Below are 72,089 nucleotides of genomic sequence, written 5' to 3' on the forward strand. Positions count from 1 at the left end.
TCACATAAGCTGGGGTAATCCACAATCAAAAACAATTATCTAGAATTTCTTTTCCTCTACTCTGATGAATATGGATTACTTGACATAGCCAAACCCCCAAGCTAAGTGGCTTGGCTGTAGTAGCTATTTGGAGAACTATTGTCCAGAAAAATTAAGGACCTATGAGAGAATTTGTATAAACAATATAAAAAAATTGTTTTGTAGGGCCAGAGATGATTTGGGATTGTTTATTACTATAGCTTAGCATAGCCTAACTTGGATATTATGATGGTGTCAGACTGCAGAGGCCATTATAGAATTTGGATCATTCTTCTGAGATCATTGAGACAGAATTGAACTATATTTTTAAAAAGCAGATTTTCCAGATGGTTTTTATTTGGGGGAAAAAATCATCCTTTGCTAAATCCTTCCATGAACAATGAAGAAATGATGAAGTCAAGAGACTTTTGATAACTATCAATTAATAATCATGCAGGAATATTAAAAAGAGATCAAATGGAAAAAAATTAAATCTAGCATTTTCCATAATGCAAACCATCACAGAAAATCTTGGTTTTTGGTTCTTTTTTTTTCTTTTTTTACATAACTCTGTGGTTTTGGTTGTTATTTTCCCTTTGTCCTAGACACTAGTACATTTGATAAATTTGCTATTCTCTGTGTAGTTGTAATCCATATACCAAAAAGTAATTCTGTGAAATTGGCTAGGCCATTCTGCTCTGCAGTCAATAGCAATTTGGTATATATGGATTTGAGAGGGTGGAAAATTGCTTAATGGGAAAGTCCTCAAATGTTTTAGAATCAACTTTTCAATCTGCTCCCTCTTTGAGATGCCAATATGTGTTACCTTAACTCAAATCAAGAGTAAGATGTTCTCCTTTCTTTGTCTTTTGCTAATCACCCAAAGTTTGGATTGGAAAACAAAATTGGTACCAGACTGAGAAATGCAACCAAATATTAGAAAAGAACTTTTTATGTTATATTGTTTTCAAGAAGAGTTTATGAAGCAAAGTATCTTTATTCTATGCTCAGGAAGTTAATAAAATGAATGGAACTTTTACTCAATAATGTACAAACCACTGCGATTCAGGTGCTCTATCAGAGGGAATATGTGGAACAAAACCAGGTACAACCTCTGTACCCACACCTAGGTTCAGAGTCTAGACAGGGGATTATGTAATAATTCTAATTACCATGTTTGGTCATACTTGTTTCTACCACAGAGAAAAGCAACTCCTTACAGTTTACAAGTCCCTGTTAGTATGGTTTTGAATTACTAAGGTATTTTCAAAGTAATTTATCTTGTAATTCTTTCAGTTTAATTTTTAAAATAACAAGATACATTGTCCCAAATGAGTTGGGCACCATATTGAGTATTCTATATACATTATTGCAATACCTCCTCCTAACCTTAGGAAAAGGAGATTATCAACCACATTATATAGAAGAAATTAAGACTCAAAGAGGTTTCTTGAGGTTTGCAAGGTTATCTTATATGCTTTGCAGATTTATAAGAATAGCAGCCTTTTCTTTAAAGTGTTTGACAATAGCAACATTTATTCATGGAATTTCTTGAGGAAATTACTTTCTTCAGAACACATATTAGGAAAGGCTCTCCTGCATCCCATTGGCCTCCTGACTTCTCTTTGACCCTCTGGAGCCTTGCCATGAAAGGGAGTAATAGTGTGGCACTTTCTAGAGGAATAGGAATCTTTTTAAAATATCTACACCTTTACATCAATTGGGGGTTGGATTGCAGCAAGAGAAACTATCTGTAGCCGAATTATATCAACAAATGCGCTGAAATAATCTGGAGAGTGTACAGTATGAGTGAAGAGATTGGAGAATAAGATTTGGGACCTGTCCCCTGGGCCAGTGCAGATCTGGTCAGGGAGAATACAATGCCACTGTGATGATGAACTCCTGGTCCTCAAAGCTCCCTGCACTGATCCACAGCTGTCCCAGGTTATCAGGAATTGAGTTTGCCTATGTTTACCACTAGAAAGACAAAACACCCCCTTGAGTCTGTGACTGTAGGACTGGTTCATCAACTGATAGGTTAGCTGTACTTAATTCACAGTTACAAAAGAGACTTCAGAAAATAACTGTGTGGCCTCTTTACCTTTCATAAGGTAGAAGGGAAGTTTTTGTCTCATAGGTACACTGTTCATATTTTATGGTCAGATAAAATGATGTTGACAAACACATCAATTTTCTCATATTGCTTTATATAGTTTTCCAACCTAAGTCACACACTTGTGATGCCTTGATGTTTATGATTCAGATGTAAGGTGTCCCCGAAAAGCTCACATGTGAGACAATGCAAGAAAGTTTGGAGAAAAAAAAATGATTGGGTGATAGCCTTGAACTAATCAGTGAATTAATTCCTGATGGGATTAATTGAGTGGTCACTGGAGGCAGGTGGGGTGTGGCTGGAGGAAGTAGTCCATTGGGGGCAGAGCTATGGTGTATATATGTTTTGTATTTGGAGTGTGGAGACTCTCTGCTCTCTGATCACCACGAGAGCTGCTGCTTTTTACCACACTCTCCCACCATAATGTTCTGCTTCACCTTGAGCCCTGAGAAATGGAGCTGGCCTTCTACGGACTAAGACCTCTGAAAAAGTGAGCACAAAAATATGCTTTACCTCCTAAAATTGTTCTGGTCAGATATTTTAGTCACAGCAGGAAAATACTGATTAAAATACTCGATGAACCGCCCTTGACCTCATCATTTTTATGCCAGAATGTAGCTTAAAGGAGGGCAGTATTTAGTTCAGAATCTAGAACATGATATATACCCAGTAAACATTTGATAAATAAGTGAGTCTCCATAGACTTCAAATACACAGTGAGGGCTATAAGAGTTTGGATATAAAGACAAATATTCTTATTTATAGTCTTCAGACTTTTTTTTATGACTGGTAGTCAGCTTTTCATCACTATAACAAATCCCTGGGAAAATTAACTTATTGGGAGAATAGTTTTATTTTAACCTAAAGTTTCATGCCATGGTTGCTTTGGGCCTGTGGCCAGGCACTGCCTCCTGATGGGAACATGTGGTAGAGGAGGTTGCTCACCTCATGGCAGAAGAGACAGGAAGGGACAGGAAGGGACCAGGGTTCCAGTATTCCTTTTACCAGCACACCCCTAGACACCCAACTACCTTCCATTAGGCTCCACTTTAGAGGTTTCACCACCTCACAATAGCGCCACCAACTGGCGCCCAGACCTTTAACATGGACCTTTAAGGCATATTCAAAATCCAAACTGTAGCAATGTTCTCATATAAACACTAATTACAAAAGAGTTAAAAATTGCAGTACATTTTAAACACATAGAAATACACTAGCATTCTCAGATGAGCTTGTAGGAGTAGCAGGATTTCTTAGTATTTGTGGCTAATTGAATCCAATACAAAAGAATGAATCAATTGTTGAATCACCAGATTAAAGTGGTTTCGTTCATCAGATAGGAGAGAAAGCAAAGGAAGGCCTGGGCTTCCATGATAATTAACAGAGAATATAAGTTATTGAAAGCTGTGTGCAAAACATTGAATTTTATATTTAATGGGTGGCTACATTTTAGGAAAGGTAGACTTCTTCCTAGAAGGCTCAGATGGACATTCTTATCTCCATATACCTACAAAATAAACATATATTGGTTTCTCAAAAAAAAATCTCTCAATTTTAGAGCTTTAAAATACCCTTAAGTTATTTCTGTAAGCCTCAAAAAAGGTTATCTATAAATAACAAATTTAAAATAAAAAGTGTTGTATTCTGAATTAGTTACCTAAGAGATAAAATTAAGACTCTGATTTTAGATGACACAACAGAAAGAATGACCATGTGAGGGATAAAAAAATGAATCAGTGGTCTAGACAGAGGTTCAGAAAACCCAAATCCTAGATTATCAGCTCTCATTTAGTAAATAAAAAAACCCAGAAGTGAAACAGCTGGCTGTTTGTGACCTTAACTCCAAAGCTCAGGAACATTTCCACCTAAGCTCTTGACTTCCAAGGGAGAAAGAAATAACTATTACCAAATTTGGCCTGGAGTAATGGTGTGGATGAATTAGTATCACTTCATTTACTTTCCATTTTCATTCTTGTTTTGTCCAATATATACTGAGTTTTATTTTTCCTTATAATTAAAAAAATGACTTTTATGTGCTCTTTATAGTGTGGGAGCTGGGGTTTATAGGCATGACTTCATTTAATACATGTGGGTCATTGTTATTATTTTTGCTACAGTCAAGGAAACATGCTTAGTCAATTTATGTGACACACCATCAAACTCAAAAAGTAGGTATTAAAATATCTGGCTCTTGCTGACCAATCTGTGCTCTTCCACTATAATGCTCATAACAATAATAATAATACGTATTATTTATTGAATGAGTACTAGCTAACTAGCTAGCTAGTGAGTCAGATATTGTAACAAATGAAGGTTGAGAATCAAGAATGGCAGTGAATTGTTAGGAAGACTGATTGCTAGCGTGGCCAGTGAGCTGTTTCCTCACTTTCACTACTCAACAATTTCTATCCATACTTACTGGCTCAGAGGAGACAAAATGACTCTATTTTGAAGAATTTGTCTTCTTCTTCATGTTTATCTTTACTATGTATCATAATTAAGTTTCATTTATTATGTATTAAATTTTAAACTCCTTAAACTATCAGCTTCCTAGAAGCTAAAGGACTGTTATCTTATTGTCTCAGGAAGAGGCAAACCATATGACTTCTTGGGTACAGAGTACCTGATAGATGATCAGGAACTCAGTTTTGTTCTATGAACAGAGATTCTACTATTTGGGTTCCTGGTACTGGAGTGCAGTTGCATATTCCAGTCATTTCACCAATCACAACTGACCAACTTCTGGACTGAAAATAACCATCAGTACCAACTCTCTCCAACATTTTTTATCCAACTTTGAAAGTTCAAATAGCTCCTAATACTCTTTACCATTCTATAGTCAATCTATCAGTTACTCTCTCAGACTATAAGAAATAAGTCCACTGCCTTTATTAAGAAATTTATCCATTAATCCTTCAAATCTACACAGGCGTTAGCTTATTTGTTTCAATGAGAATTCATATTCAACCTTAGAATCAGTCATCCTCCATGCCCTTGATTGTATTCCTAAACTGTCAGCATTATCAATGCATGAACTTCCTCAACACAATTTTACCTCAGACTGAGCCACAGTGTTAATTGAAAAAAAAAAAAAAAAACAGAATTGAACTGATGGCACTTGGCAGATTGAGAGTGAGTGATCTCCCCTTTTTAAAATTGACATATGTATATAAACACAATATTAGATATTAGCTCAGTTCTGAGTAAAATAGTCAAGATTAGGTTACAATCATATTATTTCTAATGATTAATAGTCCTTAAAAATGGACACACTGCTTATAATTCAGTGATCTCTCATCACCTTGGGAGATAGTTTATCAAACCCTTCTGTGGTGGAGATGTTTTATATACCCCTGGGAAGACTCTTTGCATTTCCTCAGATGAACTGCTTGTGCATGAACACAGGAATGGTGAGATTACCCTTGGCTGACTCATTAAAGTTGAACAGCAATGGAGTGGAAATGGTCTTGGACCTGCATGATCATCATGATTATCGGGATGATTTGTGAGCCTGCCTTATTTCCTGAAACTCAGGATCTTATCAACAGTTGGGTTCATCTTAAACTTAATTTAAACTTGTTCTGTACTTGGAATACAAGTAGCTTTTTTGAAAAGTGCAGCATTGTAACCCAGAAGTCCATATCCCACGCCAGTGGATAGATAGGTAACTTACACCCACCTTGCTTTAAAGCTGAGAAATATACTAAGGTTTAAACAAAATTTGTGTGCTTTTTAATTTTTTTTTAGTTGTAGGTGAATACAATACCTTTATTTTATTTTATGTGATGCTGAGGATGGAACCCAGGGCCTCACACATACCAGGCGAGTGCTCTACTTGAGCCACAATCCCAGCCCCCATGGTCTGCTTTTTTGAAAATGGATATTTCCTTTGATATCTCAAGAACAAACAAACAACAACAAAAAAAAAACAGTGGATGTGGTGTCATCTATATTTATGTGTGTGCATATAGGTATAGGTAAATGCATAGGAATACAGGTATATTTGTATTAGAGCTCTATGTTGATGTTCTTTACACACTGGTTGGGATTCTTCATTTTTTAGTTAACTCTCTCCAAGGTATGCCTCCTGTATGTAATGCTTTGAATTTTGAAGCACTGACCAAAATAATCATTATGATTCATGTCATATAACTACTAAGGGAATGATTCTTTTTCCCTCCATCTCCTAGAGAGAGAGCAGGCAGATAAAAATGTACTACTTCTCTGAAAGACTCATGTATAATGTAATGGAATAATACTGATTTCGATTCTTCACTTACAAGCTAAACGTGGAATAATAAAAGATCCTGTGAAACTTAACATGGAAGGAAATTCTCCTTGGGTAATATCTTTTGGGGAATATAGAGACTGTAGAATGAAAAGAATTACCAAATGTTTCTTACTTGTACTTAGTCATTTCGATTCATTGGTGGTTTACAGTTGTATTGGAAGCAGGTCACGATATTAAACAGTTATTATTGTATTAAGGCTTAAATACCAGCTAGGAAAATTAAAATAACTTGAGTGAAATGTGAGTTTGTAACTGACTTTTACAACAGGTTACCATTTTGGAGGCATTGCTAATGAGGTCCATGAAGATAGAAACACATCTTAAAATTAACTTTGGAGATTGATGGAATGATTTCAGGATTGTGATGATTGACATCACATATTTATTATTTGCCCACAAAATATAAACTTCATTAGTAACTGCTATGGACATGACCTACAATATAATTGGCACTAATGTAAAAAATGTTCTTTCTAACTTCAAGTAGTACATAATAGTTTATGTGGTTATATGTTTCACATATATTGTATACATTTCATTAAAACAATTGTTTTTTAAATTTTAAGTTATGAAGTAACACATTAGCTTTGAACACAAATTATGGGTGATGGTAGTAGAGTGCTTACTTTTTTCTAAGTACTTGACATATTTTCTGTGATCCCATATTGCTTGAAATTTATGTCACCATTAACCTTTTTTTATTGTTAGAATAGCAATGGTGGGATGGGTATCCATTAAGAGTATAAGTTTTATATTGAAAGGCATGCATATTAGTTAAGATTTTGAGACATTGGCTAAAGCATATTACAACATGATTTCTACTAAATTTTAGTTTAATCTATCTGGAATTCATTTTGGTAATTGTTATAACACAAGAATCTTACTGTTTTGTTTTATTTTGCTAATAACCAGAAAATTAATCAAAAACCACTAGAAAATTCATCTTTTCTTTGGTGATCTAAAATGTCACCTTTCTATTAATTTAAACTGGCACTTATTTGAATCTAAATTTCCTATTTTGTTTCATTAATCAACCTGTCTATTCTTGTTCTAGTGCCACATTATTTTAATTCTTGCAGTTTCAAGCCCAGTTAATACTGAATAAATTACTTCATATGTTAAAATAAGATTTTAAATTTCTTCCTTAGTCCAGATCCTTATACAGATGATGGGAGGTCAGACAGGAATATGATGAAGGACACGCTCTTTTCACAGCTGCTCCAACACCTACCAGATATAGCAATCTCACCTCTCAGAAGACTTTCCCCTGCGGCAGTCTAAATGTGTGCAGACATCTTTTCATGGTGCACAGACATTTTAAGCCTCGGCAAGAACTTTCCTTTAGTTTATTATTTGTTGAGAACAAAAGGGGAAAGAGTAGTCAAATCCTCTGCAAGATTTCAACTGTCACCTTTTAATTGTGTTTGAAACATAAAAGAGATGTGACAGTGGGTGAGTGGGTGGCAACTGTGTTTCATCTGACTCACTCCTCCATGTGTGCCCTTGGTTCAAGCCCTTCACCTCTAGGAGCCTGCTTTCTCTATAACGTTAGGACAAGAGTAGTCCTTTGAACATATTCAAAAACCATGTTCACCATTTTACCTGTGTGACCTCAGGAAAGTTATTTAACCTCTCTCGGGCTTAATTTCTACATCTTTAAAACATTTCATGTATTTATTCAACAAGTAGTTATTGAGTAACTCCCATGGATCGTCATCAAGTTTTGAGCTCTGTATGGTTCTGTGCTTTTCCAAAAAAAAAAAAAAAAAAACAGGCTCTTAGAAAAGGTAGTTATCAGCAGAATTATTATAACGTTATTACTACTCTCATGCACCTTTGAAATCTTAAGATGTCACAGATAAGAAAAGTACAAATGATAGGCAGGCTCCCAGTGTTAGAGACCTGAAAGGCGAGAGATTGGTGGTGATGAGCTTTTTGATGGAGAAGGAAGTCAGAAAGCCAATACTGAAACATTTAGTTTTTCAGGTATTACATGCATTTTCTGCTTTAAGCAAACCCATTGTAGAATTCACTTCACAAGGATACAATTTTAACCTATTTCAGTATGTGTCTCTTTGTATATGTTATTAAAAACTGTAGTGATTTGATGTGGGAGGAAGAGAGAATATGAAGCTTAAGGACAGAAAGTCACTGTACCTGAATTTAGAGAACAAAGAGCAGATATTCACGACATGTTTAAGAGGTGTCATATTTTGACCTAAACCTTTATATTTAAATCCTTTATAAAACTTTTCCAAAAATGCAAGTATTGTGTTTAAAAGAAAAAAAAATGAAGAAAGAAGGAAAGAAAAAGAGTTGATAGAGGATTGGGACTTGGCATCTCTGCACCACTTTGTCAAGGAGTCTTCAAATCACAGTCGTCTGAGCCTTGGGACACTAGAAAATGCAGTCAAGCTGCATGATGTGCTTGTGGAATGAAAGATAAACCCTTGGCCAAAGGCACAGGTTTGACTCCCAACTAGCCCCACCTGAGCTCTGCTGCAGGCTGTCAGCTTTGATTAGCTTTTCTGACTCTGAGATTCGTCAGATCAGTGGACTGTTCAGCTTCTGCTCCCTCCTTGCTGCTGCTCTAGTTGGTTCCCTGTACTGTCTGATGAGCTGTCACAGCTGGCTGATCAGACTGCAGCCCAATCCGCTTTCCTCCCACCCAGACCCCCGAATGACCTTGTTCTGTCTTTGCCTTCCCCATCCCTCACATCCTCCTGCAGCTGAATCTCCTACCCCTGCTGACTGATCTCACTGTTGTCTAATCTGCCCGAAAGGACAGTTTGATTAGCTGCTCCTTCCTCCCAACCTGTCAGCCCTGCCTGCTGCTACCAGCTGTACTCAGCCTGCTAGCAGCTCATCATCAATTCCTTCTGACCCTGCCATTAGCACTGCTGGCTGATCGAATGAAAACTTTTTCTCTGCAACTCTCTGATCTACCTCCATTATGGTTCTCTGATCAGATCAGCCTCCTGACTTATTATTATTATTTTTTTTGTCACCTACTGTATTCTCTTGCTTTTAATTAAACCATTCTGGTGGCAGTCACTTTTGCATAGTCTTTGAGGTTGGGGTCACCTAAATGGCTACCTTTGGCAAGTGATATCATTTCAATGCAGTCTAAGTTCAAATGCTCACTTCATATCTTCCCCCAAATGCCAACAGTTGGTGTTGCTATCTGACATTTTATGTGTGATGCGATGTATCGATGTTATCAGTGCTTCTCACACTTCATGGGACAGCCTGACTTATAACACGTTGCAGCTGGGATTTGGAGTATTTCCTGAGAATCATCTTTCCCCTGACTTGTCCTCTCAGTAATACTTCTTTATGTAGTGACAAGACCAGAGTGAGAGACCATTTGGATTCAAAAACCGTACGTTCGGGGCTGGGGATGTGGCTCAAGCGGTAGCGCGCTTGCCTGGCATGCGTGCGGCCCGGGTTCGATCCTCAGCACCACATACCAACAAAGATGTTGTGTCCGCCGAGAACTAAAAAATAAATATTAAAAAAATTCTCTCTCTCTCTCTCTCTCTCTCTCTCTCTTCACTCTCTCTTTAAAAAAAAAAAAAAAAAAAAAAAAAAAAAAAAAAAAAAAAAAAAACCGTACGTTCACCATTTACCTGTGTGACCTTAGGAAAGTTATTTAACCTCTCTCAGGCTTAATTTTTATATCTCTGAAATATTTCATTTATTTATTCAAGTAGTTATTGAGTAACTACTCCCATGGATAGTCACCAAGTTTAGCGTTCCATTCTGGTTCTATAAACCAGACATTTGAGCTTCCTGAATAACTAGAGTTTGCATTCAAGGATGAAAACATTAAACATGTAAGCAAACAAATAAGAAAAACTCCCAAAGTGGGAAGTGTAAGATATAAAAAAGAGAAATGGAATAGCAAAGGCCAGGGAGTCGAAGAGAGAAGTGAGATGGTATAGCTGGAAAAAGACTCTTAGAAGACAATACCTGAACTGGCACCGAGGATAGGATAAAGGCAATCATGTGGAGATCTAGGGCCTGAAAGTACAAGACAGATGTAACAACAAATACGAAGAGTGCTGCAAAGCTGGGCATGTCAGTGGGTCACGAGGAAGGCTGGTATATCTGGAACAGCAGAGATGACTCTGAACTATAAACACAAAGGCAGAGGCCTGATTATGTGAGGTCAGACATAGTAGGAGAAGAGGGGCTGGGTTGTATTCTAATTGGGATGGATAGTTATTAGGGATTCAATCCAAATCATCACTGTTTAATAGAAATTCCCATAGTGATTAGATGTATAATAACCTGTGCTGTTCCAATGGCCACGAGCTGCATGTGCCCACTGCGCATTCAAAATGGAGCTAGTGTGATTGGGAAACTGGATATTTTATCATTTCTAACTTTAATAAAATTAAATTTTACTTAAATTTGAAGAGTTTAATCTAATAAAACTTTTAAATTTCAAAATTTTAATTTAATCAATGAAAATTTCAATTTGATACACTTTAATTAATTTATATTGTTTATTCAAGGTTAGTTTAATAATTTAATTTAAATGCAAATTGCCTTCCGTGACTTCAGATAAGGAGGGTTCTGCAGAGTGGAGAATTGCTTTAGAGAGAGTGTTATTCAAAATGCACCTCATATCTCTCTTGGTCCATGGTGAGTCCACCTCAATTGAGCAATGAAACCAAGAGAGGATCTGAGCCCCCCACCTTCCATTTTTAATGAAATAATAGAAACCCTCCTATTGCTACTTTACATATTGGGACTTTCAAAAAATTGCATTTGAAAATCACTTGAGACTAGATTAAAAACAGCACTGAAGTCAGAGCAATATAGATTTAAATAATTCTTTGATCACTTCTTAATTTATAGAGTGTATTCAAGACACTGCACTCTAGTTTCCTCATCTGTAAAAGGGGATAGAAATAATACTACTACTATTTTTAGAAGTCACTTGTGTTGACCAGAAGGGATAATTCAGGCAGTGTTTAGCAGAGTGTTTGGCCTATAGCATGTACTCCAAAAATATTAACCAATACATTCACTGTTATTTGAAGACTGACTAATCCAAGGGGTTGTGAGCCTACTCAGAGAATGTGGCATTCAGCCAGCTTGATAATCTGAGTATTTCTAAAACCTTGCTCATACTCTGTTCAAGGTCACACAACTACAAAAGGTGTGAACTGAGACTTGATTCTAGATGAACATGATTCTAGAGTTATTGACCACTTGGCCTTCGTCTGAGTTCTGTTAAATTATACTATAAACATATTATTCAAATTATAAATATTTAATAAGTGTACAAGGCAAAAGAAGCACTGTCAGTGATAATTTTTTTTAAGAGAGAGTGAGAGAGGAGAGAGAGAGAGAGAGAGAGAGAGAGAGAGAGAATTTTTAATATTTATTTTTTAGTTCTTGGCGGACACAACATCTTTGTTGGTATGTGGTGCTGAGGATCGAACCCGGGCCGCACGCATGCCAGGCAAGCGCGCTACCGCTTGAGCCACATCCCCAGCCCATGTCAGTGATAATTATGAGATGATATCATAATGGAAGTCTATTGGCACTTTAATGATTTATACTTCTAAACTGTTAAAACAACAACTACTACCACTACCACTACTACTAGTACTACTACTACTACTACTACTACTACTACTACTCTGATGGGCACTGTGGCACATACCTGCAATCCCAGCTGCTCAGAAGGCTAAGGCAGGAGGATCATGAGTTCAAAGCCAGCCTCAGCAATTTAGTAAGGCCCTAAAGCAATGTAGCAAGACGCTGTCCGTAAAATATTTTTTAAAAAGGCTAGGGATGTGGTTCAGTGGTTAAATGTCCCTGGATTCAATCCTTGGTACAAAACAATAAAAAGAAAAACAATAATAAAGAAAGAAAAAAACTAATCTATCTGTACTTTATAATGAAATTTAGTTCAAAAATTCTCAGCAGGGGCTATGACATGTGAGATATGGGGCTCTTTAGACAATCTTACATTTATCTCTTACTAAGAATCCCTGCTGCTCTTGTTGATTAGATAGACAGCTTCCAGGAGCACTGATTCATTAAATTAAAACTATCATATAGATACTATAATTATTTCTATTTTATGCTAAATGAAACTAATATTTTAAAGGATTAAGTAACCCATTTAAGGTCATATAACTAGGAGATGGTTGAGCTAGGATTTAGACCCAATGACAGTCTGGTAGAAGGTTATGGTTGGGATAAGAAATATCCCCCGAAAAGCTCATGTATTGGAAATATCTCCAATGTAGCAAAGTCAGAGATGAAAAGACTGGTTATAAGAGCTATAATCTCATTAGTAGACTAAAGCATTTGATGGCTTTAATAATTTGAATGGACTATGAGGTGATAAATATAGGCAGGTTGGGCATTGACTGGAGGAAGTATGTCACTGAGGTCATTCCTCGAGGGAATATATATTGTCCCTGGATCCTCTGTTTCTCTCTGTTTCCTCATTGCCAGGAGTTGAGCAGCCTTGCTCCACCATACCCTTTCACCATAATGTTCTGCCTCATCTTGGGCCCAGACAATGGAGTTGTCTGACCATTGACTGAACCATCAAAATTGTGAGCAAAATAAATTTGTCCTCCTCAAGTTGTTCTGGTCATGTTTATGGTCAGAGTGACGAAAAGCTGACTAGTAAACAGAACAGCCCTGCCACGAGAAGACCATATCTTACTAAAAAATGGGAACATGTATTGTTATAACCTGATAGTCTGAATGATTAAATCAAATTATACAGTAAAACTTTTTCAATTTGTATAAATTAAAATTTCAATTTGCATAGAAATTATCCTGTCAAAAAATAAATGGTTAATTGAGAGATAAAGCAGATTGCAGATCACAGAATTGATGTTTTATCTAAGGCTGATGAAATTGGCAAGTTATCCTGGGGGTTCATTCATCTTGCAACCTGAGATTGCCCCAAAAAAGTGTCCATCATATTTCTTGTAAATGATTGGTAAAGAGTTGGTGGACTCATAAGAGAAGGTATCTGACTACCAACCTCAATTGCTGACACAAGTTATTGTAACTTTTATAACTTAGACAAATGCACCAAGACTGTTAACCAATAATTATAAAATATGCTACAATAATGCCAACAATTTCAGATTATATGATATTCAAAACCTCCCAGCTTTAGTTGGATTCGGCTAAGCGCTGACAATTTAAACCAAAGACTGCTTAACAGAAAAAGGAACTGGTGATATTTCAAGCATAAAAACAAAAACTAACTACTTTAAACAAAACATCGTAACTTGATATTTTTAGTTAATGTTCATGAAAGCTTCTATGTGCCAAGCAGGGCTGTTATGTCCTTGAGATCCTGATAAAGACTTGCGTAGGGCATGTTGTGATTTGGATCTGGAATGTCTCTTGCGGGCTTATGTGCTGAGGAATTGGTCCCCAGAAGATGATGCTATTGGGAGGTGGTAGAAACTTTAGAAGAGATGAGTTGGAGAAGTCAGTCCCTGGGGCATGCCCTCAAAGGAGATATTGGAACTCCCAGCTCTTCTTTTCTGTTTGCTTCTCATATACCATAAAGTGAGTAGCTTTGTTCCACATGTTCTCCCCACCATGATGTTATACCATTTCTTAGTTTCACAGGAATGGGCCAAGCAACTAAAAACCTTTGAAACTCTGAGCCTAAATTAATCTTTTCTTATCATGACTTTATTATCTAAAGTATTTTGTCACAGAGATGAAAAACTAACAGAGAAAATTGGTACCAAGAAGTGGGGTCATTATCATGACTATATATGGAAATATGGTTAAGAAGCCTTCAGAGTTGGTATGTGAAAGAATTTTTCATAACTTTTGAGAAGCAGACTAGGAAAAGCTTAGATTGCTATAAGGGGAGCTTAATGGGAAATTCTGGTGGGAGCTTAGAAGAACAGAATGCTAATTAATAGGAATAAAGAGAGTAAAATCTGTAAAAATGAAATTTCAAATGGAAATGAGGACTCTATAGAAAATTCAACAAATGTTACAATCTGGAAAAGACCTTATATACATTTTGTCCACACCCTGAGACTTTTAAGGAAGTTGAGTTTTAACCTGATAAATGAATTATCTAGTGGAGGGAATTTCAAGTCATTCCAGCATCCAGACAGTGCCATGGGTACTGGTGAATACCTTTAACTAAATTTACAGTGACAAATGGGAGCTAAAAACAGATTGTAAAGATTTGAAAAACTTGCTCTTTGGCTGGAGAAGGAGTATATTTAAAGTTGAGGCCAGGGAGGATGTGATTGTGAAAGAGATTACTGCCATTAGAAAGAAGCCAAGTATTTTGCACTGGGATAATAGAAAGATATATTGAGGGGATTTCACAAATGGGCAAAACCCTACGCATCACAGGCTCAAGGATGTAAATGTACAACTCCATTTCAAAGACGTTGCTAGAGAAAAGAGTCCCCACACATCCTGCTTGCATAGGACTACCTCAGAACTATTTCTCTGTGATTTGTTTCCCCATGTTCAGACATCCAGGCACTCAGAAGCCACCATAGGCATGACTGAATAGAGCCCTGCTACTGCTTCCCCTGAGAGCAAACGTTGGCATTACCAAAGTTTGTTTTGTGGGTATGTGGAATGCAAGGGTTACAAAGTAATGAAGACTTCCACCAAGATGTCAAAAGAAAGAGAAACTAGTGTGAGGATTATTGTATTAAACTTGCCTAAGAAAGAAGATGGTTTGGCCTAGGAGAAAGGTGTAAAGGTTATAAAAAATGATCAAACCTGGAATATATTTTGAAAAAAAATGCCATAGAACTCAACTGATGGATAATATGTGGTTGTTAAAGGAAGAAGAATTTTAAAAGTGTTCACCAAGTGAGAAAGGCAAATGGAAACTTGCTGCAGAGGACTTTTCAAATATTTGCAGTGTTTGATACAGTGCATAGAGTCTAGCTCATAGTAAATTTCTAATAAGTGTTAGGAATAATTTATATTTTTATCATCATTACTCTACAAGCATGTATTAAATGCTAAATGGGTCGGTGTATCAGATAGTATTATCTATTGAATAATTAATATAAATATCAAAACACCACTTTCTTTCTAATGTCTATGTGTTGGTTAGTAGCTCACATTTTTTTCTGTCTGGGTCTTTTGTCTTAATAATTTACTTTTTGTACCAAAATTTACTTTATATATCATACCTGTTCCTTTTTTAAGCAACATATTACCCTAGGCTTGTTTCTAATTTATAATCTTTATTATTTCTGCTATGTTCAGATATTTTTATACTATGAGGATATTTGAGTCTATCTGAAGTCCTCCTTTGCTACATGTAATAGTCTTCCAATCAACTTAACATACTAATTATTTTATATTAATTCTATAAAATATTATGTGCAATAAAAAGGAATAAAGTAGTCTAACATGGACCAATATTAGTAGATTTTCCAAGTTAAATAAAACACAAGTTTCAAAGAAAATATAAGATAGGAAAATTATGAATAAAATAAAAATAATTTACTTCTGTACCTACCAAAATAGGGGCTAGATCATTCTTTGAAAATCAACAGCCTTAAAATCTCAATAGATTGAAACAATATTTTTCCTTCTTGAGACTATCACACAGGGATAGGGAGAGCCATACCACATTGTTCTCAATAAAACACCCCTGCATTTGGGCAGGGGATTAAGAAAATATTCATATTCTAACTAGATATTTCCATTTAGTTTGATACATAACAAGAAGTACACACATTGTTCCGAAATTTTAAATTTAAAAAGATTTTTTTTTCTAAATATTTTGTTTGATACATAGCAAGAAGTGCACACATTGTTCAGAAATTTTAAATTTAAAAAGTTTTTTTTTTCTAAATATTTTGTGGAGATTCAATATAAGAGTTACATGACAGAGCTTTCAAATTATGATTATTTTTCTTCTTTACCTTTATTTCTCTCTTAAAAATAGTAAATGTCATTTTAAGTGTAATTCAATGGCTTAAAATTATAATGAAAATTTTTAGTGACCCTGAGTGTGTTCCTTGTGAAGAGTTTTGCCTTCCCATTGAGTTCTTGGGAAAGGATGCCGAATGCTTGATGTTTCAACCAAGTGTCTCTCAGAAAGAAATGAGAACTTAAAAAGAATTGTGTTTAACAACATCTAGCAAAATATTCCTCTATTCCACCTCAGCAACCACAGGGCACTAATGTGGCTTATGCTCATGAGGCACAAGGAGGCTAGACATTCCGATTTAGTCCTTCCTGTCAGTCAAAGTTGTGGCATCTGGAAATTATGATGACCAAAGTCTTGGCAGAAATTACTGGATGCCCAGTGGCCTCTGAAAAATCACAGGAACATTTAGAGAGAAACAGTTCTGAAAGTTCCATTAGAATAGAATCTAAAAGAAGAGAGGCAGAAACAAGGTGTCACTCGGGTTTTGAATCTTTATCCATTTTTAATTTCCTACGCCATTCCAGGCAGATCGGCAAAGTTGTGAAATCTCCAGCATTTTTTGCCCCCTTGCCACATTTACTCTTATTGCATGCACACACATGTTGGTTCCACTTTTTTCTGTGAGAACTTTAAGAAAGAAGAAATAGGGGTTGGTGTAATAGCTAAGTGGTACAAGCACTTGCCTAGCATGGGTGAGGCACTGGGTTTGATTCTCAGCACCGTGTACAAATAAATAAATAAAATAGAAGTCCATCTACAACTAAAAAACTATTAAAAAAAAAAAAAAGAAAGGAGAAGTAATAACTGCACTGTTCTCTCTAAACTTTCTTCTTCTATTCAAGAAATGATCTTCAGGTAATTATATATTGGTGAAAAAATATTTTAAAAAATATTTTAAAATTTTTAAAAATATTTCTTAAATTTGAGAATATATAATCACTAAAGAAAAGGAAATTTCATTCCAGATACAGGGATAGAAATTGTTTTGCTGTTTCAACATACTAGTCTTCCTAGTATAACCCAGAAATTGAGCTTATCATTGATCTTCACCAATGACTGTATTTACCATAGACCAGTGAATATTTCAATAAAAATATGAACCCTGACCTTGCGCTGCATATTGCTGAGCTAATTTCCAGGGATCAATAAAGTGTAGTTTCTGCATTTGAATGGATGACATTTGAGTAAGGGCATGTAGATGAATACACTCAATGTAAAAAGATGTGTTCACATTCCAAAAATAATGAAAGGTGAGATGAAAGCACAGGAGGGAGGTGATCTCAAAAGTCTATCCCAGCCTTTTTACATACAGGAACTGCAACTATGGTAGAGGTCAAAAAGGTTTTAGAATATATCAGGCGGAATTATTGGACCCTAACCTAATTTTTGATATCTGGTTATTTTCCCCCATGCAAACTTATAGGGAGAAATGAATCACATGTAATACCTTTCTGACATTTTGCCATAATATTTGTCATCATTCTTCTCAATCCTTTATTGTCTTCTTTAACTTTTTCTTCTTAATTATATGTTAGGAATTTCTCGATCCAAGAGTTCTCCAACAAATACAATATGCATTTCACATCCAAATTCTATAGATGTTTTAAAAATGCTGTTTGGAAACATGAAGCATTTTCAGAGGGACCAGGTGGAAGCAGCTGTTTTACACTTGGTTTATTGTCATCACAGTTCATTATTAACTCCAGCACACTGCACCTTGTCTATTAGAGAAAGTAGGTCAAAATTTTACTTTCTACAAGGGGCGTATAGAGATAGAACTTCTAAATCTGTGAAAGACAAATTCCCTTTAGTCAAGGTTTCAAAGTAGCAAACAGGCCACAAGTTTGTGTCATAAGGGACTCAAAAAGAATTGGTCAAAGAAATTTGAGAAGTATTTTTCATAATTAAAGTGCCCACTTATTTACAGGTCAATTCATTCAACAAATATTGATCATGTTTGTGTAGATTGCCAATATTTGGTCAAGGTGATGGTGATAAAGCAATGAAGAGAGACTCTGTAGCAAATTCTCATTAACAAATGTTCTTCACTTCATATGCAGAATTGCTTTTATTAACTAGCCTTTTAGACTTTGGTAGCTTAGGTGACAGGCAAGAGTAGGTAACCCCCAAGATTATACCTCTACTTCTCATCTGTGATGTACAATGAAACAAACAGAAAATTGTGTAGTTTTTTTTCAATGCATATAACACACTTAGCGGTGAGAACAACAGTCATGGGCTTTCGAGAACCACAGTCATGGGTCCGAAGGGCCCCATCCATAAGAAGGTAAATGTCATGGAATACTGCCTGCATCTCAAAACTCCCTGATATCATTACTGTTATTTTTTCCTCTTTTCCCCTTTTATTTTGACAGGAATAAGGATCACTGGTCTCCATTGTACCTGGAAATTTGGCCCCATTCTAACTCCATAATTTAGCTTAAAACATTAGTCTGCAATGTCCCTTTATCACTCAAACACACCGATTAAGCTGGATAAAACTTCCCTGGCTAGTCTTTATGTCTGTCCTTTAAGATCATAGATCTCCCTTTCTAAGAAGGACCACACTGCATGTAACAATTCCCTTTCTAGTTCTCCGGGGATATCTGAATACTTGTTTTTTAAGCATTTTGACCTTGAAAACAAGAAATCATGTTAGTGTCCAACAACGAGGGAATTTTGTGCTGTGTTTCCAATGTGTTTTCCATATTCCTTATTCTTTGCTTCAATTCGGGTAGTTAGTTCATTCGAATCTGCAGGGATTAATTATGTCACATTTATTCTCCTCTTCCCACAACTGATCCAGCAGCATGCGCAACCCCAGAATCTTCAGACTGATAATTATGCTCTGGGTCCAGTACTACAGGGTGTCATCTTTCCTGCTTTCCCAGGAAGCTGTGGCTCTGACAGATGACACATTACCACACTGTGCCAGCTCTGTGAAGCAGGCTGGCCGAGCACTGTTTACTCGCTTGTCTTGGTTCAATTACACAGAATGCCCTCCCCCCGCCACACACACACACACACACACACACACACACCCCACACAAGTTACATGAAGCATATTGGATTCATTATAGGCATCAAAGGACTAAGCAGCCTAGGATTCAGGCCAACCCTACTTCCTAAGGTTCAGGAAAGCCACCATGGAAGATGAGTGTTGTTTGTGCCCATCTCACTTGCACTGCATTTGGGGGATCTTAGAAAGCAGCCCACCTTAGACCTTCTACCAGAGCAACAGGATACACTAGACCAAAACACAGAGTGATACTCTGTTTTAAGGGGGTTCAGGAAGAGAAGCTGGGCTGTTCTGGCCATTTCTTCTCCATCTCGGGCTATTGCACATGCTACAGTTATTCTTGGGCACAGCAAGTGAGCAAAATGGGGAAAGGACAAGTCTAGGGTTATCCAAAAGAAAAAAAAAAAAAAAAACTATCCTGCACCTTTTTTTTTTTTTTTGTAGGAAGATGCCAGAGTTGGTTTCTCTTGCCAGTGCATGCTTTCTTAACTGATACCGTAGGTTAGATATTTTTCACCATTTAAAATGAATATCTCAGGACATGGATTCCTGATACTCCGATGATTGGAATTAACTCTTGTTAGTTTTCTGTCTTTTTTCATTATTATAATTATTAACACACATAAATTGCAACATTGATGGGACTCATGGGGACATTTCCATACTTACACAATGCTGTGCATTAGCCATGTCCAGCCACCCTTCTTCCACTCTCAGCTCCTCCCCCACCTCCTTCAGCACCCTTCTCAATACCAAAAAGTCCCTCCTAATTTCTTTTTGTCCCTCTCCTTCTTGCCCTTCCCCATCTCTAGCAAACACCATTCCAGGGCATACTTCTACATTTACTTTTGCATCTCTAAGAATATAATTACTAAGAAAGATAATTTAGATGATGGGGAGCATTGGGCATGGAAATTTAGAGAAATGTTTTCATTTCCCCAAGAACTCTTGAGGTAATAATGCCTTTGCTCTTCTTTCTATCATCTGGAGTTAAGAAAGTATAGACATTTTACGGAGGTGTCTGAGAAGTAACTATGTTGTTTCTATATACTTGGTACATTTTAAACTTTTTATAAAGGAAAAACATAAAGATATACATTTAGATAATTTGTTGGTATTATCCCAGTGTTAGAACTTTGGACTCTATATTATACACTAAATATTATAAATAATAGTATAAGCATATTTACTATATTATATATTACATTATTATTGCATCATGGCCATCTTATATTTATTATAATTATGTTATGCTCTTATGTATTAATATTCTTTTATGAGCCTCTTAAGGTTCATAACTATTAATTAGTTATGTGCTGTGTAGACAATTGATTCTTTAACCTTTCTTTCTATCATATATATTTGGTAAGGAATTATGGAATATCTTCCTTGCAGTCTGTGCTGCCAATATTAGAGACTATTCAAACATTAAATAGGAGACCTATTCAATGCCTTCAAGTAATTTAAGTGTTTCTTAATTATTTCAAAGTCAACTGATGATGTTTCAGGGAGAAATAGGTCACCATGTGCATATATATATGCAAAAATATAACAAGAAAAATTGTTAAGAGTCTGTAAACAAGTCAGGATGGCGCCTGGCAAATGTTAAGGTCTGTAAACAAGTCTGGATGGCGCCTGGCATTTTGCCAGAAGGAGTGGTGACTGTTAAGGTCTGTAAACAAGTCTGGATGGCGCCTGGCATTTTGCCAGAGGGAGTGGTTTGTGAAGTAATGCCAGCGAGCCATTAATTGTGGAGATTTCTTATTGGTTGACTGCTGTATCTAGTTTATGTTAATTAAGATAAGCTGTGTGGAATGTATAAATACCCCTCCGGTCCTACAATAAACGGCTCCCACTCCTGCTGTATCAATCTACACAAGTCGCTGGTCACCCTCCGGTTATTTTGCTGCAGCCGGACTGCAGCAAAAAATAATTGTATTTCTGGGCTAGTGATCATTTCATTGGAAAATGTTTTCCTGTTCTTGATTTTTTTATTACAGTTGAAGAGTCATAAAAATTATACCTATTTTAGTTTAAAATAATGCACAGATTATTTCTTGTTGATTTTTGAAAGAATAAAGGGAAAGTTCTATAAAGTAAAGGCATTTTATGGGATTAAGTTAAAAACCAATAGAGTCATTGTTCTTTTAGGTCGAATGTTCACATTTTATTTCCAGATTCCTGCTTAGTACCTTTGTATATTAAAGGAAAAATATCACAAATTTAAGATGGATGGTTTTTCTGAAGTGAAATGTGGTATTTACTGTTGTTGGTAAATAATAGGAAAAAAAAGGAAAATGATCTCAGAGAGATGTATCTGCCATGTTGGAGCAGTTGTTACTGAGAATACGATATAACTGAAGATTGTGTGGTCAAGATATGACTGATTTACTCCATTGAGTACTGAATAATCATTGAACTTTGATTTGTTTATAATTTAGAAACAATAATGACAAACACAGAATGCTCCTGAATTACTGATTAAGCAGTGATGGCAGTTGCCAAATCCAATGACTGTCAACTATGATTCAGTCCTTCTCCATCAAGGATTTCCATCAAGGATAAAACAAAGTGTTTATTTGGGAAATAGACAGCTCAAGACAACACTTGACTGGTGTAAGATTTGATGTTGACTTTGGCATTTGTGAGAGTTATATATTACAGTTTTATTATTGATAGTCTTGTTTCAGAAGATGTATGATCCTCATTATGTTTTGCTCTAATCAGTTTTAGCCCAGTGGTGTGTGCTTCTAGGCACTAAACACATATTTATTAAATGAACTAATGAGTGCATATTGAAATTGTTCCTGTTTACTGAGGACACATCAAGTGAATCTAAAGCAAAAAGAAGAATTTCCTTTAGAAGATAGTACATGGAAAATGTTCCTTGGTATTGTAGAATGGCAAAAAATAGCTTGATTTGTATTTTCTTTAGTTCTGAAGTTAATTACCAGATGGAAAAATGGTTTGGGGTTTCACTGGTGGGTTTGTGTCCTATGGTCAATGTAGCCTTACATGTTTTAGGAAACTAGAGGAAAGAAGAGTTTGGTTTTCATTCAGCCTCTGCTTTGACCTTTCTGTATCATATAGGATCAGACCTTAAACCTCTGGTTCTAGGTAATATTCAATCTTGGGCTTAGTGGGTGCAAATAAACTTGAAATACTGTTATTTATAAAAGGGGCCATGACTCAAAAAAGGTTAATAAAACTATCCAAATCATATTGAGAAGTTTTAAATCAGATAACTTCCATGGGGTCAGGCATCTACCCAGCACTTAAGCCCAAAAGGTTCTTTTAGCACAGATTTAGAAAGCACCAGCCAGGTCCTGATTGTGAGGGAATCCGTGTTGGTGGACGTAGATTTATAATAGTTTCTCAGGAGTAAAGAAGTCTACATAAAAAACCATGCAATAAAGAAAATATATTCTGATAATTTTTTTATAAAAGAATAACTAATAGGTAGAATCAACCTTGAACACACCCCTGCATATAAAACTGAAAGCAGCCTGAGCTTTATAATTGTGTGCAGTAGTGTATTCTATGGATAAGAAACCATTTGCATATAATTTGAATTTTAATATTTGTTTCCATGTTCATCCTATTTCATTTTTAGTATGTATATAGGCCTATACTTGTTGTTTATGATTGTCTAGCAAATATTGATGATACTGGTATTCTTGTGATTGTTAAATACTTTAAAGATCAATCTACCTTCTTTCCTCTGTCAATGAATAGAACATTCATTGGTTCTCAGTTTATTATGTGCAGATGGTATAGTTAGTGATGGATTTATTGTGATTAAAAATGTTGATACTAGACATAGCACCAGACTTCATGGAAAATCACAGTACTAAGATATGTGCAAAACACTGTATCTTTATTAGCTTATTTAATCCTCACAGCTCCCCTCTTCAGTACATACAGTGCATGTAGTCTAGTAATGAGAAAACCAAGACATTAATATTTAAGAAACTTTCCTAAAGTCACACTCAGTTCTGGTTATTAAAGATTTGCCTATTGCTGAAAATACCTTCACTAGATTGTTAACATTACTTCTTGTACAGTAATTATTTAGGAAACATATGGATTCAGCATCTAACACTTTACTTCAGGTAATATACTTCAGGAGGATCTGTAATTGAGCGGTAGAACTTGGCCTTAGACCTACCTAGAAAAGGGTCCCAACCCCCACATGATGCTCAGGACCTAATTTCTCTCTCTTGAACTCAGCTGTATTCCACTGTGCTGGCCCATTCCCAGAGAGGGTCTCTCCCTGTGGTTAGATAATGGCAGACGGAGGCAACAGGGGCAAAATCTTTCCAACTTCAGCTCCAGAGTAAAGAAGTAAGCATCTTTCTAGAAGCTTGGTGAACCCTACACCAGGTATGCCTGAGGTTCACCCTCTCTTCTATGGTAGAGGATAGAAGAGTGCAGCTGAGAAGGGAAGTATGCATTGTGATGTGAAGTCCCTGGATGTCAGTCCCTCTGGATCATCTGGCAGTCAGTGAGGCATGTGTACAGCCCATGAAAAGCTGTCTTTCTAAACAAGACCCCTCTGAAATTCCTGAGTAGCCTGCAGCAATAAGCAGTGGCCCAATGAGGGCAGTAGAGAGAGGGCACACTGGATACCTCAAGCGCTGGGGAGTGGTGATGAAGCCAACCTGAAGCTCCCCAGCCTTCCTCCTCAGCGTCAGGACTGTCATTCACATCTGCTCTGGCTTCCCACTCCCAGGATTCTCTCTGCCATGAACACTGGCAGTCTCAAAGGGCCAGAAAATTAAGAATTTGGGGGAGCAGACCTCAGCCAGTGATCCCTTCTATGGGATGACTCTGCCCTGCACCTGCAACACTGACCCCCAGGTTAAACCAGTGGGGACCAAGATCCAGTGACTTGGGTAACAATGTATGTACTTCCCTTCTCTGTCTCACTTCCCTGACCTCTACCAGTGCTTTCTGGGCATCACCTCCCAAATAAGCCATTTTCCTTGATTCTTCGTCTAAGAGACTGCAAATGCTCACCTAGAAAACAATTGCATAGGTCACAGGTGGTATAGTTAGACTGTTGAAGGCAAATATAATTGAATAGCACTCCAGGGTGGAGCTAAATGTAAATACTGTGAATCTTTAGGAAGAGGGGCCTTGTAGGAGGTCTTCAGATTATTGGAATCATGTCTGGGTAGGAAATTGTGTTTTTAATTTGAACTTCTTACATTCTGATTAAGACTCACATTTTTCAAAAGCCTTAAAGTTGCTTATATTACTTTTCCTTGAAATAATTTTTTTTCATGTAGTTTCTTTTCTTTATTTTTTAATCTATTTATTTTTAGTTGTAGATGGACACAATACCTTTATTTTATTTGTTTACTTATATGTGGTGCTGAGGATCGAGCCCAGGGCCTTACAAGTGCAAGACAGACGCTCTACCACTGAGTCACAACCCCAGTCCTGTCATGTACTTTATTTCCTACTGAGTATTTGGTAATTATTTATTTATTTTGTGAGCTTTTTGAATATTAATAAAATAGTTTATTCTATTTGATGGAAAATATTTTCTCTCTGTTATTCTAGAACCTTTGGACAATTCTGGTATATGTAAGTATATGTATTTTTGTGCGTGTATATATTTATCTTCTTTCCAAATAGATAAATGATTTTCCCATGCATTTCAGTTCATCAATCCCTTTAAAAAATAGTTTTTGAACCATATCTAGAAAATATTTTCTTCTCTGAGATTATTATAAGAAAAAAATTATCCAATGGTTTAATGTTTTTCTTCATATATAAGTAATTGATATTAATATTATTTCTCATAGAAGTGATGAGGTAGAGAACTAGTCTGGTGCTACAGAGACAAGTTCCTCAGCTTTACAGGTGAACTATACATTAATGGAAAGAAACATCATGTTATCAGAAATATCCACACAGTATTGCCAAAGGGATTCCCTCCTGTTCTGGAGCAGATATGGTGCTTCTCATGGGGGCTTCCCTTGCCCCTCACACTCTTGAATAATGTCTAGCTGCTTTAGGTGATTTGTCCCCTCATCAGGGACTGCAGAACATGGAAAGTTGAGTTATTGACACACTAAAGCCCTCTTCTATTATCGATCTTTTATTATCAGTCCAAAAGAATTTTATAAAAAATAGAGAAACACCCAGTTTCACCGATCAAGTCCCAGGCACCTGGGGAAGTGAATTAAGTTCTGAGGTGTTTCAGAACAACATCTCAGCTTCTGAGTTCTCATCATTATAAAAATCCACTGTTGAGCTACTCATGTTTCTCAGCAGTGTATGTTTACTATGGGTTTTCCCCCTCAATTATTTGAAGTTACTTTTGAATCAACTAGTTGATACCTGTGGATGTTTGAGTAGATTTCTGAACTCATTTTTATTTCATTTATTTCCCTCTCTAACCACATTTTGATATCAAACTGCTTCAACTATAGTAACTTCATCTTTTATTTCTAACCAATGACTGATACTGCTCTATTTTCCTCCTTATCCCTTTATTTCAGGCATCTCTCCATCATGTCTGTCTGTATGTACATGAGTGTGTATGTGTGCATGTATGTTTTATGTGCACATATTAAAGACTTTTACCTCCATAATGTAGATTTTAAAAAACCAAATATAGAAGAAACCATGCATTAATTTATATAGCTGGAATGTGGCAGAACTGGGAATAGAATTCAGCTGTGTCTGACTGATCTGAAACCCAAACACCATAAATGACAATTCCAGAGATGATATGGGTGGAAGAAACTTGCCAAATGGAAAGATCTGAGGAGATCAAGGGAGCAGGAGGGCATTTGAAGCCTAAGTTTCTTGGGAGACAGGGAGACATGTCTATGGAAAAGTTTTTATTACAAGAGAAAATGGGAGGAAAAAAATACCTGTCAACTCAGGTAAAAAAATCATCATAGGGATGAAAAGGATTCATTATAAAGCAGCTGACTCATTAAATTTAGAAAGAAACTGAGATGATCATGTGATCGATAGAGAACTTGATTTCTACAGCTTGCAATATTAATAATGAAAACATCAGTAGTCTGATTCTGTTAAATGCAGAGATTACATGCTGGGGAGGTATATGTATGGGTGTGTGTACCTACGCATATACCACATATGTGTATATACATATGTGTGTGTATAATATTATTGTAACATATTATCTAGGTTTTGAACTTCACCTTAACAGAGCCATCTATTAAATTATTAAATTGTTATTTTTATTTATCTTGATTTACAGATATAATTTTACATATTTATGAGGTACTGTATGTTTTGATGCATGAGTACTATGTTGGTTTAAAAATAGCACAGTAGCAACAATTGAGTGTTGTATATATAATATATAATGAAGACTATGTATGTGCTTAATACATATATAGGCACATAGATTAAATTACATATTTAATACACATTAAAATGTCAGCAATATAAAAATAAGTCTCCAATCATCCCTCATGAATTCATTCTGTCCTACATAATTCTTGCTTTCTAAGTATGAGGTTAGCAGTTTCCTGAACCTTCCTGCCTTTCAACTAGAGAAGGTTCTTACTCAGTGGCCCTACATGATGTTTAAGTCACCTAAGTGAATCTATCAGAAATCAAAACCTTGCTCTCAAAAATCTATTCTTTAAAGTAAAAATTGTTGGAGATACCAGTTTCAGTTTTTTCCACAGGGCTCTGTGACAGCTCTTGAGTACAAAAAGCTCTCTGACCTGCCGTAGATCATAGAGCATTCAGGGGAGTATCAGAGTTGAACAAACGTCACCCAGAGAAGACAGGTTTAAAATGGCTGTGGCTAATTCATTATTGATAGTTTGCAAAAGTGAAATCCCGATGAGAGTTTCTGAGAACAATAATTCCACTGACAAGGAAATTAGATTGATGCTGTGGCATGTGAAATAAAAAGATCATAAGGGGCATGCAAAAGAGATGTGACAAAATGTCTATGAACATAATAATTAAGCATATTTTCAGAGAATATTGTGGACATTAAATCTATTTTATAAATATAAATAATTTTAAAAGGAAACATTTTAGATATATAGTAATTTTAGCAACTATATATATATATATATATATATATATGTCTTTAATGAGGATATAGAAAGAGCATATAAATCACATAATTTCTATCAATAAATTCAGTAAATCTGAAGTAAACCATAAATATCTACATTTTTTAAAAACAAACAAAAATAAAACAAGCAAAAATTCCATTGTTAGTGTTGATGCAAATCAGTTGGAAATCATAATCCTAGAGATGCTATCTACAAATTTTAAAAAGTGAGATTATGGCCTTATAAATATTAAAAATAATAACTGGATTTATGACTAATAACACTATACTGCTGGTGCCTAATATCACAGGATCAGTCACCATCAGGACTCAGAAATGTAGGAAATCACGACAGAACTGTTTCTTAATATCTACTTCAGTATTTCTTGGGTTAAGATACATAGAAAGCCACGGTATTGACTAGCAACTGGAGAACTCCCATGAAACATGCCATCTCTATAATAGTTATCTTAATAACATTTGAACAACATAAATTAAACCTATAGAAGCCTGAAAACTTTTCCAATGAAATGCAAATAGTAATATATCTAAACATTATTTCTTCAACTTGTATTTATATAAGGCAAAAAATTAATGTTTGTGATTTTCAGGGTATCTCTGAGAAATTTTAAAGATAGTTTTAAATGTAAGAGTTACCTGAAATTTTTATTTATTGTATATTTCATTAAATACTTGAATTTGAAAAGCCAAAAAATCATATGTTGACAATTTCGTTTAAATAGATACCTAGTAAATTATAATTTGCTACACATTTAAAAGTGCAATACAACAAACATAAAAGGTAACATAATTATAAATATTTTAGCTCTTATAATTGAGAAATCTTTGCTTTCTTAAATAATTAGACACATAATGAAGTTCATATAAAGCAAAGAAGATTTCATCTGACATAACTTTCCTATTTACATGTGTGAATACACCAGTGAATCTCAAAATCAAGTACATCCATAAGACTGGAATCCCAGTAAGAATGAGATATACTTCATGTTTGTATAAATATGTCAAAATAGACTCTAATGTAAAGTAGAACTAAAAAGAATAAATTAAGAAAAAGAATAACGATAAAATTATTTCAGAAAGACACAAAATCTTTGCTGTCTAAGCATGTTATACAAGAGAATGACCCTTCCTGTTATATGTTGCTGCAATAAACAGCAAACAAACAAACAAGTAAGAAATATGGCCCCTTAAAATCGAGCAAATTTGTTGATATTTCAATGCATTTTGTAACTTTTTCAGACTCATAATAAATTATGGTCAAATAAAATTAATTTCCCGGTTTTGTCTCATTTTTTTTTTCATATCCTAGGGGTAAAAACTTAAGACAAATCTCTGCATGTCTGAAACTCAAAACTAATTTTATATTATTACCAGAATGTTATTAACATACAATGCATTCATAGAATACATTTTTAAAGTTGAGTGTGACAGCATGTACCCATAATCCCAGGTACTCTGGAGGCCAGGGCAGGAGGATTACAAGTTCAAAGTCAACCTTGGCAACTTAGTAAGACCCTATCAAAATGATAAAATACAAATAAACCCAGACTGTATTAATTCATTCATCTCTTCAAATGAATCTATAACTAATAAATTTGTCAGTTTCAATTTTCAATATGGTACTTAACACTAATTATAACTATGCTCACAAAAATACTTTGAAATCCACAATAAGTTAAAAGAGTGGAAAGATATTTAAAGAACAACAACAACAACAACAAAAAAAAAAACCCAACCCTATTTATGATTATTTTATGCAAGGAATGGGAGGATGTGAATAATCAAGAACAGCTTTGTCACTCCATTTTCGATTTGGAAAGCTCATAAATACATAATAATACAACTTCCCACAGCTACTAACAGCCCTTATATGATGTCTGATAATGGATATCCTAACAAAGACACACACAATATATTTCATAACAGACCCAAAGATGTCTCTCTATAGCAAATAAAAATAGGAAATAAAGGTTAAAAACTTAAAATGGTGCTTAATGATCAATATTACATTCTTACTTTAAAGAATATTTATTACAATAGAATGTTTCAATATACTTAATTTAAAATGATATAGGCATCTAATGAGTATCAATGGTCAATGAATTGAATATTATTAGCTCAAACCTATAAACTACCTGAAGAGTTTGGAAAATATATTCAACCTTATATATTGTAAAGCATAATTAATTAATAATCTTTTTTAGAATAATAATTCTAATTCAATTTAGTTACACACAAACTCACCTTTTTTTTTGCTTAATGATTTTCCCCTTTTTTTAATTGGTGCATTATAGTTGTACATACTGATTTGGAATTTGTTGTTATATATTCATACATGCACAAAATATAACTATATAATTTGGCTAATATCACTCACCTGCACTTCCCCCTTCCCTCCCAGCCTCTCATCCCTTGGTCCTTTTCCTCTACTGATCTCTCTTTGATTTTTATGAGATCCATTCCTACCTTTCTCCCCTTTTTTTCTCTGTATCTACCACATATGAGAGAAAACACATAATCCTTGACCTTCTGAGTTAACTTATTTTGCTTAACATGATGGTATCTAGTTCGATTCAACTTCCTGTAAAATATAATTTTATTTTACTTTGTGGCTGAATAAAATTCATATATATATATATATATATATATATATATGCATATATATTTGTGTATATATACCACATTTTCTTTATCCATTCATATCAGTGTCTATAGAGACTTAACTTCTTATGATCCTCAACATTAACTAGAACTTTTTAAACAAATTTTATGAGAAAGCCTTTCAAAAAACATGTACAAATAGAATTTTTTAAAGTAAGCTTATGTTCAATGCCAATAAAAAGGAGAATAAATAGCGGTCTTACTAAACCAAAAAAAAAAAATATTTTTTTGATACCAGAGATTGAACCCAAGGATGCTTAACAACTAAGCCACATCCCACCCTTTTTTATTTTTATTTTTTATTTTGAGGCCAACGTCTCCTCAACTTTCTTAGGGCCTCAGTAAGTTGGTGAGGCTTATTTTAAACTTGCAATCCTCCTCCTCAGCCTCCAAAGCCACTGGGATTACAGGTGTGCAACACTGGGTCAAACAAGTCAAAATTTTAAGCTGAATTCATTTGCCAATGATTTTTCTAAGTTTGGTAATCTTGGATTTTTTTCAACGTATCTGTATTGTTTCTTTAAAAATACTTCCTTAACTTAGCATATTTAAAAGAGTGGAAATCAAACTTCCTTGTTTTCTTGGGAATTTAGGAATACAACATTTATACATGTCCTTTAGAACTCCTATAGAATCCAATTGCAGAGATGCTAAAGGTATGATGTAATAAATACATTTTCCCCCATGGAAATAAAAATCTCTTTACTATATTCAAGTAGCACTCAGGTCACTGTCAATTCAAAGCTAAAGACAAGAAAATTGAACTTGGATTTGGGTTGAATCTCTGAATATTTCATCAATAAAAAGAGAGTCCATATTCCAAGTGATTCAGGAAAAGGGACATTTTAAAAATCTGATAACCATTGCTTTTTTGCATTTTAGAAAGTCAGCCAGAATCTTTAGATGTGGACCTGAGTGATCCTGGAGTGAGGTTATATCTTTAGAAGGGATTACTCATGTCGATCCAGGGTAGTTTGGAGGAAATGTACAGCTTGTGGATCCCTAATGATTTTTGTGTTAATCTGTATGGGAAGACAGTTTTGAGATTGATTGTGTATCCCTTTCCCATGCAGTCTATGCCTAGTGCCCAGCTTAGTGAATTCATTGCAAACTCACAGAAACAGACAGCCATCAGTGATGGGATATCATGGAGTGCAGCTGTATGATATACCATGGACAATGAGACAGTGAGGAAAAAGTGGTGGACAGAATGAGGAGGACACCATGAGGAAGAATGAGGTGTGGAAATGATCAAATAGCTGGTTGGATTAAACAGGACTAACTTTATCTCCTGTAATCAGGACTTCCACTTGTGATCCTCATGAGCTTAGTGTAGCCTTGTAGGTTCCTCCAGAAATACATTATGTTCATGTAGCATAGTGTGTTCTGAAACTTTAACCAAAAATACTACAGTTCAGGGGCTTGCCTTGGACTCCTACTGAGCTCTGGAAGCCAAAGCTCTTAAAGTCATCAAATGTTTCTCACCTTCATGTATGTCACCTGGGACAAAGCTGGTGAAAACCCTACCATAGTGACGGATGACAAAGTCTTTAAATGAGTGAGTGCTTGAAAGAAAGACACATGTTGGCAAGGGAATATCTAAAACCAGTGGTAAAAAGTGCCCCTGGAGTACCCTGAAATACTGCCACTGTTTATCCCTACAGGGGTGGACAAGTTAAGGGCAGTGATTTTCATATTTGTCATGTTACCCTAGTTCCTGAATGACGGACCTAGGAATGAACATTAGTTCTAATAATTAACTTTGCTTAATTCTTGTCTCCAGAATTTTTCTTTTATCACAGTTTAAGTAACTTTGATGCTTTTCTCTGGAATTTGTGGACCATTCATTGTTCTTCATCTTCTGCTCCAGATTTTTCTGGACTGTTTTGTTTCATCCCTAATTTCTTGAAGAACTTTGGAATTCTGTTTATGAACAACCACCATAAAGATTGACTCGTTATTATATATATGCAGACTTTTCTGATCTTTTGCGATAGTAAATGGGGTTGCTGGGATTCCAGAATCTGGATCTCAAATTCAACAAGTTGACCATGACATTTGTATCATCCTACTGTCATTTTATGGATAAAAAGAAAGAAAACCAGTACATAAAGAGTACCTGCTCCATAGATAAGAGATGAGTTTGATTATGATAGGTGTCATTTCCATCTAAAAATTATTATAAATTAAGTATAACTAGAGAAAAATATACAACCTAGATGAGTATTAGTCTAGCCAGAAAGTACACTTTGGATAGTCAGAAATGATGTACACATTTGCCTAAACCAGTGACTTATGTATGCTATTCACTATATTAAATTATTATTAAGAATAATTATTCCAACCAAAATCATTGGGCTACAACAATTATGCATGTAAGCATTCTATGTAAATACCATTCTGATTCCAGTCCTAAGCTATTAAAATGCTGCTTTGTTTTCAAATTGTCATCATCTTTTTTTTTTAATGTATTAGGGCTTGAACTCAGGGGCACTTGACCACTGAGCCACATCCCCATCCTGTTCTGTATTTTATTTAGAGACAAGGTCTCACTGAGTTGCTTAGCACCTCCCTTTTTCTGAGGCTGGCTTTGAACTCATGATCTTCCTGCCTCAGTCTCCCAAGCCTCTGGGATTACAGGCATGGGCCACCACATCCGACATCATCAACAAATTATACTTACTGTAGTAACTCAAATCATCAGCAGTTACCTTGGTCACTAACTCTTAATACAAATGTTAGTTCAGTTTTCCTTTGGGAAAGAGAGTAAGAGAACAGCCATCAATCACAGTCATAAGTTAACAGTGTGTTAAATATTAGATCACAAAAAATTAGAGTGGGCCATTGGAAAAGGTTATAGTTTTTTTATCCATTGGGAATGAACACTGAAATTTGTTACAACCCAAAATTTCTATACCTGTCTCTCCCAAATTGATAAAATAGACTAATAATTTAATGGGTGGTTTAAAAGGGGGAGATTTTGGTCATAAGATTTTTGGTGTTAGGTTTATTTAATTATAATTCAGAACAATATATGCCCATTGTTTCGCAGAACACAGATAAAATTATTATTGTTTTTTTTTTTTTTTTAAAGATGGTGGTATAGCTCACTGGTAGAGTACTTGCCTAGCACGTTGGAGGCACTGGGTTCTATCCTCAGCACCACCTAAAAATAAATAAGTAAAGGAATTGTGTCTTACTAGTTCTGGAAACTGGTCCAGTGAACTAACCTAACTAAATGGACTAACCTAAGTGAACCAACCAAACACAGCTCAGTTTCTTCATCTGTAAAATATTGATCATGCTGTCTTTAAAATACTATTATCAGATTCCATTCAAACAGAACCCCCAACTATTTTTCAGCTACAAGGTTCATTATAGGGAGAAAGCTCAAGAAAGAAGTCTCCAAAATAAATCAGAACACACAATCATAGAGGCAAAAAGAAAAACAGAAAAAGAGTTTATGTTGGTGCAAGGACAGTGAGAAGAGAATGGGAAAGGTAGCTAGACAAGACATGACGAAGATCAGTCTCTTTTTCACTTCATACTTTGAAAGCCTACCATTTCTCATGAGAATTTTGAACACAGAATAAAAGTATCCATTAATAGGAGAATTGATAATAAAATGGTGGTACTCACATAGAAAGAAAGATTCTAAAAACAGAGTTGAAAAGCTATTGCAATTTAAAAAACAATATGAGCAAATATAAGCACAGTCATCCCTGAAAGAAACCAGGAAAAAAAGAGACATAATCTATAAGTCATTTTATACATTTCAAGGAGAGATGTAATGATATGAGCAAGGACAGGATTATTTATGAATGGGTTGTGACAAAATTCATCAAGCTATAAATATATATTTCTTGTACTTCTCTGCATACTTGCTGTATATCAATAATTCATTTTTTTTTCTTTTGTAAAACTACAATTTATGGAATACTCTCCATATGCCAGGTATTGACCTTCCTACCTCATACACATGATCTTTTTAATTCTTTCAACTTCAAATTAGGTTCTTTTGTAATCCTCATGTGTATTGAAACAACTGGAGACTTGATTCATTTACCCTCACGATCACCCTGGCTTCTACAAAAAAGCGGAGATTACAGTTTCATTTTGTGTGACCCTCACCCCTGTGGGCTTAACCACTGTGCTGCATTGCTCCAGAGAAAAGGCCTCTAGAGAGTGTTGCAAAAACTGATTGAACTATCACCACCTTCCAAAGATTTTTTGTTGTTTAAAATAATGGAAAGGCATGAATCAATGAATTTTCCTATAGCAGGAACTTTTTTTTTTCAAATTAGAGTATTATACACAGGAGTTGAGTTCATTTTGACAATATCATACATGCAATTAATTTGATTTATTCCATTTCAGCTCCAGGTGCCTCCCTTTTCAGTCTCCTCCTCCCTCCCTCATTCTTCCTTCACTGATCTTCCCTTCACTGGCTTATTTATTTACTTTTGATACATATGGGTGGAATTCACTGTGGTATATTTGCACATGCACATAGCATAATTTTGTTAATTTTTCACTCTGCATTTCCTCACTTTTCCTAACCCTTTTCCTCCCTCTCCATATCCTTCTTCTACTCCAGATCTTCCCTTTATCTTTATGATATCCAATGCCCAGCCCCTATTTTGTCCCTGATTTTACTCTAGCTTCTGCAAATGACAAAATATTTGACCCTTGATTTTCTGACTTATTTCACTTACCATTGATGTTCTCCATTTTCCATACCTTTAATAACAAATGCAAAAATTTCATTTCATTCTGCTGTGTGTGTGTGTGTGTGTGTGTGTTTGTGTGTATGTATATCACATTTTCTTAATCCATTTATTTATTGATGGTCATCTGGGCTGGTCCTATAATTTGACTCTTGTGAATTGTGCTGTTATAAGCACTGATGTGACTATATCCCTATGGTATGCTAATTTTATTTCTTTTTGATAAATAACAAGGAGTTGAGTATCTGGGTCATATGGTGTTTCCACTTCCTAGTTTTTTGAGAAATCTCCATACTGTTTTCCAGAGTGGTTGTACTAATTTGCAGTCCTACCAACAATGTGTGAGCATACCCTTTTCCCACATCCTCATCAGCATTTTTATTAGTAGTATTCTTATTAATTGCCCTTCTAACTAGTGTAGTTTTGATTTTTTTTTCAGTGTTAAGCTTTTTGAGCTTTTTATATATCCTGGATAATAATCCCCTGTCAGAGAAGTAGCTGGCAAAGATTTTTATCCTATTCTCTAGGAACCTAAGAACTTTAACTGAATGTAGACTGAATATCTTGTCCTTGATTCTGACATTGCATATAAAGCCTTCAGTTAAGTCCACTGGATGCTAGAACACTGGCTTAGAAGAGAAAGGGTAATCAGCGTGATTGCTTAAACTATATAAAAGGAGAAAAAATAATTTTAATGTATTATTTTTCTAAAATGTTATTTTAGTAAATATTTCATGAAATAGATCATTGTCCTTTATGCACAGCTTTAGAAGAGCATACCTTTGGAGCTATTTTTTAATAATTCTTAGCAATTTTAAATGCACTGACAAAATATCCTTTTTTCCTCCTTAATGGATGTATTTTTTTTTCCAAGTTTCCAGCAATTTCATATTAAAACAGAAACCTTTACTTTCTTGGCTGATAGTGTCTCATTAATCATTGTTTATCCTTCTAACCTGTTCTTTCATGTGATTGAAATGACTGCTTGAATGATCAGTTTTCTACCTCAATTTACAGACGCCAAAGGAAAAGGAGCTTTTTTATATAACCCGTTAGCTAATCTGTCTCCTGGCAGTGTTGCTAACACCTCATGAATGCCTTAGCAGATACAACTCAGGAAAAAAAAAGGAAAAATACAGACTTTCTAGTCCCAAGAGAAGATTTTACTATATTGCCTCTCAAAATGATAAACTATTGTACCATCCCTTCACTTCCCAAGCCATATCTGGAGGGCTGTGGATAACTAAGAGAGTGTTTTCTTTTGACAAGAGAGATTCTGAAGAGAAATTCTGACAAGAGAGATTCTGTATGTGGGAAATACATAGAGTCATGTGATTCTCCTGCAGTGGCCACAAAGTTTATTATTTCCTATGCTTCTTTAAAAAGGCAATTTTCACAGTATTCTTTGCCAAAGTTCTTTTTCCCCTTTATTTTTGCATAGTAATGATATGTATTTATGTAGTTGTAAATTTAATGGTATAATTTTATTTATTTATTTAACTATTTTTGTTAGAGCATTATAGTTATACAAAATAGTAGGGTTCATTTTGACAAATTCGTAAAAGCATGTAACAGTTTTCTCCATTTCAATTCCCAGTTCTTTCTCTTTCCCTCACTTATGGTATACTTTTTTATTTTATTTTATTTTTTTAGTTGTAGTTGTCAATACCTTTATTTTTTAAATTTTTTATGTGGTGCTGAGGATCAAACCCAGGGCCTCGCATGTGCTAGGCAAGCGCTGTACCACTGAGCCACAACCCCAGCCCCATGATACACTTTTAATGTAATGGTTTTTCTTTTTCATTAAGAAATAGCTACTGAAAATTACTAGTATAAATGAGTGTTAGTGAATTATAATTTCATTTTGAAAGACAGCTATGGAATGTCCATTTTCTCTTTTGGCCGAAGTTACTCTTTATCGACAGACAGATCAAAAAGGAGATTCATGTGCAAAAAGGTTTATACAAAAATAAAGTAGAGTTATATTTTTATGTTAGGATTTGCTAGGTTTAAGGTAAGATAGATAGTATGGATGATTCTATTACCTAAAATTTCCTACCACCCTTATCTAAATACTTTGAGACACAATTTTCTGGTCAAACCACTAGAATCAGAGCAAAAGGAGTCGGAAAGTAATAAAACAAGACACAAATTTGCTTCTGCTGAAGTTCTAATGAGTAATAGGCACATTTCATATAATTTCATCATTATAGCAAGACAGTAAGCCAAATATCACTGATGCTATTTGCTCAAGGACCCCTGTCTCAAACCTAGATCCACTAGAATCTGTTTTTTCTGCTTCCACTATATTATGCTGTCTACTTCTTCTCTCTGCAACTGAATTCTCATTTAGAGCAAATACCTCCAGAGCAGCTGATGCCCCTTAAAGAGGGAAGGAGAGAGTATTTGAAGGAAGAAAAGAGGTAAGTTGGCCACTGGAGCCCTAGAGTTTTTAATCTCTTTCCTGTCTAGAAGAAACAGCTGAATCCAGCTACTAACTCTGTGCTTACTAGATCTTTCACTGATTGAATATCTTCACCTCATGATGGGTGACCCATTATGGTATCTGGAAATAAGACCAAGTGGGTCAACAGTATTTCTTCTGTAAGGCATTTATTAGTTATTCAACAAAATTTTGTAGAACAAGTATTATGTTCCTGGTACACTCATAAGTATGAGGATTCAGTGTTGAATAGAATAGAGTAGGTCTTTCTCCTAATGCATTAGTATTTTTTTGGTGAGGGAGAAAAATATTTTTTTTAAGAGAGAGAGAGAGAATTTTTCAATATTTATTTTTTAATTTTCGTCGGACACAACATCTTTGTTTGTATGTGGTGCTGAGGATCTAACCCGGGCCGCATGCATGCCAGGCGAGCGCGCTACCTCTTGAGCCACATCCCCAGCCCCGAAAAATAAATTTTTAAATAGACCTACAAATAAACTAGACAACTTCAGACAAAGAGTGGGAATAAAAAAGGAAAAAGAATAGAGAATGATGGGATGAAGGAGAGAATACCTCAAATTTTTATTTGGTCTGACTTATTTGGGTACCTAGGGAAGAAAAAAAAATTATCTGAAGAGTTGACATTTGAAGTAAGTGCAGAATGATTACAGGGACCAATATAGTTCAGGTAAAGGAACAAGCATGGAGATGTCCTAGGGAAAAAAGAAATCCTGTATGGATTGATATCTCTACAGAATAGGAGCGAGTAAAATGGATTTAAGGTATAAGTTCTGATGTGCAGGGCCTTTTAAGGAGTTTGAGTTACTTTCTAAATGTAATGTGAGGTCACTCATATATGAATTATGTAACCTGAAGTATGCTTCTGAAAAGGCAACTGTGTTTTTCATATCTATAAATTGGTATAGAATTTGTATCCTTTCTTCTTATAATGGCCAATGAAAAAGTCAAAGAAAGCTCTTGCATTATCTAGTTAATGAAAAATACTTATAAAAAAAAGCATGGATATACATGTTCAGTAAGTTAGTACCACATGTACTAACTACAAAAGCATGATATCATGAAATTCTCAGAGGATTCCTGTGAAAACATTTTATTTCTTCATACTAGGAAGAAGATTCATAAAATTTAGCATGCTAATCAGTTTTCTAACATTGTGACAAAATACCTGAGAAAAACAACTTAAAGGAGGAAAGATTTATTTTAGTTCACAGTTTCAGAGATTTTAGTTCTTGGTCAACTGGGCTCCATTGCTATGGGCCTGTGGTGGGGACAATCCAGTTACAAACTATAACATTTAGGGAGTCAAAATAATTTGCCTGAGTTCATAGTTTACATAATTTGCCAGTGGCAGATATAGCTTTCACATCAGGCAGAAAACAAAAATTACCATTAAAAATAACTTTGAAGCAAAACCATATTAAATTATTTCACTGTGTGTCCTGGAATTCATCCCTTGCTACAAAAAAATCTGTAATTCCAGTCATGTATTTTATCAGCTTGAAGGAAAATAAAACAAGAGTCAGCTTGGTGTATGATACAGCACCTAAAAAAAAGGGGGGGGGGAAGCAGAAGGAGCCCTTCTAGAACAAATTGAAAACATATATAAAGGATTAGTTTTTTTTTTTTTCCCAAGGTTTTCTATCATGGAAAGTAAATGCAAGCCACACTGTTCATCATGGTGCCACCAGCCACGTGTGGGTACTGTATGCTTGAAATGTGAATAGTTTAAATGAACCAGCAATTTATAACCTGCACTGAATTTCAAAGACTCTGTATCAAAAATATAAATATTTGATTAATAATTTATATTGATTACTCATTAAAATATCTTTTAATATATTTGCATTATTTGAGTTAATTTTATCCATTCTTTATTTTGCTTTATTTAATGTAGCTATTTGAAAATGGAAAATGGCATATATTGGTCACATGTGTAACTGGCAATCTGTCTCTAAGAGAGCTGTTCTGTAGGATTCTTCTCTTTCATTGAGAGCCTGAGCATTTGGTAGTATCAATAGAAAATGATGTGTTGTTCTCTTTTCAAAGAAGAGATATTTAATACCTGAGCCTGAAAAGGATACATGTTTTAATAGTTCCAGGGGATTGATTCTTATTTCCTGCCTTTCTCATGACACTTTAATAGATCATACTGAAATAATATCATGCAATGAAAATATATTTTACAGTGATAAGTCTTTATGGTGTTTAAAGATGAATGAGTAGCTTCCATTTTCATTTCAAGGTCAAAGATCATTCATGAAGGAGAAAACATAACTTGTAAGTTAGGCAGAGTTTTTAAGCTTCAGATCCTATAAAATATATTTGGTTGAGAAGGATAAAAGTGAGACCTTGAAATGCTAGGGGTGGGGGGGAAGTGGTAGGTTGACTCTTTTCAGATCATCACCAAATTAGAAATTTAATCTTGTTTCCCGTGGGAATTATATGAAAACCTGGCTAAATAGGGTTCATTCTACATGGCTGGACACATTACTGGCCAAATCAATGCATCGTTGTCATTACCTTACTTAGTGAACCCAGGGAAAAGAAATGAGGGAAAATTTTAATTCATGTCTCTGCTTCAGAAATTTAATGTTTAACTCCCAGCAGTGAGGACTACTGAAGTTCAGTGATATTAAAATGCAATGGTACTTATTCAACATGCCTCATTTCTTCCACAGACCAGCTCAGGGTAGGTTTGCCTTGGAGAACAACATGTGGAGTCTTTGGAAGTGACAAATATGCTGTGGAGGGACATTAATCAGATGAAATTTAAAAGACATTTGCTTCTGGCCTTAAAGTCTTTGGTCTGGAACAAATGGAAGTCAGAATCACTCAGTCTGAGGTGTAGGAAAATGATAAGCAGTTTGTGAGTGACCAGGCAAAGGTTCTGTGTGGATCTTTCTGTGCATGTCTTCCAGAAGTCGAGTAGAACTTAATTTCTCTAACACTCACACTTGGATACAGTAGGTCATTTAAAAGCTGGATTCCTTTTGCCAATGGACTTTATTTTTATTTATTTGTATGAGGTGCTGAGAATCAAACCCAGTTTCTCACACAGGTTAGGCAAGGGCTCTAGCACGGAGCCACCACCCCAGCCCTAAGACATGGTGAGGATGAAGCAACCAGGAAGCATGTGGGACACTCCCAGAACCTTGAGGAATGATGTTGAGCTTTCATTTCTCAACTCTCCTTTCTAGAGAGACAAGTTTGGAGTCTATAGTCCATCTTTGGCAACGCAGAGCTCAGAAACAAAGGACAGGTACAGCATCGGCCCATTCCATTTTTTTTTTTTTTTTGCATTTTTAGGCTATCAGAAAATTCAATCCAACTTTAAACATGAAATAAGAGATCTCCTGCTCTTTAAATTTGGCAGGAATACCTTTAAGATATTTTATTAGTGAAAAGGAGATATTTGGGAAGTTTGGTACAGAGACATACAGATTGATTCTGATTCTTTCTTTCACAGTATAAGAGAAGACATTTTATTCATCAAATGTAGTGGGATATTTAAAAGAAAGGATAATATGAAAAGCTACAATATGTAGAAATCATCATTTTTTTTTAAATTGGGCAAAAGTACTATCTATAAATAAAAAAATTAAAAATATATTGCATTAAATTTAGAAATTGTCTTAGTGTCAGTAAGAGGAAACAAAACTTTGGGGTTTTCAAACAATAGAATTACATATAGACTACACTTTAAAAATCTTAAAAAAAACAGTAAGAATACAACTGATAAGATTATAAGAAATTGATGATTGTCTTCAATAGATACTTCAAAAAAGAAGGTAGCCGAATGTTCAACTAAATAAAAACTTCTTCCGCTCTACCTGTTACCAGGGAAATGTAAATTAAAATAACAAATACCACAACAAGAAGAGCAAAAATGTAAAGATGAATAAATAATAAGTAATTTGATGAAGCTCAAATGCCAGTAGACTGCTGTTTGGATTGTAGAGTTAATTTTTTGAGAAACTCTTTTGAAGTATCTGCTAAATCTGGATGTGTGCATGACATCTAACACATCAGTTTGATTTGTAGGTGTGTGCTCAGTGAAATGCCTACAGGCATTCATCCAAAAACAAACAAACAAAAAACAAAACAGTGACCATGGAAGTAGTATTTCTAACAACTAGAAAAGATTCAGTGCTGCAAGTCAGAAAGGCAGTCCAGAGGAAAGAACAAAGCAAATTATAACTTCACCCCAGCTTGATGAAGGAGGAACCCACACTGCGGGGAAAGAGTAAGTGGGACAGTGCCAGACACCCAAATCACAGCAGAGGACTGACAGTCCTAGAAGCAAGAAAACTAGTCCTCACAGGCCTCAAATCCAGTTAAGAGAACTGGCTGGTCGAAAAGTGAATGCACTGATCCAAAGAAGGAATTCACTTTGCACCTCCCCCAACTCCCAGAGTTCAAGTTACTGCAATAGCTATTGCTAGATGCTACTTTACCTTAGGGGCTGGTACTTGGCCCCCAGAAGCTGCCGGAAACTTTAGTCAGGTGTTTACCATGCAGAGCAGAAAGCAGCCCCTTCAGCATCCTGCAGCTTCAAGACTAGTGGCTGCCACAGCCACAAGCCCAAGTCCCACCCCTGTTTACCCTGCAAGAATAGGGAAGTCTCCTGGCTAGTCCAAGGCCTTGAGACTGCAGTTAATAGTGCAAAGTCCAGGCTTCACCTGTGCCTTATCTTTGGGAGCTGGAAAAGGTCCCAGCTGTTTTGCAGTTTCAGGACTACAGCTACCAGCAGCCCCAATCCCTGACACCACCAATACTCACTAGGCAGGAACTAGGGAAAGTCTCCTTCTGAGTCCCAGGTTTGAGATTGCAAAGCTTTGAACTACTGTTGCAAAGAGATCTGATATCCTCTAAGCTTGTCTGTGAGGAACAGGAGAAGGTCCTGTCGATGCCCTGCAACTCCAGGACTGTGGCCACCAATGCCACAAGCCTAGTCTCCACTAGCACTTTTATTATATGTCTTAGGGGTGTTCTTTGCATGCCCTATGATTTCAGGACCACAGCAACAAAAGCCACAATCTCAAAGACCACCTGTATTTCAGCACAGGACCTAGAGAAGGTATCCTCCACTTCCTATTTTTCCAGCTATCCTTTGATTACCAGTAACTCAAGCCCAAATGCTACCTGCATATGCAGCAGAGGAACTAGGAAAGGTCTCCTCCTCAGCCTACAGACTTGAGACCAGAGCTGCTGGTACAGAAAGCCCTAGTACCACTTGTGTTTATCCTGGGGGACCTGGAGAAGATATTATTTAGGTCTACAACTTTGAATGAGGCTAACAACACTATTAGCCTCAGCACCAACTGCAATCATTCCATGGAAGGTAGGGAAGGTAGTCCCCTCTTTATGTTCCACAACATTGAATCCACTGTTACTAATGCCACAGATCCCAGCATAACCTCTGCTCATCTCATAGGTCCTGAAGAGAAATCATCCCATATTGTCACTCTAGAACTGTGGTTACTTGTTCTATAGGCCCAGACATCCCCTGCATTCAACCAGAGAGTCCTGCAGAAAGTCCCCTTCATGTCCCAAGGCTTAGGGAAATGGTTTCTGACACCACAACCTTGGGCATCACCTGTGCTTGCCCCAAAGGGTCTGGGGACATTCCTCTACACATCCCACACCACTGAGACATGGAAGTAGATACCACAAGCCTCATTGCCAACAGGGCTCAATTTTGGACATTCACCTTGGAAAGCTTATGCCCACTACAAACTACCTTCATAAACCACTGTAGTCTAGACTATTTAGATAATCAAAGACATGCTGATATCAACCAAAAATGAAGAAATCACAGACTATACTTTTGAGTTTCTCTATACCAAATGCAAAGCACTTAATCCAAAGTGGAAAGGAAGAAGTTAAATTATCCATATTTGAAAATTACATATTTAATGCATAGAAAAATCCAACTAGTCCATCAAAAAGGTGTTTAAACAGATAAATTCTATAAAGTTGCAGGATAAAAAACAATATAAAAATGTAGTAGCAGGCTAGGGATATAGCTCAGCTGGTAGAGTACTTGTCTTGCATGCACAAGGCCCTGGGTTCAATGCCCAGCAGCACAAAAAAAAAAAAAAAAAAAAAAAAAAAAAAAAAAAAAAAAAAAAAGAAAAGAAAAAAAAAGCCAAGAAAATACAATATCACTTTTATACAACAATCATTAACTTGCTAAGAAAGAAATTAAGCAGTCCATTGACAATGGCTGCACATAGGCAAACATATACTAAATCCACTCTAACTGTAATATACTAAATCCACTCTATATTTGAAGTAATAAATGAAATGATACATGTTTAAAAAGAAATACTTTTAAAAATCATGGCATGGTTAAGTGTCACTGGGATGGTATGACCTCATTTAGCCAGAGGAATAGGTTTTTGTAATTTCAGCTTGTCTGGATTTTCTTCTGTGATTCCATCAACATCAATATTGATTTAATAAGGATCTTATCTAACCCAGGCACAGATTAAGATATGATAGCAGTGGCCTGTGATTTGTTCCAGTTGTCCAGTTGCTGCACACCTATCTCCCAACACAGCAAGAATTCAGAGCACGGAACTTCAACTCCTTCTGACTTGGATTTACATGTGTCTTCAGGTTCCTCATCTTGGGATGTTGAGGTTCAGTGTTGAGCATCCTGAGAGAATCTTGCAGAATATGTAACTTTGTGTGTTCTGTTAGACTGTCCCTGTAGCCTTACTCTGTGACTCAAGACAGTTATTGAGAACATTGATCATTTCATGATAATAACGGAATCACAGAAGAAAATCCAAACAAGTCACAACATTTTCTTCTAGCAAAATAAGGTCATGCAAACCCAAAGACACTAATTTTAGTCATGCATTTTTTTTTTGGTGGAGTATCAGGGATTGAACTCAGAGGCACTTGACTACTGAGCCCCAGCCCCAGCCCTATTCTATGTTTTATTTAGAGACAGGGTCTCACTGAGTTGCTTAGTGCCTCACATTTGCTGATGCTGGCTTTGAATTTTTGGTTCTGAGCCACTGGGAGTACAGGTGTGTACTACCACGCCCGACCTCTAGCTATGCTTTTTAAGAGTACTCATATTTAAATATTTATCATTTGATTTTTATGTTTTGATGTTTAAAACATTTGATGTTTTAAATATACAATTTATTTTTAGAGCAGATTAAATAGCAAAGTTATGCAGAATGTACAGATTTTCCGTATATCTTCATACCTACATAGGTTCAAGCAGAGGGACATACACATCAGCTCTTGATGAAGGAAGTGGCAAGGTCTTAGATGAGCCTGAGACAGATTTTTTTTTGTAGTTTTTTTAAACAACCATTTTCCACAAGTTAGCTTCTAATGCTGGAGTTATTTATCTCCTGCCATTTGATCAACTCACCACCTACACTGTAGAAATAGAGTCCTTTTTCCTTTCCTACAGCTTGTCCAAATCATTTTAATCTCTGGACTCTCACGCTTTTTATTTACAAGACATTTGGGGGGTTGGAAGGTATAGATTGCTTTATTCCAGTTCTCTGTTTGACTATATCTTTATCAAAAATCAAATCCAAAAATATCCTCAAGTATCACCAATTTGAAGTAGCCTATCTATTCTAATGACTTTGGTTTTATCCTTCTCATTTTCAAGGTTTTAGTTTTCTCATAAGTTATTAAATTTGAATTCAAATATTTATTCCCTTGTTTGGTACTTTTTCTGTGTGAGAGAAAACACAAGCCCTATGTTATTCACCAATATCTTCTCATTACTTATAACAGGACTTACACATAGTTGGTATCTGATAAGCATTATTAAATAAAAAAAAGTAAATGATAAATGGATAAGACATTGTGCTCAGCCAAAAGAACCTTGAAACTTCTTAATAAGGGAGACCCATAGAGAAACACTTGTAATACAGTATAATAAATGCTGTAACATACTGAAGAATTAAAATCCCTGAGATCACACATGATAGATAAAACCAGTCTTTCACAATTTAGACAGAAGAACTAGAGAATTCACACAAAAATAAATACTAAAACTGGTTCTTTAATATCAATAATCAATAAAACAGATCATAAAATAATTTTAATTAATTATATATATATATATATATGTTACATATATATAATTATTATAATGTATATTCTGAAAAAATTATCTCTGGATAGAGGAAGTGTCTCTTTTATCTACCATGCTGCCATTCTTAGTGTCTCCTAAATATGAACCAATATAAGGCCTCTCCTGGACACTTGATAACGGTAGAATGAAAAGCTCATAGAATCATCTCAGACCAGATTTGGGATCTCAGCATCACATATTATGGGCTAATCCTCTGAGCTACTATTAGATATCTAATTGTCACTAGTTAGAATTTTGCTCATACCTCTATGTAGTCATTTTCTCATGTCATTGCTACCACCCTAGAGACTATACCAAAGTACTATTGTTTTTTTACCTTTTCTGGGCAATACATGATTTATTGAGGTCTCAATATACGAGCAGAGCATCCAATCCAGTCTTCACATAGTAATGTGAATAATTGTAATACATTAATTGCATAACATTAAGCTCCTGACTAAAACATGGAAAAAAGCCTTTCTAAAATTTTTGACTTATGCCACAGATAATCAGAAAAGTCTATACGTAATATATCAAAGTACATAAATGCATTTTACTGTCATGTATAACTAATTAAAGCAAATTTTAAAAAATTTAAACAAAGAGTACTTAAAGTATGAATGGAAGTTTATCTGGTAAATTAAGGAGCAGATAGGTGTCCTGGATAGAGGAAGCAATACCTGCCCTGCAAAACCAAGATGGTGGTAAAGAAAATGGTATGGGAAGCTAGATAATGGGATAGCATGAGTTCATGTCAGGCCTGACTAAGGCTAACTTAAGTTTCAGGCCGCACTTAAAAGAGCTTTATAAAAGATCCTAATGAGATCAGGCAGCCTTCTTGAACTCTTAGAAAGGATTTGATGTTAAATCAATGTCTCCAGACATCATCAATATTAAAGGTAACTGCATTCTGATGGTCCTGTAGGACAGCAGTTAAGAAGATACAGCATTCATTCTGGTAGCTGCAGTAAGGAACCAAATTAAGTTTTTAAGAGAGATAATATAGGAACAGATAAAATAAAGATTAATCTGTTGATCTATTTAGGAAGTAGAATCAACAAGAGCTCTTGATGAATAAAAATGTGTGATTAAAACAGCAAATCATGTAGACCAGGAATGAGCAAACTTTTTCTGCAAAGGATCAAATGATAATGTACCAAATCAAGTCATTCATTATAGTATAAAAAATGCTACATAGTACATACAAATAAACACAATTACAGAAAGGAGTGTGGCTATGTTTTAATAGTATTTTATTTATTGAAAAACAAGAAAAAGAAAAAAGCCAGCAAGCTAAATTTACTTTATGGAATAAGCTGACTCCTAGTCTAAACCATGAATCAGGTTTGATCTTTGATAATTTATTGGACAGTAATGAATGGCTTATACATATCACTGGCTTACTAAACGGGAGGATATTTGATTAGAAATATTGCTATTTAAAACTTCAAGGTTCAGAGAACAGAATTGTGGATAACAACCTTTTTGGGATCCCTACTATGGTTTCATTTTGGAAAGTATGTGCTCTGACAATTATTTTTATGAAAATAAATTGATGTCTGTTTATCTTATCTTCAAGTAGTTAGTACTTTAAAAAGAACAGATGACTAATATTAATGTATTTTTACGCAAATTAAGAAATGTTCAGTCAAAGAGATGCACCATGAAGCCCAACACATTTACAAAGTTATCCATAATCCTGATAGTGAGCACCAAGGGTATTACCTTTACACAGATCATCTCACAATATATTGAGAAAAATGTATACAACTATGAATACCATAAAGTTCCAGGAATCCCAAGCACATGGTTTCTCCATAGTCAATTAATCTCTAAATAGCCCATCTTGTAGAATGTATTGTTAATAGAAAAATCTTGTGATGGAAAAAGATTTTCAAGTTTGCTATTCCACGTAAATTTAAAATCTCTGTTTTCTTTCTAAAATGTAAAGATGTAATGCTGAAGGAAAAGATGTTCCTTCTGGTTCTTTTGAATAGATGGATTTGTGATGGATAAATCAGGGCCTTATATAAGTTGTTCTTGACTTTCAGTAAATCTAAGAAAAAAAATGGCTGTTACAGATATTATTCACTTTTAATATTTCTTTCTGTAAAGTAATAGGGATATCATATTCAAAAACAAAATGCTCACAAAAAGGCAAAAAAAAAAAATGGGTCTTCATCTCATTTTGCACCTGAAAAGTCACCAGAGATTAATGTCTGCACATTGCACTGGGATACATTTTTCAGACCATGCTTGTTTTGTCCACATTTCTAGATGAAAAGTTGTAGGTTTTGGCAGAAGCCAGTGCAGGATTATGTACCCATTAACTCAATTGTGTAGAACTTAGTGCTATGCTTCAATACCCAGGGTTTCCTCTATAGTCGTTTTTCCATACCACTGCCTACAGTAATTTACAGCACTAACAAATGAACTTTATTCTTGTCTAAGATGCCTCAGCAAGGACCTGTGTTACCTTTCAGTAAAAGTCAACTTTGTACTTATATCTATCAGATTAGGTTAGTAACAAATTCCTGTATATGGAATGTGTGTTCTTCTGCACTCCCACACTGATTTTATAAAAGTCTCTGTGTCTGTCACATATTAGGTGCCTGAGGCAAGGTCTGATTGCTAAACATGTTCCTAAATAGTTTTACCAGACATGAATAAATGGCATGAATGAACACATCCTCTTTCATATGTGACTCATTTCATGAGCAGTTGATATGTAATTTAGTTAGTAGATGCAGATAACATCACAAGCATGTTTCTTCATTAATATTATGACTTATTTGGAGTGCTCAACTGTGGCTTAAATGCCTAGATTCTGGTCTAAACTTTATTAAAGATTCTTTTTCATGCTATGGTCTTTCTTGTTATAGATACCAGTCTCTATTACTTTAAAAAGAAGGCTACATGCTATTCTTTAAACATTTCTGAAAAGAAAATTCTTGCACACATTTGTAGTCAAGCATCTTGAGATGAAATTTGAAGGTACAATGTTTGGGATCCTAGTCCTAGTAGAAGATAATTATTGAAAACTTATGTATTTTTTCATTTGTTCTAGTTAGTTATACATGATAACATAATGCATTTCAATTCATGTACATAAATGAAGCACGACTTTTCATTTCTGTGGTTGTACAGGATATAGAGTCACACCACATTATGCAGTCACACATGTACCCAGGGTAATGATGTTCATCTCATTCTACCATCTTTCCTGCCCCCACACCCCCTCCCCACCTTCCCTCCCCTTTGTCCAATAAAAGCTCCTTCATTCTCTCCCCTCCCCCATTATGGGTCAGCATCCACTTATCAGAGAGAACATTCGGTCTTTGATTTTGGGGATTGGCTTACTTCACTTAGCATCATATTCTCCAACTCCATCCATTTACCTGCAAATGCCATAATTTTATTCTATTTTAAGATGAGTTATATTCCATTGTTTATATATATCACTGTTTCTTCATCCATTCATCTGTTGAAGGACATCTAGTTTGGTTTCACAGTCTAGCTGTTGTGAATTGAGCTACTATAAACATTGATGTGGATGTTTACTATAGTATGCTAATTTTAAGTCTTGTGAGTATAGACAGAGGAGTAGAATAGCTGGGTCAAATGGGGGTTCCATTCCAAGTTTTCTAAGGAGTCTCCATACTGCTTTCCAGATTAGTTGCACCAATTTCCAGTCCCACCAGCAATGTATGAGTGTACCTTTTTCTCCACTTCCTTACCAACACTTATTATTGCCTGTATTCTTGATAATTGCCATTCTGACTGGAGTGAGATGAAATTTTAGAGTAATTTTGATTTGCATTTCTCTAACTACTAGAGAAGTTGAACATTTTTTTCATATATTTATTGATTGCTTGTATATCCTCTTCTGAGAAGTGTCTGTTCAGTTTCTTAGCCCATTTATTGATTGGGTTATTTATTTTTTTTGGTGTTAAGTTTTTGAGTTCTTTACATATCCTGGAGATTAGTGATCTATCTGATGTGCCTATAGTAAAGATGTTCTCCCACTCTGTGGGAACTCTCTTCACATTATTGATTGGGAAACTTATGTATTAATTCACATTTTCCATGTAGATCATTACTGTAAGACTTTTCTTGTAAACAGGATTGTCAACAGTACTATGAAGTAGCTTGGTAAGTTCACCAATATTGGTTATTCAAACAGAAGGTGGTTAAACACCTTAAAGGAATTCCGTATTGGGGTTTTGGCACTGCACTCAGGGTTGACTTCTGAAATTCTTCCAGTTGGGGGTGTGGTTCAGAGATTCAAACATGTTTCACATGCCCTGGGTTCAATCCCTAGCACCACTTCTGAGAACAACAACAACAACAAAAAAATCATCACAACAAAATCTCTTCCAACTCTGATACTGTACTTCAATAAATTTTATATAATTCAAACTTAAGACACTCTTGATGTCAAGATATCTGTATTTCAAAATAGAAAAAATAAATTTATGCATATTTTGTTATATAAATATATTTTCTAACTTGTGAATGTTCAATCTTATATGTACTTAAAAAGTGCCATTTGTGATGATTTAAATGTTTTTCTTAGAACTAGTTTTTTTTTTCCCTTGAATTATTGGTAAAAGGTCAATCCCCAAGTAGCTTTAATATTTTACCTTCTGATTTTATACTAATAAATTTTCCATCTTTAATGTAGTTGGTTTAATCTTTTATAAGATTATAGAATATTCAATAATACATTTGAGTTTTCCAGTTTGAATGCTACATATTCCTACAACTTTCTCAGAGAACCTAGACCTAGACCTGTGCCTTATGTGTATTAAAAATATATACTTTTCAACAGATTTTTAGAAAACAAGAATGAAGAGTCAATTCTTGTCAAAAGCACCTGGCATCTCTATGTTTTAGGATAGATAAATGTAGGAGTCACTTGAGCTATTACCTTTCAATGAGATTTCTGGGAGCAAGGTGGCACTTATAGTTATAAAGAAGAGAAAGATAGATATTATGAGGAAAATCAATATGAGCTGAACCCTTTATAGAGTATAGTTCTTAGACTGAATCTTTGAAAACAGGCTCATGTTTCTACTCTGATCTTCTGTCAAATTTAGATCAATCTTCTGTCACTTTTGTATTAGAATTCCTACATAGGAAATGGAGTGTGCAAGTAAAATAGAATCCCTTCTTTGATTAATAAATATCAGTAAACCATTTTTTTACACCATTCTAAAATAGTCCTTTCAACTAAGTGATTATACATCAGGAAATGATGCTCCAACAATACTCTCATTTCACATATGGCTTGATACTGTTTTTATAATTTTTGCCTTTAGCAAACAAAAGAATAACATTACCTACTTAGAGAAGAGTCAGAGTCCAAAGACAGTGCAGCCTTCTTTGCTTCAGGATCCCAGTGTTGTCAATATTTAATGAAATGCCTAACAAACACGAAGTGCTCCTCAAAGTACAATGGTCCTCCCTTTATCTATCAAGGATAAGTGCCAAAACTTCCAGTGGATGGTATCAAACCAGATAAATATTTTAATTAGCTACAGTGAGAAATTAACAGTGTATTAAAAGTTATGTGGCCGGGTGCAGTGGCATATGCCTATAATCCCAGTGACTCAGGAGGCTGAGGCAGGAGGATTGCGAATTCAATGCCAGCCTCAGCAAAAGCAAGACGCTAAGCAACTCAGTGAGACCCTTTCTCTAAACAAAATAGAAAATAGGGCTGGGAATATGGCTCAATGGTTGAATGCCCCTGAGTTTATTCCCCAGGACCAAAAAAAAAAAAAATTATGCAAATGTGATCTCTTTCTCCCTATCTCTTGAAATAAAACAAATATTAATAATTTTGGGTGTAACTGAAATCACAGAAAACATAACAGATAAGGGGAAACTGCTTTCCTGGGGAAATAGCAACAAACAAACCAGACTGGATACCCTGCTTCTTGGCACTGATATTCCAGTGTACATGAGGAAGGGGGGTGGGTGTGGTGTGGGTAGGTGTTGGTGACAGAAAATTAGGTAATATGCATGCACACGTTCAATATACCCACTCACTTACCAATGCATAAACCAGCATTTTCTCACCCATATTGATCAGGCAGTGATAAATATTTTTAAAAGAAGTTCAATAGAGTAAGTGATGGTTAGGAGAGCTGTGATTTTAGATAGGGAGATCAAGGAACTATCTCTGAAAAACAACATTTGGTGGAAAACTTGTGGTAGACTGAATTATTGGACTCAGTTTTTCACCATTTCATGTATCTGCATCTTTTTTCCTATAAGTTCCTATCCCTCAAGGAAGAATACATGACCTTGATTCTTGACTTTGGGCTCAGTAATATGAGTTGTCCTGAATAATGTGTTATTAGCAGATGTGGAGAAAGAATGTGTGCAATGGGCACATCTTTTTATTCCTTTACCGTCTGCAGGAGAAATGCTCCTTAGGAGTAACTGTGGTCCTTTCACTGGGGCCATGGACTATGAATACATGGAGCACACATGATCCCAACTCACAGTGAGAAGCCCAATCTCGTGGCCCATAGCGTGAAGCAGAGGTCTCCTTCTACCCTGCCAAGCTCAGCAGAGTTCATCTGCCCCTCAGCTAACACATGCTTATGGTGAGATAAAATGCTGCTGAAGAAGTAAAGGAAGTAGTTTGTTAACAAGAAATGATTTTGGTACAGATGTGAAGGGAATTAGAGAAGAATATATGTATATTATGTACATTACCTAATTTTCTGTCACCAACACCTACCCACCTACCTTCAGACACTTAGTGGATAATGTTCCAGGCAGAATAAGTAGAAAGGACAAATGTTCTGAGGATGGGGTACTTAGTGTGTTCTTCTAACAAAGGGGCTGTGGCTGTAGTAAAGTGAGCAGTGGGTTATTATTGTTGATATTATTATTATCATCAATGACCTTTGGTCAAAGCCATTCAAGAACACACATGCAAATTGGACTTGTTATTCATTACATCCACAGAGAGCATGAACCACTGGGCACCTGGAGCATCTCACTTAGAGGGTATTAGAATGAACCTCTGGTAGGATTTGGACTTTGGTTCGGTAACATGAGGAAGGTCTGTAGTGAGGATTATTTCTAGTTACTTGAATATTTACATTATCCACATACCAATAAAAGAGCTGAGATGACTTCCTGGTGTTCTTTAAACCTTCACTGAATCCAGGTATAATTGTCCTACTGGGTCCTGGTACTGAGCCTTCAGTGAATAAAATAAGTCCCCTCCCCTCCTGGAAATCAGAATCTGTGTGTCCACTGTAATAAACAACTTATTACCCTGTAAAGAAGTGCAGATCAAGAATCAGTGTTGTTTCAAAGTAAATCATTTATAAAGAGCATGCTAAATTAAAATGCCCATCACTACCATCTTTCATCTTTCTTTTTATATTAACAAGGTATCAAACATGGATTGAATTCCTTCACAACATAAAGAAAACATTAGCCAGACAAAAATAGTAAAAAATGTGTCAGAAGTTTTGTGGAGAAAACATAGACACAGTCCCCAATGCAGATTGATCTTGAAATTAAACTGAGTGGTCATAATAAAACCTGTAGGTACCTCTACATGGACTGTTTGGTCTAAGGCACTGATGGACATGTGACTGCCTCTTATTTAGGAATGGGATGGCTATCCAATGTCATTTCATTTATTCCCTTTTGTTCTTAGAAATATACCATATTCTACCATTCACTTATACATATTATGCAAAATTTATCAATCCACATTTTGTTTTCACTTTTTGTTAGCTATTACAAAACTAATAAAAACTAGAACTTATTAAGTGATTTAAAATCACATGAAAATAAGTGCATTTAAGTCTATCAGGTAGCTAAGGCCTTGGACATTTCTTCAGATTCCAAACACATTGTTGCTTTACATTAACTCCTTCAGCTTCACTTTTCAACTTTATTCAGTAAAAAATAAATTTAAATAAAACATCGTATCCTCTACTTAAAGTCAATATAAATATTTCTCTAAATAATATTTATTTGCACTAATAAGTCAAAGGCTTTATCTGAGGGTTGTAATAATAACTAAGCATACTTTTTTACTAGCAATGTGAAAAGATGTTCTTAAGATAGAAAAAAAGTATTATATCAAACTGAAATTTTGACCTACACAAAGAAATTACAAATGCTGAAAATGGAATAAATGAATACAATTGAAAAAAATAAAGACTTTTGATTTTTTAGTACTTTGTCTTGGATAACTGTGTGTTTCTGGAAAGTGGGAACTGAATTTCTGTGTATTCTCCGTTTTCTAGGCTGAATATATGGTAGAGATGGTATCAGCAGAGCTTAGGGACAAGCATAAAGAAACATGTAGCCTCCCTGTGTTACTAGTCTATGAAGATGTGCTAAAGTCCAATAGCTAGAAGGTGTGTTAAGGATTCATGAGACCTAAAGATCAAGAACAGAGTCTTGTGCCCTACGCTTAGGGTACTCAACATACCTATATCTTCTTGTTATGTTGTTCCCTATTCTTTCTTTCCATCCTCCCAAATTTCAAAACTGAATTTTTCACGTAAAACACTAGATTCTTGACTTGTCTTGAATGACCAAAATTATTCTGTGCCAGGGCTGTGTTTCTCCCGGTCGCTTGCTCTCACCCAATGCTGAGTGACAGCTGGTCTTTCCGGGCTGGACAGCTTAGCCGATTCACATTCCTGCCTGCCTTCTGGCTTTCAGCTTGTGATTTCTCATCCGGTCTATCGTTCTTCCTCCAACAATTAATTTATTTGAGAGAGAAACCTGGTTCCTTCACATTTTCCATTACCCTCCCTTTCCTTGGGGTTTTGAAGTTTTCCATTCTGTATAAAACTATATAAGTCTTTCCTTTGGCCATTGGAGTACATTTTCTCTGACCATGATTAACAGGACTGTGGATAATACCATCCTCCTCCTAATATTCCTTTTGAGTTAGAGACAGATGCTCAGCCACATAATTCTTTCTTAATGTTCCTGGGCTTCTTGTTCTCCTTCCTTTAAATGCAGGTAATTAGGATTTCACTCTGATGAGCCTATGGTGTTTAGTGAAAAGTGTGTGGAAAAATTTTTTACTATTCATTTAAGAGAATAATTGGTTCAAAGCCCACATCTGGGAAACAGTTAAGCTTGTGCTACAATGATGCTTTCAAGTGCTGAAAAAATTCAAGCAAGACATTAGTTTAGGGGAGTCATTATTCACTCTGCAAAGTTGAGAACCCGTGCCATAATGTTTATGTGCTGGCTGCTATGACTACCACCACTAAGAGTCCTACAAATCAAAACAGGGTCAGAAAGAAGCAAGGCAACTTCATGTCTAAAGAAAAATTCAAGTGATGAAAAGGTTCCAGGCAAATGGTCCATATGGCAAAAAATGGTCCATCAAAATATGTGGTGAAGAATCACCAGAACTGCTTTCTTAATTTTTTTTAATGATTTATAATATACTTATATTTTCTAAGTAAATTTACTGAAGTTAGCATTACTCTGTTTGAAGAGACATAGTGTTCTAATATTCTTATTTTATAATGAGTATTCCCCCACTATTTCCTATCTTCAGTTTTTGTTACCTTGAGAATTACTTTTATTTTTTTATTTTTTATTTTTTTTAAGAGAGAGTGAGAGAGAGAGAGAGAGAATTTTTTTTTTAATATTTATTTTTTAGTTCTCGGCGGACACAACATCTTTGTTGGTATGTGGTGCTGAGGATCGAACCCGGGCCGCACGCATGCCAGGCGAGCGCGCTACCGCTTGAGCCACATCCCCAGCCCGAGAATTACTTTTAAATATTTTCTTTCTGGGTAACAAAGACCGCTGTTTCTAAATAAGATATGTACATTGTTTCCCTTTGGCTTATCAAGTTTATCCACGACTCTCCCGCTGTATGAAATCAATGTTTAGATCCCTTCTTTTTTGTTGTTGATATTGGTAAATTTATTGATTTTTATGCATTATCCTCTCAAAAAAATTCACATTGATGAGTTAACACAACTTAGTGAATTTGATAGGAAAGGTAGCAGAATACAACCGTCACAAGTATGTAAAAACGTGGATGTGTAACCGATGTGATTCTGCAATCTGTATACAGGGTAAAAAATGGGAGTTCATAATCCACTTGAATCAAATGTATAAAATATGATATGTCAAGAGATTTGTAATGTTTTGAACAACCAATAAAAAAAAGCATATCAGAAATAAAACTATGTCCATCCAAGTTAAGATCCCTTCTCATCTTCACCTCCACCACACCTACATACATTTGTATTGCTTCATTATAATAATGCCATTATACTATAATTCTATTGATAGCAATGTTAAAATGGTATAAACATTTATAGTGTGTTTTTTCATGTTAGGAATTTTCTAAGCATTCTACAAATATTAATTCATTTAATCTTCAAAATATTATTCCGTACTCTAGATGGTAACTATTTTATGTGCATTTAATAGAAAGGAAACTGAGGAGGTAAGGCAATTGGTGAAGTTCTATTATTAATTTAATTAGTAGATTTAGTTTTAGTCTCAAGGCATTTGGCTCTGTATCCTGTGTTTCAACCACTGTTGTGTTGTCAATTGTCAGTGTTTATGTTGTGACCAGGAAACAGCTTGTCTCACCTAAGCCATTTAGTATATTAGAACATTTTTTTCTTGAATTTGATAGTTAATTTCTATAAATATGAAAACATCTCTAAAGTTTCTTGCTGTTTTCTTTTTTCTTTTTTTCTGTTTTTCATATTAGATGCTTTCTTCAGTTAACAGGTGATCCTTGGTTCCTATATAAGAAAGGGGGCACTAAAGTACCACTTAGAATTTCTGCATGTACTGAAGGAGATGCTTGTCATCTGTCTTCTTTCTTGTAAATGGGTTCTTATGGAAATAGGTTCTTTGGGGAGCCCCTGATATCCATGTTGGATTGCTTTAGATATTTGTGTAGGAGGAGGGTGGCAATCCTTAGCAAAGAGACCTCCAACCACTCTCATCAAACTGCATATCTCCAGGCAGAGGGCCCCATCTCTTGGAGAGTGAAGGGACTGAAGTGCTGTTACATTGACATCCGTATGGGATTCGTGAGTCATATGACTTCCTAAACACATTTTTAAGCAATTTTCTGTATAACCCCCTTGCACCTGGTGCAATCAGTCACTAACTCATTTGAGCTCTGATGTGTAAGTAGGGAAATGTCTTTCCCATTTTCAACTTAAGATTAATTTTTTGAAACTTCCAGATAAATACCGATCAATTAATTTCCAACTTCCTGTTGTTCATACTCCACATAGTTATTGAGAATATACACCATTATGCACATCTGTGTGTTGTCATTTTAGTAAAACTGCTGGAAAGACAAGAGATAAATGGTATATAGACTATGTAAATTTAATCAGGGATTCATTTTTTTTCCTTCCCAGAAAAATTTGTGGGTGAATATCACCAAAATTCAATTCCCAGCATGGAGTTGGGAATAGTGCCGAACATAATTACTGCTTTACTATTTTCCACTACTGATTTTCATTAGAATAAGGCTTAGTTGTGTCAGTTATGGTAAGAAACTGTTCGTATTTATAAAGAAAGCATTCTGCTCTTCAATTTGGCAAGTTACCACTTCAAAAATAGACTGTATGCAATATCTATTAAATAGACAAACACTAAAATATTTTTGAGGTTCTATCAGCAATAAGAATCATTAATAAAACAAAATACAGTATGTTTTTACCTGGTCAAATTTTTTTTTCTGAATTGAATTGCAATGTTATTGTAAAAAAATAAATGTGGAAGAGTCACTAATTTTCTGCGTGCAAAAAAAAAAAAAAAAAAGTTTTGTCTGAAGAGTATGTGCTTCATGGGCATGGTAAGGAATGCCTGTAATTCCAGTGACTTGGGAGACTGAGACAGGAGGGTCACAAGTTTGAGGCCAATCTGGGCAACTTAGTGAGACTCTGCCTCAAAATAAAAGATGAAATGGGCTGAAGATGTAGGTAAGTGGTAAAGTGTTTCGGGGTTTAATCTTCAGTACCAAAAAGAAACAACAACAACAACAAAAGAGTATGTTATTATCATGCTTCATATTTAGTGGGGTAAAAAATGACAGGGAAATTCTATTAGTCATAAAAAGATTTCTCAAAATAAACTCATGATTTAAAGCAGATTCATGAACAAAAGAGGCTGTGGTCTTTTATCTTTAATTATTCTCCCACCTTCTAATCTTGTTCATTTTGAACACTCTTTGACATCTTTTTTGTTGTTGTTGTTGCTCTGGAAAAAGTAATCTATATGCCTGTGTACTCTACTTATGACTGAAAAACACATTTATTTAAGGGCATAGATTTTGGTGTTATGGACGTGGGATTTAGGGCCTTTGTACCACACATTACATTACTTCAGTCATGTATTTGACATCTTTATTGGATAGAAATGAGTGGTCTACTTATGGGATTTACATATGATTCTTTTCTCCTAAATTTACTATGATGATTTAATGAGTTAGATTATGTGCTTATCACAATACTCAGCATATAGTAAACATATAACAATTGTTAATATCTCTATTATCATTTTCAGTTCATTCAACTAGTTATCAGTTTAAAAAAAAAGATATCCTAGCTTTATTTTTAAACATACTCCTCATTTTGTAATGACAAAAATAACTTTCTGACTCTATAAAAAAAGAAAATGTGGTTAGGCTTATATCTTCCTGATCCTGTTAATGTTCCCATTATCGATTTAATCAGGATCAAGTCTCTAGCCAACTATTTCTGACCCCTGGGAAGAATGATGAACTTTTCCGTGGTCAAATTTATTTAAATGTTTGGTTTGCTTTATTATAATATGAACTTGGGTCCCTCTGAGTAAACAGAGTGCAGAGTTGATAGAAAAAAAGTACAATAAACCTCATATACCATTTTGACACTTAAAAATTATAATCTCATTTCTGTGTTTAAGCACAGTGACCAACACCGAGATCAGAAGTGAAAATTGCTTGAACATTTTCCACATTGCAATGATACTCACGGCATGGCTACTCTTGATTTTTCAAAAGATTTCTATACATAAGTAAAATTCTTTCATAGCACTATTTTAGTATGAGAACCTAAAATGTTGGGAAATTCTAAAGTCCCAACTCCCCCCCAAACTTAGATCTACCCTATATTTTGCACCATGCATTCTAAATGCAATGCCCAGTCTGAAAGCGATCCTAGAAAGCAAACCACCATTCAGCAGGTCCTAATGAGAGATATTAAGACAGAATGGGGGGCTGGGAATATAGCTCAGTTGGAAGAATGCTTAACTCACATGCACAAGGCACGGGGTTCAATCCTCCACACCACAAAAATAAACCAGGCAGAATGTTAAAAGTGCAAGGAGAGTTAGTCAACAAAATAGAATTATTATGAATATTTAAAAGAAAGGCAGATATAATAGGGTTAAATAATATCAATTCCTGCCTATTGCTCAAATAATTTTTACATTGTCTTTACCAATATATGTCATCTAGACAAAGCCTATTATAGTGAATAAAAAGCATATATGCATATCTATATCCCTCCATAAAAATGCTGTTTTTTTTAAAAAAAAGGTATGAGATCTTTTTTCTAAATTATGTCAACCATCAGTCTCTTCCTCCCCCTTCCTCCCTCCCTCCATTAATTGATCTAACCATCAGTTATCTATCTATGGTATCTATTTGACATGTAATTTGTGCTTCAACTATGCTAAGTTCTTTCATAGAAGGATAAATAATAATTATATTAACAATAGCTTATTTCATTAAATTTTCAATGTTGTCAGAACCTGTGGTGAGTGATCTAAATGGACTTTTTATTCTCATTACTGCCTTATATATCTACATAATTTATTTATAAGTATATATATGTATCCATATTATATTGTGTATATTTTTTTCCATTTTGTGACTGTAAGGCTTATCATTACCATCAAGAAATGTCTTTCTTAAATATTACATCTCTACACTAATACCACCAATTAAAGATAATAATGACAGGTGAAAGAAAACCTAATGGAATTTAGTGGACATTTAAAGTAGTAAGAAATAAGATTTATCTTTTAAATAAAAATTACTGATCTTAAAAGAATAATAGCAAAACAATGATGACAAAAACTTAATCTTTTGGCAACAACTTGGAAGTCACTTCAAGTTTATAGAGTTGTCCAGATCATCATTATAAATGGTACAGACCTTAGAAAAACTTGCAGTTATTCAAGTTCAGGGGTGTTTAGAATTTATCATCATCAAGACTAATCTAGTACCAGAACAGTCACACATTTTAATTGATTAAGCTTATATTTTAGAGGAAACAGGTTGATTCAATTTCTGAAACAGAATAAACCATGATTGATAATATCTAAAACACAATTTGGGAAAGACTATGACTATGATAGATCTTAACAAATGTATGTGAACATAATCTTACTTATCCAGATTCAATAAATTATTATCAACATTAGAGACAAAGAAGAAACCAGGAAAGTAAAAAAAAAAAAAAATGAAAAGAATAAGCTTACCTTTAAAGACCCTACACTTTAATTTTATGAAAATTATGATGTATTTCATACTTGCCAGTCTATTTCTCATTCAAAACTTTTACTGTAAAAGCCTACAGGAGGCAAATCTCACCACGAATGTGCTCTACTAGTCCTCTGTGGCATTATCTACAGGTAATAAGACAGAGCACATGGAATAAACTGGAGGGAGAGGTCAGATAAGGAAATAGGAGAGGGGTGGCAAACAGAGAGTGGAAACCCAGGCATGCACAGAGGGAGAGCACATTCCATATTTACTTACATCATATTGACTAGCTTTCCTTTTTCCATTTAAAAATGAAGACACTTGATGCATAGGTTACTTGAAATAACCTTCCCAAGGTTTCACACAAGTGGAAAAGACAAACTATCTCTAGCAGTTTTTCCATTCCTTCTTAATATCTCTCATTAGGTCCTGCCAAACAGTGGTTTGCTTTCTAGAATCACTTATTTATTTCAAGGATCATTCTAAAAAAAATTACATAGAGGCCAAACTATGTACCAGGCATGCTATTGTATGCTAGAGATGGAAATGTAGAAATGATTAAGACACTACCTAGTCCTAGGATTCTTGGGTTTAAGTACAAAATAAGCACAGATCAGTACAAATAACAGATATATCATATAAGATGGAACAAAGTGTCAAATAAAAGATGAAAGCGGGCAAGGGGCTGGAAAGTAATGAGTGGGGCCACGGTGGAGCATGATAGTGTCGATGATCATGCTACAGAGCGCATCAAAACCTGCTCCACCAGGGAGACATTTGAGTTGAGGCTCAAAGGCTCTGAGGCAGGAATGAAAGACAAAAGCAGACATTCAAGGAAGGAGCCATCCAGATAAATTTACTACATGTCGAGTAAGAAGGAGTAATATAGGCCCCTTGCCTTGAACTGAGTAGATCTAAGTGTACTGGCACCATCTGAAAGTCAGTGGAAGCCAAGTTGTAAAGGCCTTTGAAGGTTAGTATAAAGGTTTTTCTACTTTATTCAATAGGACTTTACGAAAAGTTGATGCTGAAACATCAGCATGTGCCAAGGAGGTGGAAGAGACAATGGTGAGGAGATTGTAGGAAGGAGATCAGCAGGGCTCGGGGCAAGAGGAAATCACAGAGGAATTAGTCCAACCTTGGACTGCATCTGGCTCCTTCAGCAGCCTCATTACTATGGCCGACAACCCTCCCTGGTCCGTGAAGAGAAAGACAGATGAGTCCTGGCGAAAGACTGGAGCACAGCCAGGCTACTGATGTGAAGAGCGGCTCTGCCATTCATCTTCTTTCCGAGGAAAGCTGTTCTCAAGACAGCTGGAGCAGAACAACTGCAAACAAGAAAAGCAAGAGACTAATTTTTGTCATACACTGGCATTCAGGGGAATTGACTGGGACCCAGCTGTGAAATCTGGGAAGTGGTACCATCCCCAGGACAAGTCTTAGGCACAGGGCACACAAGGGGGGCTGTTTCTAACCAAAAGACTGGACAAATTCTCATCTGTGGGAGCATAACTGTGATGGAGACTACATCGTTCCTGATGCCCGGACCTGCCTTCCTCTAATGGCCATGTCCCTTTAGGTTCCCTGCATAGGGACATACACAAGATGGGAGTGCGAACATAAAGTTTATTTGAAAATTTTGTAATATTTTATGAACTACATAATGTTCCCATATCACAAAGGTCATTAACATCCCAGCTGGGCTCAGGGAAGAGTCAGTACAAAGATTATATGAGAACTAATATTATAATAATTTTTCTCCAGTTTTCTTCTAATTCAGTTACTCCAACCCATTAAAGTGGTTGCTTTTTCAGAATTAATATCAGATCTCATTACATCAGGTCACAACCACATTAAATTGTTAATATTCCTCAATTGGCAATTTCCTTTTTTTCTGTCATATGGGGAAAAATATCATTCACAAAATATTAGAGCTCAAAGACAAGAGAAGGAAGGAGAAAAGAAATCATAATCCAATAGGCATCTATTCTGTAGCAGATACATAGAACGCTTCATCGGTTTGAGTTATTACACCCATTTTACATAGGGAGGAAAGAAAAATCAGAGTAAATAACTCCTCCTAAGTCAAATAAGATAGCCTTTTATATGTTTGGAATTTAAACAATGACTTGAGTGTCCTTAAATATCATTTATCGATTCTTTCTCATTTAAGAAAAAAACAATACAAATAGTATTAATAAAATGATATTTATTGCTACTCTGGTTTGTAGCAGGCAAGATATTAAGCATTGACCATACCATGGTGAACTGCTCACAATGTCAATGGCACAAAATAGAGAAGAGGATACAAAAGGTAAATAGTCAACTCAGACACACTGTTCTAAGGGTTGCTTCAAGAGAAGATTCGGGATTTATGGAGAAGCATCTTTTAAAAGAAACTTGTAAGAGGAAAATATTTCTTCAAAGATTCAAAGGGTGAACAAAAGGTTTTAGGAAACAGAGAAGAAGACTGTTTCAGGCAGAGAAAACAGCATATGTGACATCCTATGCATGAGAGAAACACCTTAGTCCATGCCATGATGTACCCCGACATCCTTTTTTGAAAACAAAGGATAAATTCCCCTGGCTGAGAGGAGCACTTCCAGCGTTCTCTGGAAGTGTTTTTACTCAAAATAACTGTCCTGCTCAAGGTCATATCCCTTTCCTAGGGACATGGGTCTAAAGGGTGGTTAACTTGGGAGTACAGAGAAAACCAGCTCTCTCAAACTTAAGCCAAGGGATCCTCTCAGCTTTAAAATTTTCCATGAAGTGAGCTGGAAGCTTTGTTGACATTGCATCACAGATCAATGCTTCCCTCTTTCTAATCCTGCTGCTTTTCCGAAATAATTAATCCTAAGAGTTCTCCCCAACAAACCTGAACATAAACTTCCATCTGAAGTCTGACTTGATTGAAAGTCTGAACATGATTGGTAACCAGTGGCATATGACTGTTGTGCTGGAAGGGTGTAAGGCAGGGATATAGATAAAGATAGAAAAGCCATGTAAGAACTCCAGGTAGAAAAGTCAATAGCGTTATGACCTTGAAGGATCATGCTGACCATGGAACCTCTTGAAGATCAGTAACTGCCAACATCTCACTTCTGGAAGGGAAGTTCTCTATAACTTGACAAAACACCATCCATCATCCTCACACACATCCTTGCCATGCATATGCTTAGGAAAGTTATTGCCTTACACTTGTCAATGCTATTTTGCCCAACTGAAGGATAATAGTGTGAGTCTGTCTGGTACACCACTCTAACCCTCAGGCTTGCAGAAAACATTTGGTATAAATTTGTTGAGTCCCTAAATAAATATTAGTCATCAGCTAGCCAAGGACACCATATAATTTTAGAAAAAAAAAAATCTACCTTTTGCCAAGGATGTGTGATTCTACTTATGGAGGTATAAAACATGCAACCACCAAAACCATTAAAAATGAATGATAACTGCATTTGCACTAAAGCAATCATTCTACTTTGCCAGTGAGGGTATAGATTTATTTTTTCTTTGTATTCTGAGAGGCACTGATTGGTTATGTTATTAAAACTGTGCAGGTGCTAGGCCAGGGATATAGCTCAGCATTACAGCACTTGCCTAGCTATATGTGGGACACTAAATTTCATCCTCAGCATCACACACACACACACACACACACACACAGAGAGAGAGAGAGAGAGAGAGAGAGAGAGAGAGAGAGAGAGAGAGATTATAAATGTTGAAATTAGTCTGCTGAAGTTCTTGGGTGGATGAAGCAAATCAATATCTTGTAGGTCTGTAATATTTTATTAAAAGGACATTGAATGTACAGTGCTTGAACCTTTTTCACTCAATGGAAATCATGAGACAAACAAAAAGATGAGAGGATAAGTGCTATTTCATTGAAATATGACTATATTATAGTATTTTTCTACCGTTTAGATATTGCATATTATTTTTACTTTGCGTTATAAGAAAGACTTAGGTGCTATAAAACAAAGTTGTTTTTTATTTCTTACATAGATGAGAATAGTGGAATGCATTACACTCATAATTATTCATTCACAGCACAATTTTATAGAAGAATAAGAGAGGTGAACGGAAGACGAAAATATAACTAGAATTCAAACGATCTAATTTCTATCATCTTCACCATTACTCTCAGGAGTTAAAAGATCACACTAGCAATGAAAACCATTTCAATTCAGTGAATACCTATTATGTAGTAAACATTTATTGGTATTACCTAGTATAATAAAATAACCCTAAAACATATAGTAAGTTACTCTGTAGTTAAAATAAACAATATGTTGACTCTGGACATTAAACACACCATTATTATTTCATGAGCCTTTATTAAGATCTCAACCTTTTTAACATCACAAGAGACAGGGAAGATAGCATCTTCCTATAATGCAGAGATAACAAGTTGCTCTGAAGGTAATGAAAGTATAAGGATCTTTGTGCTGCTCAAACTTCCTGCCTCTCTCAAGAAATACTATCAAGATAGAAGTGATTGAAAGTGATTTTCTGGTGAAGATAATTTTGAAGCCACTCTAAGTTATTCTAAAACTTACTTTTTGGGAAGTAGCAAATTATTTCTGCCACACATTAAAAATGAATATGGTCTCAGTTCTGCTATAACCCCATAATTAAGGCTCATCCCCTGTGAATATGGAGATAAAAAATATAATAACACAGAACCATTATTAAGTAGGTATATATGTGGTTGTGATTATTTGATATGCACATTTAATATCACAGCTCTCTGTTAAGGTAGAGTATAGGATAACCTTTTGGCTTAATTGTGGGGAAAGTGGCAGGACAGGGGAATGAGTAACACATTTCTGAATAAGAAAGCTTCCTACTGATGGCATGCAAGCATGCCAGCTAGTCCTTCCTCCTGTCTTCACTTTCTTTCTCTTCCTCTCCTCCATCCTCTTTCCTTGCTTCCATTGTGCGAATTGTTATAATAAGACATAACAGTCTTCAGGCCATTCGTTATGGTAGGGTGGGGTGTAAATATTTGAGCAAAGAAAAGAGATTGTCTATGTTTTAGCCCTTGAAAAAGGTCAGTAGATCATTCAGGCCAGTCAGGGGCAATAGCGATTGATTACCGATTGATATACACATTAAGGATAATGGGAACCTGGCTTCTCCTTGTCAGAGAGTTGCAAATAGCATAAAAGAACAAGTAGGACAAATTCTATGGTGTTGAATTGGAAATGGAGGTCGTGTGAATTAATAGCTTAAGCAGATGATGAAAGAAAGAGAAGGTTGGGGAGATCTAGAAGGCAGTGAGAAAAAAGAAAAGATGAAGAAATTAAACACTTGAAACCACCTTTATATACAATATAATAAAAATCACAAATATCCAATTAGTAATTTTTATCATGGAAAAGCCTAGCACATACCACCTCAGTCATGTGATCAAAGTGCACATGGTCAGTGATGAGACAAACTGAGTCTCTGTGGTGCCCCATGGGTCACAATGCAAAAGAATACAGACCGCCTCAGGCCCCATTTCTCCTCACAGATAGGAAGGCCTCTTTCTAACAAAGAGGAGGCATTTTCGAACAGTCTCAAATGCAGAGGGAACTCTACACAATACCTGGCTGTGATCTCTGCAAATGACAAATTTCTAAATGTCAATGTGAGACTAAAGGAGCCAGAAGAGTCTTAACAAAAGGCAAAGCGTGATTATGAAATGAACACTTGTATCTCTAATGACATTTTCATTATCCGGACCTTGTGGAACTTGAATGGAGTCTGAGGATTAGGTGGTATTAACATCTTTGTGCTAATTTCCTGAGGTTGATGGCTGAATTGAGGTTGTGTATAAGAATGTCCTTGTTTGTAGGTAACCCATGCTAAAGAATGATATACAATGATACAGGACATCACATTGAAAATTTGCTCTTAAAATATCCAAGGAAAAAAATTAAAAAAATTTACTGTATACTTGAGTATGTATAATGTAAATTTATGAGTATGTATAAATGTAAATTTACTGTATACTTGAGATAGATTTTAAAGAGAAATAGAAAAATAAATAAATAAATAAACTGATATTGAAAAACCAGCCTCTACCTCAGAGCAAAGCCTGTCCAAGGAAGGGACATCACCTTAGTCCTTGGAAAGACCCACAGAGCACTCCTAAGCACATTCCCACCCTGCTGAGTTGTTTATCTACAAATAACAGGAGAGATCTGCTGCTCCAGGTGTCCCTGACTCAGTCAGGCTAGGTGGGGATCCATAGCAGCCCCCTAGCAGCCACCAATCAGCATGAGACAGGGAAATACCTGGGATGCCAGTGGTTTATGGTGGTTGATAACAAGTTGGGAAATCATGTAGTTCAGCAGTACACCCCTCTTGGCTCAAACCAATCAGTTCAAACGAATACCCCTTTTGTACTGACCAATCACCCTTACCCAACTTGTTCCCGCCAGTGAATGTGCTAATCATGTTTTAGAGTTGTTATTTGATTTTCCTGTGGTGTGTGATGATTTGCTAAGGGATGCTATGATGTATGTGAAGTCCCTACCCTCTCCAAAGAATGTATAAAACTGCTGCAAACCCTGGGCTCCGGGCCTCTCAGCATCACCAGTTGCTGTGTGTGTGTGTGCGCGGAGGACCAAGCTAGCTCGCAATAAACACCTCTTTGCTGCTTGCATTGATCTTGGGTCTCTGGTGGTCTTTGGGGGGTCCCGAATTCGAGCATAACAATATCAGTGATAATGTTCCCACCAATTAGAACAAAAAACAGGATCTATCAAAAGACAGCCCAGAAACAGGGTCACTTTAACCATTAGGCACAACAGAGATTCCTTGTGCCTAAGTACTTTGCAAAGACCCAGGGAAACATCAGAAAACTGAAAAAACAAACATGAAGAATCGTTGACTTGAAATTTAAGATATATAATAAAAATTAATAAATGTTTAAATAAACATATCATTATGTCAACTTCATTAATGCCATAGTTAATATTTATAAAATTTTCACTACATTTGAAAGCAAACTACAGTTCAGTTTTCCACAGTGTAAGATTTCCCAGGCGTGTGAAATAATTGCTAAAAAAGAAAAAAAAAATCAGTCAACCATAAATGAAATGAGTTTCTCAGCACTGAATCATTTCAACAGTAAAATAACAAAAATACTTTCAAATATTCAAAGCCAAAAAAATATTTAATGCAAGATGGAGTTGTATTTTAATAGCTTTCATATGGTGTTAAGTAAATTCTCCAAAAGGATATAAAAGTGGTTTCCTATACCCAACTGGAAGATGGTTTTGTATGTGTCAATTAGACAGTGTAAATCTTGGTTAAGAAGAAAAATTCTAACTTTTTTTTCTTGTAGAACCTAACAAAACATAACGTTTGTTCTTTTTAGAGTGAATGATCTGTCTCTCTTAAAGAACAGATCTTCCCAAACTACCCACATGACTTTCAGATAAAAATGAACTACTTCTTTAGCCTTCTGCTTCCCTATGAGCCATCAACAATGGTCAGTGACATTGGCCAGAGATGGTAGTTTATGACATTGAGAAGAAACTGCCACATAGATGGTGTCTGAGTGAGACGGGTTAGAAATAACCTCTTGGAGGATTTTGGCTTTAATTGTGTATATGGGGGGAGTGTCTAAGGAAGGAGGGGTTGCTCCAGATGTGGTTTATCATAAAGTGGGGCAACTCTCTATGGCTGAATAGTTCAATAAATCTTATCAACATGTGGAGGAAGCTAGCACAATAATAAAGCTTCACTGGTAAAGAAGTAGCAGCCCTTCATTTTAACCCAGGTTGTATATGAGCCATATAGTTATCTTGTTTTATAACACTTCATGATAATCTCAGAATGACCCTGCTTAATGTTGATGTTCTATGCAGTTTTAAATTTTTTTTTTCAAATATTATAACTGGTTATAGTCATACAAAATAGTGACATTCGTTGTGACAGAGTCATCTATGCACATAAAAATTTGGTGAATTTTCAATCAGGTTTTTAATGGTCTACAGGAGAGAAATGGTCTAGCTGATCAGGCCCACTTATATAAGTTTGAAGTCTTACCAAGGCGCATGAGTTCCAGATGGTAGTGGCTACTTTCTTTCTCACAGTTCTGGACAGGACCTTTCTCTTTCAGCAATAAATACTTTACAAGCTTCTAGCCTCTGACCTTCCCACCATTGGTTTTAATCATTACTCTGGTTTTTCAGGCATTTTTGGAGGAATTCAAATGCAGAGAACAAGGACACAGGCTCTGCAGGGGTTTGGCTGCCTTGGTCAAAGATGAGGATCTGCTTCCTTTCAATCCTGTAATTTGCCTAAGCTCCAAGCACTTCTCCTATAAAATCCTGTTTTGTACTTAAGGGTTGACCTACAAAGATCCCTTTCTTTCTGGAGTTCACTTGTTCCTGATTCTTCCAGCTTTTAAGGATTCTATCTATCTATCTATCTATTATCAGGGATTGAACTCAGGGGCACTCAACAACAGAAGCCACATCCGTAGCCCCCCCCCCCCCCATATATATATGTATTTTATTTAGAGATAGGTTCTCACTGAGTTGCTTAGCACCTTGCTAAGTTGCTGAGACTGGTTTTGAACTCGCAATCCGCCTGCCTCAGCCTCGAAAACTGCTAGGTGCAGTGTGCCACTGCACCTGGCAAGATTTTAATGTTTATTCCTTGGAGAATGAGATTTCTGATACCTACTTGTTCCCCTCTGTAGATTGAGCTAAAAAAAAAAAAAAATCTGCATTTCTTCACAGGACTTAAAGCATTGGTAATTAAATATCTCTTTGAGCTATTTGTTTAATAACTGTGTTCCCCTCTAGTTAGCTCCTTGAGTTCTCCAAGGCCATCCACCCACTGGTGAACTCTCAGTGCCTAACACAGTACCTAGAACACAGTAGGCACAAATGTGCACATCTGTTGCAAGCATAAAATGACAGGATGAATCAAGGAATAAGCCACACCTTATGTGCACATGAGAATCTGGAGAAAATTACTTTGGGGCTTAACAGAAGCTACAGGACTTACATGGTAAACAATTTTTTTATGATAATGTGTGTGGATTTAAATTTTAATGCTTTTGATTGATGGAATTTTGGCATAACATCTGGAGCTTTTTCAACCCTTGAGATGAGAGCTATGTCTATACACATTTGTCCTGTAAATGAGGACATTCTTCAGTCCTCTCTCTAGGGCAGGGTGACATAACAAAGGTCCACTCTCTCACTGTGGCAGGCTGCTGTATCTACAGAGACTCCCTTATTAAAATTCTGTCTCTTTGCTAATCAGAAACAGGTGACTTCGAACACTTGGGAATCCGAAAGCTTCCAAGATGAATTTCAAATTCCCTATCTCGCTGTTAGAATACAGCACAACTGGTGAGATGTAGTACAGCCCATTCTTCTAAGTATGTCTGCTCTCTCTTTCTGTGAACTAATAGACAGGGATAAAGAATGGTGAAAATGTTTGTTTATATAAGCACACACCTGTGTGTTCCTTGCTATTAGATTTAAAATAATCTTAGAAAAATATGCAGGTCGCAGGTCACACTTGGGCAATGTCACATGGACATACTAACTTAGTTTTCTAGTAAATCTTGACATCTATAACTTTGTGGCAGAATGCACTCATCTCTCAAAGATGAGTTGGGAGCCCCACAACTTTGCTGATTTGCATTTAGTGAATAAAATAAATACAGTGTGAAAGGTCTTTGGATACCTCTGATGATGAAAGAGTCTAAGACATTCCTGTTAAAAGGTGAAAATCAAATACCAGTGGGTGGTATTGGCATATCTCCATTGCTTGAAAGGGCAAAATCTGCTTCTTTTCTCAAACTTGGCTGAGGGAGTTACCTTGACCTCATCAGAGTTAACAAAATGCCAAGCATCTGAATTTGTCCATTGTTTGAGTCTTTCTTGTCTTCTAGATTTCAACTGAAAAAAATAATCTGAGTTCAAAGCTCTATTTTCCACCTGAAAATGTTCTACTTTCCCTGTATTTCTTAGATTAACCTCACAGAGTGACCACTCTTGATGAGATCATCTGTCTCAACTAAGAAACCCTTCACCATTACTGCCTATTTTTCTATCTGAACTACTGATACTTACTTTATTGGTTTATTGTTTATTATTAATTTTTAAAAATCTTTATGGAAAGTCCATAAGAATCATATGGTAGGAACCAGGTTCGCTTAATTTTTTTTCCTCATCTTTACAGAATTCCTAGAAGAGTACCAAAAACAGAATAAGTATTTTTAGAAAAGTATTCAACAAATTGATTATTTGATTGAATAATTTATCTACTTGAGTATATTGATCACCTCTTATTTGATGGACAGAATAAACATATAGGAAGAATTATTTTAAAAATTTTTTAAATTTGTGCTTTTTAGATATACATGACAGTGGAGTGTATTTGATATGTTATACATTCATGGGGTATAACTTATTCTAATTAGGATCCTATTCTTGAGGTGTACATGATGTGGCGTTTCACTGGTATTTATATATGAACATTTTTATTGATGGAAAACTCAAGTTCTTTTAGCTAGTGACGAGCAGAGGTAGGATTTGAACCCAGGACTGTCTGTTTTACATCAGTATTAGAAAAGCATTTTTCTTACTGTTGTCAACCTCCTGGGAAAAGGTGAAAGAATAGAAGGCTCCTCTTTTCTGACTCTGCTTGTCCTTGCCTGCATTCTCTTGCTTCTAGTAGTATTGATAGTGTCCCTTTCTGTGCCCGTGTCTTTTCAAACTTGGCTCAGTAACACATTAGCCTGTGAAGTTTTAAGAGATTCATAAAGTCTGTGTCCTAATTGTCATTTCGTAAGCTCTGGGTTTTCTCCTCGTTAACCCTTTTTCCTTAAGTGATTCTAATGACTTAAAACATTTTTTTTCTGTGTGTGGACAAAAGAAGCAATTTGAAGTTAATTCATTCAAGGTTTAATGAACAAATGGTAAATGTAGCATGTGAGCCTCTGCCTACCAAGACCACCTATTTTTTTTTCAGTCTCAAAGTAACTCAGCAATTTCTCGACATGAAATTCAACTCTCATACTACCCTTGTAGAATCTCACATATTTTGCAATGATTCCCAACTTCTATATTCCCAGTTTCTATATAATATTCATGGATGTGTAGATAAATCCAGGTTAATCAACTTTGCCTTAGATGTTGAAATACTTATAAACTCAACTTTCTCTGAAAGGATATAAAGTTCATTTTGCCTGATTAAAATGTACAAATGAACATTCATTCAAATTCATTTATTTATTCAGCTTTTATTTATTGAATATTCATGAATTTCAAGACAATGTACTACATGGGGAGGTAGAATGATGAGTAAGATCCACACTGACTCCCCTTTCAATGAGTTAATACTGTGGAAAAGCAGATATTCATTTAAATAAAACATTTATGAACACTGCAAAGAGATACAGGATGACAAAATATATGGGACAGCCCAAAACTGACACAATCTTGAGAGTCAGGAAGAACTTTATGATCCATTAATTGCATGTCTCTGGGGAAGGGGTTGAAGTGGTGATTCTGCATTCCCAACTGTGTTGAGATGATATTGTCCTTTGCTTCACCAGGTAACAATGGAAGCAGGCCAGGGTTGTGTGGCACAGTAATGACAAGAGGGACATGTACATGCTGAATTTGGTATGCAGATATCTCCAGGAGGGGACTTCAGAAGCTTCCTTGCAGAACTTAGAGAAGATGTCTGGAATAAAGGAATGTGGAGCTTGGGAATAATAATAACAGCATGAGGAGATTGGGAATAATGAGTCCAGGGACAGGCAGAATACAGATGGCCCTCGACTTCCAATGTTTTAACTTATGATTTCTCATCTTAACAAGAATGGACAAACAATGTACATTCAGTAGAAACCAGATGTCAAATTTTGAATTGTGACCTTTTCCCAACCTAGTAATGTATGGTATGATGCTCTTTGGTAAAAACTTGGCAGCACTGGTGAGACGCAGGTGCAGTCAGCCACACAATCATGAAGGCAAATAACTGATAGTGTGCTATGTTGCAAGGTTTTTGTTTTTTTTTTTTTTGAGGTGGGGGTGGATACAGGTATTTAATAAATTACATGAAATATTCAAGAATCTATTAAAAAACAGGATTTGTGTTAGATTTT

Source organism: Spermophilus citellus (assembly GCF_964194105.1).
Source record: "Spermophilus citellus genome assembly, chromosome: 1".
Taxonomy (NCBI): Eukaryota; Metazoa; Chordata; class Mammalia; order Rodentia; family Sciuridae; genus Spermophilus; species Spermophilus citellus.